The sequence below is a fragment of the Vitis riparia genome, unplaced genomic scaffold, assembly GCF_004353265.1.
Source record: "Vitis riparia cultivar Riparia Gloire de Montpellier isolate 1030 unplaced genomic scaffold, EGFV_Vit.rip_1.0 scaffold770_pilon_pilon, whole genome shotgun sequence".
NCBI classification, from domain to species: domain Eukaryota; kingdom Viridiplantae; phylum Streptophyta; class Magnoliopsida; order Vitales; family Vitaceae; genus Vitis; species Vitis riparia.
The window spans coordinates 41748-113836 of record NW_023269776.1 but is presented as its reverse complement, the minus strand read 5'-3'; the positions used below and the strand labels follow the sequence as shown (position 1 = coordinate 113836).

General features: G+C 34.6%; 3 protein-coding genes and 1 long non-coding RNA gene across 30 annotated transcripts in view; 3 read left to right on the top strand and 1 right to left on the bottom strand.

Moving 5' to 3' along the window:
• LOC117910518 overlaps window positions 1-688 on the bottom strand; it is a 3300-nt gene extending 2612 nt beyond the window's left edge. The window contains exons 1-2 of the long non-coding RNA XR_004650692.1: window positions 543-688; window positions 24-205 (exon numbers count right to left, since the gene is read on the bottom strand). This is a non-coding gene — a long non-coding RNA (uncharacterized LOC117910518). The remainder of the gene's footprint in view (window positions 1-23; window positions 206-542) is intronic.
• A 35942-nt stretch (window positions 689-36630) lies between these two features.
• On the top strand, window positions 36631-54106 carry LOC117910522 (putative disease resistance RPP13-like protein 1). 20 transcript variants are annotated; one of them, XM_034824616.1, is made up of 19 exons: window positions 36631-40824; window positions 42230-42469; window positions 44338-44536; window positions 45118-45176; window positions 45653-45778; window positions 45925-46177; window positions 46302-46398; window positions 46530-46660; window positions 47784-48235; window positions 49450-49674; window positions 50407-51587; window positions 51753-51909; window positions 52258-52370; window positions 52521-52657; window positions 52766-52837; window positions 52967-53043; window positions 53138-53229; window positions 53367-53473; window positions 53579-54106. In XM_034824616.1, the coding sequence occupies exon 1, from the start codon at window positions 36732-36734 to the stop codon at window positions 39165-39167; it is 2436 nt and encodes an 811-aa protein (XP_034680507.1). In that variant the 5' UTR covers window positions 36631-36731; the 3' UTR covers window positions 39168-40824; window positions 42230-42469; window positions 44338-44536; window positions 45118-45176; window positions 45653-45778; window positions 45925-46177; window positions 46302-46398; window positions 46530-46660; window positions 47784-48235; window positions 49450-49674; window positions 50407-51587; window positions 51753-51909; window positions 52258-52370; window positions 52521-52657; window positions 52766-52837; window positions 52967-53043; window positions 53138-53229; window positions 53367-53473; window positions 53579-54106. The 20 variants fall into 20 exon arrangements, with proteins under 20 accessions (XP_034680507.1, XP_034680508.1, XP_034680516.1 ...); XM_034824617.1 differs by adding an exon at window positions 44756-44827 and having other exon boundaries at window positions 50407-51909; XM_034824625.1 differs by lacking the exon at window positions 50407-51587 and having other exon boundaries at window positions 51870-51909.
• LOC117910526 (putative disease resistance protein At3g14460) lies at window positions 39200-40777 on the top strand. Its single transcript, XM_034824630.1, has one exon. The coding sequence runs from the start codon at window positions 39200-39202 to the stop codon at window positions 40775-40777; it is 1578 nt and encodes a 525-aa protein (XP_034680521.1).
• Window positions 54107-58376: 4270 nt separating the features above from the next.
• LOC117910521 (putative disease resistance RPP13-like protein 1) lies at window positions 58377-69440 on the top strand. 8 transcript variants are annotated; one of them, XM_034824605.1, is made up of 9 exons: window positions 58377-62637; window positions 64318-64558; window positions 66423-66621; window positions 67202-67260; window positions 67737-67862; window positions 68008-68131; window positions 68386-68482; window positions 68615-68748; window positions 68882-69440. In XM_034824605.1, the coding sequence occupies exon 1, from the start codon at window positions 58547-58549 to the stop codon at window positions 62588-62590; it is 4044 nt and encodes a 1347-aa protein (XP_034680496.1). In that variant the 5' UTR covers window positions 58377-58546; the 3' UTR covers window positions 62591-62637; window positions 64318-64558; window positions 66423-66621; window positions 67202-67260; window positions 67737-67862; window positions 68008-68131; window positions 68386-68482; window positions 68615-68748; window positions 68882-69440. The 8 variants fall into 8 exon arrangements, with proteins under 8 accessions (XP_034680496.1, XP_034680495.1, XP_034680493.1 ...); XM_034824604.1 differs by having other exon boundaries at window positions 68008-68261; XM_034824602.1 differs by adding an exon at window positions 66840-66911 and having other exon boundaries at window positions 68008-68482.
• Window positions 69441-72089: the final 2649 nt, after the last annotated feature.

Below are 72089 nucleotides of genomic sequence, written 5' to 3'. Positions count from 1 at the left end.
AATTGAATAGAAATGTGGAATACCTTTGACTATTTATTCATTACACCAATCAAATAAGAACACTATCTGGGTTGAATTTCGAAATAGAAAAAAAGCGTATGAGCTTGATCCGCGTGGAAAATCTACGAAACCCAAAATCAAATTTACTTAGAAGAAAATTCTTCTCCTTTCGTTTCCCCTATCTCTCACTCCTAGATCAAGATCCCTGCTTACAATTCGACATTGCAACGATAAGATAATCAATTTCCATAAAAAAAAACACACACACACAAAACGGGAATTCACTATCCTTCCTGTTTGGTTCCCGAGAAAGTGAAGCAGAGAAAATCCAAAACCTAGATTTTTCACTCATTTTTGTTCTCCACAAAAACAAGACAACCAAACTCAACTAATGCACAACCACTTCTGTAAGTAAAGCTGAGTTTCTCTTTTTTCCTCTACTAATTGAACACGAGAACGAGTAAAGGTTAAAATCAATTTCCCTGAACTTTCTCTGCTACCAAACAGGTGGGCAAATGCCACTGCAGAAAGAAATGATTTACCTGGAGTAATCTAATTGATGGAGAAAAAGACAGATAGAGCAGCCTCCCGCCGACGGAGATAGATCGGCAACAGCGTTGCCGGCGTGAGGACTGGACAAAGATGATGAAAGAGAGAAAGTACAGAGAAAACGTGAGGAAAGATACGATGTTCCTCCACCGTTAAGGAAAAAAATTAAGAAAGCGTCAGTTTATATTTTCAAAAGGGTTATTTGATTAAAACGGTAATTCACCTCCTTATTTTTAAAAAAAATAATTATTTCTATTAAAATTTATGTACAAATGCTTAAAATTATAAAAAATATTTATGTCAAAAATAAGTTACTTTTCAAATAAAATCACGAGAATTGTTAGATTCACAAATTTGAGAATCATATCATGCCTTTTAATCAATTAATTTTTCTTCAAAAATGAAAATAAGACATAAACATTATTGGAAACATATTCTATGGATACGGTTTTTACAAAACATCTATCATTTTAAAAAACATCAAAGTACTTATTTTATATATATATTTTCAATATTTGAACATTTTAATAATTAAAAAGAAAATAGAAAAAGGGTGAGTTTTCTAATTGTGTACATTATTCTGAAAATGAATTTATTTTTTTATAGAAAATTATTTTTATTTGGGTTATTATAGAAGTCCTCAATTTTTTTTTAATTTATTAAAAAACCTAACTTACTTTTAACAAACCTTTTCAAACATACCTGTAATATTTTTAGATAATTTGATTGAATGAATAGCAATCTCGAAGAGTAAGTCCTTATCGAAAAAGGTTTTAAAATAAAAAGAAACAAAATTATTGATAAACAAAGTATAAGACTTACTGTCCCAACAATGATAATCTTTAAAAAAAAAAAAAACCCCAATATCAAACATATTATTTTTAATTTATGAAAGCTTATATATTTTGGTTTGGTTGTTAAGATTTTTATAATTCACTTCTTAATTGGTCAAATTCTTAATTGAATGTTTGAATATATATTTAAAGAGTATTTTGAAGTTTCAATTGAAGATAAGAGATAGTAAGAAATTACACATCCATGATAGTGTATTTTGAGGTTTGAGATGCTAAGATAAAGCAAATGACCATGGTTCATATGAGCCTAAATCACTCCTAAGAGCATGCCCAATGCCTTGACAAGTGTTGGTTGACACCTTATCTTAGAAATACAAAGAAGAGGAAGAGGGTGGAGAGATTATATTATAAAAGCTTTCACAGCCATTGAAGTTGTAGGAATCACCCACAAAGTTTCACCTTCATGCTTAGATCAATGCCCTTGAGCCTCAAAACAATGGTTAGAATATTGCTCCTATTTTTCTCTCCTTTTTCCCTTCCAATCTACCTAAATTTGGTCTTCAACCTCATCAAAAAGCAGCCTTATTGCCTCAAATTGGCTTAAAACTAGCAACAAGTTTTACTAAAAGTTAATTCGGGTCAAATTTGTGTCTTACAAGTTTACTATAAAACTACCCTATTTTTAAACGAGTTATACAAGTTGACACGAATTTCACCCAAACTCAATTATACTTCATTCATACTCGCGAAAAGCTTGTTGAATTCGAGTCTTGTTAGTGAATTGTATCAAACTTTGTCATCCTTACCTTTAACCACAATGTCTCCTTCATTACTTTATTAGCAATTATATTCAACTCCTGCGGTGCATGAAGCGACATATTTTTGTAACTTAAACTACCATAACATAACTTTCCCTACAAAAGTGATCAAATACCTTACGATGTTACATCAAGATAATAAAATCCATTAAACTCAATTTAATTAATTTCTCAAGTCTTTGACATACTATTCGTCGCATGTTAGTTTCACTCGAAATAGTGTTCATAATTTAACGAGGTATAAGCTATCATCAACCTTTCAAGATTACTTTTATTGTTCTTGAGTTTTAGATCCTCTTATTATGTGATCAACAAATATACTTTAATTCATAAAGAACATATGTCAAATTCCACTAAAAAAATTATTGCGACATTATAAATTTCATAATCACAAGTTCTTAAAATTACTTTAAAAAATATATTATTTCAAACCAATAAAATATCATAGTGTGTCTATCATGAGAATAGATATTGTCACATGTCTTTATCAATGGTGACTTAATTTATAGGGAATATATGATCGATCACCTTAAAGTTTTATCCGTAGGTCAAAGCCATTAAAAACCTCAATATTAATACAAGATTCTCTCAAAGTTGAGAGCTCATATAACATAATAACTTGGTGAATCATGATTACTCAATAGTTAATGTCATGATTTACCATAAGTTTTGTCCAATTTACAACCATACATACTAGTGCAATCACTAATAAAAACTCATTTTGATGATTAAGATAAGTCATTCTTCTAATTATGAGGTAGTATACTACAATTTCAGATTGATTGTCCAAGTTTATGAATTGGTTGTAAATAATTCATCAACTTACAAGAAACTTATGACTTTGATCTTTCATACAACTTCTTATACACCAAAATCATATACAATGCAAGTGATGTAAACCCGAGTGTTCAAATAAATATTAATGCAAATAATGACATAATAGTGGAACTAGAAATCATAATATTATAAATATATTTATGAAATTTCACTTAGTTATATCATGTCATATTTTTAAAGGCTTTGATTTTTTTTAATTGGATCTTGGGCTTTTAGGATTTGATATTGGGTTTTAGTTGTTTCATTCGATTTTAGGCTTGTATCATTTTGGGCATTTATAATTTTATTTGGGCTTTAACAATTCATTTGATCGAGGCTTCAATTTTTCGATGTGGGCTATGGGCTGTGATTATTTTCGGCTTTGGGTTTTTGTGATTTGGGCTAGTTTTGATCATTTAATTTGTTGTTTTGGGCTTTGGTTTGGATTGATATTTGATTAGGCTTTGGGTATTGGATTTGTTGTTTCTTAATTTGGAAATAATATTTGACATTGGATTTTGGGCTTTGCTTTTAATATGTAGTTTTGACCTTGGTTAATTCCTTTTTGAGCCCCTGGTCGGATTATTTCATTTTGGCCTGTTGATTTGTTGACTTGGACTTGTGTTTGTGCTTGTTTGTGATTTAGGCTTGGTCTATTGTTCTCGGGTTTTAGTTTGATTGTGGGCATTTGCGTATTACTTTGGGCTTGGCCTTTATAATTGTTTTGAATTTATTTATGGTATGGGCTTGGTTGTTTGATTTGGACCTTCTATATACTCTATCTGACTTGGGCTTAGGGCTTTCATTTAGTTTATTTGAGCTTGGTTAATTTGATTTGGATTTGGGCCTGTTATAACTTGTAAACTATTTAGGCTTGCTTTTCTTTTATTGAACAGAATCAACAAAAGTAAGGTGTATATTTTTTTAAAACAAGCAGAATACGTGCATTCAAAGTTTTGAAAAATAGTTTTTAAAAATTAATTTTAATCGTTTTTATGTTTTTAAATATTTTCCAAAAATAAATTTATGATATATATTTCTTAAAGCAATCATAAAAAGAAAAAAAAAACAAATGAAAATAATTGAAAACAACTAATATATGTTTTCAAAAAACACCTAAACCGGCTTTTTTTTTTATTACTCTTTATATCAAAAATCATTTTTGAAAATAGTTTTCAATTATATCTTGTATTTTTTATTACTCTCTATATCAAAGAGATTGGTATTGCAATAGCATTTGAAGAGATGCCAAGGAGTCGAGCTACAACTTATATATTTATAAATTATTCAATCTTTATATAGAAAAATTGAAATAAGTTAAATGAATTTAAAATAATATATAAAAATAATTTATTAACTTTAATTTTTTTTTTTCATTTTTTTTCTATTTTTCCTATGTTTTCTCTCTCTTTTATTTTCCCTTAAAATTTATGAAAACTAATGAGGAAAATATTGGTGATATATCGTGTATTGGGAAATGAGAAAAATCGTTGAAAATCATCATTAGGCTATAAATCGCCGATATTTCGATTGGTCAAAGGATTCGAACTCCAAACAAGGTTTGGGGTTCATCTTATCAGACCACCAAAGCAAACTTTTCCTTTGTTAAATATATTGTATTTAAAATATATATTCAAATTCATCATGTAAAGAAAATTATAAAAGAATATTTTAGAGAGCAAATTAATTATAATTATTTTATAATTAAATACAAAATTTTCTTTTAATTGATTACCAAAAATAAAAAAATTATTATAATAATTTTCTTCATGGTGTTTTTAATATAATTAATAAATTAATTAAATATTAAAAATTGTACATATATTATATTTTATTTCATATCATTTAATACAATTGAATAAATGGATCATAATTTTAATATTAATATATATTTTTTAAGTTAGACATATTATAATCAAATATCATAATATTATTATGAAATAATATTTGATGTAATTTAATAATAAATGTACATTTATAAAATTCATATTTTTATCGATGCATACGATATAATGATCAAATATGATAAATCGTGTTACACATATATCAAATTCTTTAATAAAACAACTTTAAAATATCTATTATACTTCTAATTATATTTTTATGAAGTTTTTCTTGTATTTTTATAAGTTTTTATCAATTTTAAGCTTATCGATATTTTTTTCCAAAATATTCGTCAATATATATTTGATATATCTGTAAAATCAAAGTACTGATATATATGTAATTATCGATATTTTCATCTAGATGAGAACCAAATATATTTTTAATTTTTCATACAAAGTTTTTTGGAATTTGTTTAAACCATAATTTTTTTTTTTAATTTAAAGACAGGATTTGTAAAGTCATTACGCATATTCATTAATATATCCATTTAGAAAAGTTTTTTTAATACCAAGTTGAAATAAAACAAAATCTTTATAACTGTAACAAGTAATGTTTTGATTAATTTAAGTTGGAAAATGCTAAGCAACAAAACCAATACTTGTTTAATAATTAGATAATATTTGAATTTATGATTGTTATTAATCCTAAATTTGGATTAAACTATGTAGTAAAATGCCCGATGGATAAGAACAACACACGAGCCAGCCCTTGCTTTTAAATTAGCCAAGTCATTCACGCGCTTTGTGGGCTCCACAATGTCTGAAACTTGAATGCAATGTACCAACCATTTTTCTGCACCACTGGTTTTATCCTTCCAACACCGAGTGAATGGTCCAATGCATACAATGAAAATGAATGATGTATGGCAATGGCAATGACAATGACAGTCCGTACTCCATACTGCGCTTTGTGGGCTCCACAATGTCTGAAACTTGAATGCAATGTACCCACCATTTTTCTGCACCAGTTTATGGCAATGGCAGTCCGTACTCCATAACCAGCCAAGAAGAGCTGTCTGGTACCTGCCATGAAACTTCAAATAATTTTCCTAATTAGTTGCCTTCGTTGCAACTTAGAACCTGAGAAGAAGAGCAGACGAATGACCTAACTAGAGAAATTTCTTTACAACTTTTGTTTTCCCATTTTTCAACTACAACCCAATGACACCGATTGATCCGGGAAAAAGTGAGTTATGATTCACCGGTTTAAAAAAATATAAAATATAAAAATTAATTTTATCTTTTTTAGTTTAAAAATATTTTAAAATATATATAATTAAATAATTATTTTATAAAATGATTTTTTTACCCATCATACTAATTAACATCAATTAATAAGATGATTGTTGTTCATAACGTTCCTTTTACTAAACGTAACATTTTTTTATCATATTTTTTTTTCATATATACCCTTTTTAATCAAGAACTCTCTCAAACCTCTTCTCAACATATTAAACCTAAATTCTAATTGATTAAGGTTACAAATCACATACTAAATATAATTAAAGAAGTTGGAAATAAAAAATAAAAAAAAATGTGCAATTGGGACGTGAGGTTGAAAATGAGAGAGGGAAGAGGAGAGAAGGGAAGGAATAAAGGATGGTAGTTTAAGAATGTAAAATGCAATATTAATAAAAATAATGTTACGAATAGCAATTGAGATTAATAAGTAGACATATAGTGCTTAATTGTAAAAAAACGATCTCTCTTAACTGTGTTTTTTCTTTTTTAACTATGATACTTTTTTAGTTTTTAATAGGAAAGTCAATATTTTATTTTTATATTTTTATCTTTTAAATTTATTTGTTTTACTTTAATTTTAAAATTTTAAAATTTCTTATTATTTGATAATTTTATTTAATGTTATCGAATAAAAATTAAATAAGAGGTGATTTCAAAAAATGACTTGATTTATGAAAAATATATATTTTTGAAATGAACGAAAATAAAATTAATTTATAAAATTTGAATTTTAAAATATTTACTGTGAAGAAGGTAAAATTAATTTATAAAATATATGATTTTCCGTACAGTTTCAAGTGAGTGAGATAATACCCACTTTTCATGTTGGGTCTTGCTTTTTAATTAGTCAAGTCATTCACGCGTTTGTGGGCTCCACAATGCTTACCAACTATTTTTCTGCACCACTGCTTATCCACCCAACAGTCAACACCGAGTGAATGGTCTAATGCCTAGTGCCTACAATGAAAATGATTGACGTAGGGAAATGACAATAAAGACCATAGTCCCATAATCTTGTGGTTAAAAAACAGTTTTATGTTTTTAAAAACAAAAAATTGTTTTTAAAACTTCGTAATATCGTTGGGTCATTGTTCTTTATTTCTATTTTTTAGAAATAAAGTAAAATATTAAACAATTTTTAAAAAACGCATAGAAGTTGTTTTATTTATTTTTAAAAATAAAAAAACATAGAAAACCAATTTTTTCTCTCTCCACGATCTAATCCTAATATAAAAAATCTTAAAATATTATTTTTCTTTAAATTGCATGTGGTCTTCTAGCTTTCTTTTAACTTCTCTCAAATTTTTTCATTAACTAAATATTATTTTATTTACAACATATAAGTGTGGAAATATTATATTTTGTAAATTCGAAGAATTGAAATAAGTGTTTGACTCTGGTTTATTTGGCCTTTGTCAACGAGATATAATAGTTGATATTTACATTTCTTGGTGAGAAATGTAATTGATTTGGACCTCAGCCTTTAGGGGTTTGGTTATTTCTTGATGGGAAATGTAATTGATTTTGACCTCTAACATCTAGGGGTTTGGTTAAAGGTTACTAGTACTAGTAGTGTTTGGTTCCGTCCACTTTAAAGGAACAATTTGAGGCTATCCACCTATTTGAAAAGTCCCACCTAACTAGACACCCTTTAATGTTTGATGACCAGAGTAAATAAATTATTGGAATGTTTTGACTGGATTTGATATGAAAATGTTTGAATAAAAAATAAATGCATACAGTTAGAAATTTTGAATGTATTGGCAAAAAAAAAAAAAAAACTCACAGGTTTATGGAAATGATTGATTATAATGTCTCCTATTTTGCAAGTAAATTTGAAATATTTGATCCATGGACTGCATTAATGTTCCTTATTGGGCTGTGAGCTCATTCCTATTTGTTGACTACTTTTCAGGTACCCTTAGTTCGGGTGAAGAGTGATGGCTAGGCTGAGGAATGGTTATCATTAGGATTTAACTTAAAATTTTATGTTGGTTTTTGTTTAATTGTTAGTTATGTTCATTTGGATCTTTTGGTATTTGGAAGCTATTTGAATATTGATCCTTTAAATTTTATGTTAGTTCAAAGTTGAGTTTTGGAGATTTTGAAATTTGTTTTAATACTTGAATTGTTTAAGTTTGCAAATATTTGGACAATGGATTTTGGATAGTGGATGTTTTAGTTTTGGAATTGAATTTTGAGGATTTTAGATTTGTTCCGTTACTCTGAACAAGTATTTGGTAATTGATAACTTCCGATTACAAGATAATTGTTTGGGTTAAGTTACATTATAAACCTTCGGGTTTAAAGTATGAAATGACCGTCATGCCATTGGAGTGGGTCTTGGGGCGTGACAGAATACGTGCAATCAAAGTTTTGAAAAATAGTTTTTAAAAATTAATTTTAATCGTTTTTATGTTTTTAAATATTTTCCAAAAATAACTATATGATATATATTTCTTAAAGCAATCATAAAAAGAAAAAAAAAACAAATGAAAATAACTTAAAACAATTAATATATGATTTCAAAAAACACCTAAACTGGTTTTTTTTTTCTTTTTTTTTTTATCAAACAATTTTCGTTTTTTCTTATTCTTAAATAAAAAAAAATGGTTTTTGAAAATAGTTTTCAAATATATCTTGTATTTTTTATTACTCTCTATATCAAAGAGATTGGTATTGCAATAGCATTTGAAGATATGCCAAGGAGTCGAGCTACAACTTATATATTTATAAATTATTCAATATTTATATAGAAAAATTGAAATAAGTTAAATGAATTTAAAATAATATATAAAAATCATTTATTAACTTTAATTTTTTTTTTTCATTTTTTTCTATGTTTTCTTTCTCTTTTATTTTCCCTTAAAATTTATGAGAACTAATGAGGAAAATGTTGGGATATACAAAAATTGCCGATATTGATTGGTCAAAGGATTCGAACTCCAAACAAGGTTTGGGGTTCATCTCATCAGACCATCAGGGGCAAGCTTTCCATTTGTTAAATATATTGTATTTAAAATATATATTCAAATTCATCATGTAAAGAAAATTATAAAAGAATATTTTAAAGAGCAAATTAATTATAATTATTTTAGAATTAAATACAAAAATTTCTTTTAATTGATTACCAAAAATATAAAAATTATCACAATAATTTTCTTCATAATATTTTTAATATCATTAATAAATTAATTAAATATTAAAAAATTGTACATATATCATAATTTATTTTATATCATTTAATACAATTGAATTAAATGGATTATAATTTTAATATTAATATGTATCTTTTAAGTTAAACATATTATAATCAAATATCATAATATTATTATGAAATAATATTTGATGTAATTTAATAATAAATGTACATTTATAAATTTCATATTTTTATTGATATTTTTTTTCAAAATATTCGTCGATATATTTTCGATATATTTGATATAGGCGTAAAATCAAAGTACCGATATATCCGTAATTACTGATATTTTCATCTAGATGAGAACCAAATATATTTTTAATTTTCATACAAAGCTTTTGGAATTTGCTTTAAACCATAATATTTTTTTTTTTTAAATTTAAAGACACGATTTGTAAAGTCATTACACATATTCATTAATATATCCATTTAGAAAAGTTTTTTTAATACCAAGTTGAAATAAAACAAAATCTTTATAACATGTAACAAGTAATGTTTTGATTAATTTAAGTTGGAAAATGCTAAGCTACAAAACCGATACTTGTTTAATAATTGGATAATATTTGAATTTATGATTATTATTAATGCTAAATTTGGATTAAACTATGTAGTAAAATGCCGATCAATAAGAACAACAAACGAGCCAGCCCTTGCTTTGAAATTAGCCAAGTCATTCACGCGCTTTGTGGGCTCCACAATGTCTGAAACTTGAATGCAATGTACCAGCCATTTTTCTGCACCACTGGTTATCTTTCCAACACCGAGTGAATGGTCCAATGCTTACAATGAAAATGAATGTGGCAGTCCGTACTCCATACTCAACCAAGAAGAGCTGTCAGGTACCTTCGTTGCAACTTAGAACCAGAGAAGAAGAGCAAACGAATGATCTAAAATTGTTTTCCCCATCTTTCAACTGAGAAAAATTGTTTAAACAACCCAATGACACTGATTGATGCAGGAAAAAGTGAGTTATGGTTCACTGGTTTAAAAAAATATAAAATTTATAAATTAATTTTATCTTTTTTAGTTTAAAAATATTTAAAAAAATATATAATTAAATAATTATTTTATAAAATGATATTTTTTACTCATCATACTAATTAACACCAATTAATAAAAGAATTGTTATTCGTAATATATCTTTTACTAAACTTAACACTTTTTTATCATATTTTTTTTTCATATGTAACTTTTTAATCAATAACTCACTCAAACCTCCTTTCAACATATTAAACCTAAATTCTAATTGATTAAGGTTACGAATCACATACTAAATATAATTAAAGAAGTTGGAAAAAAAAATAAAAAAAAAGTATAATTGGGACGTGAGGTTGGAAAGGAGAGAGGGGAGAGGAAAGAAAGGAAGGAATAAAAGAGAGTAGTTTAAAAATATAAAATATTACATTAGTAAAAATAGTGTTGCCAATAGCAATTGAGATTAATAAGTGGACACGTAGTGCTTAATTATAAAAAAACGATATGTCTTAATTGTGTTTTTCTTTTTTAACTGTGATACTTTTTTAGTTTTTAATAGAAAAGTCAATATGTTATTTTTATATTTTTATCTTTTAAATTTATTTGTTTTAATTTAATTTTAAATTTTTTAAATTTCTTATTATTTGATAATTTTATTTAATGTTATCGAATAAAAATTAAATAAGAGGTGATTTCAAAAAATGACTTGATTTATGAAAAATATATATATTTTTAAATGAATAAAAATAAAATTAATTTATAAAATTTGAATTTTAAAATATTTACTGTGAAAGAAGGTAAAATTAATTTATAAAATATATGATTTTCCGTACAGTTTCAAGTGAGGGCAAGGATGAAAATATCGGTAATCACGGATATATCGGTAATTTGATTTATTTTTGGATATATCGGAGATATATCGGTGGATATTATTGGTAGGCTTAAAATTGTTAAAAACTCATGCAAATGCAAGAAAAACATCATAATAATATAATTAGAAGTATAATAGACATTTTAAAGTTATTTTATTGAAAATTTTGATATATGTATAACATGATTTATCATATTTGATAATAATATCGTATACATCGATAAAATATGAATTTTATAAGTGTACATTTATTATTAAATTACATCTAATATTATGATATTTGATTATAATATGTCTAATTTTAAAATATATATTAGTATTAAAATATGATCCATTTAATTCAATTGTATTAAACAATATAAAATGAATAATGATATATATATATATATATAATTTTTTAATATTTAATTAATTATTAATGATATTAAAAACATTATGAAGAAAATTATATAATTTTTATATTTTTGGTAATTAATTAAAAGACTTTGCATTTAATTATAAAATAATTATAATTAATTTGCTCTTTAAAATATTCTTATATTTTCTTTATATAATGAATTTAAGTATATATATAGTTGTTGCATATTATATATCAAAAGAGGGCTTAGCCCAGGTGGTAAGTGGGTGAACCTCAAACCTTTTGGTTTGGGGTTCAAATCCCTCGGCAGCACAAATGGAGAGGTCCTGTAGCGGCGTTGACCGGCACTGTAGCGGAGTTGACCCGCGTTGACTGTGCGATAAATCGGCGATTTATCGTGTGTCGGCGACGATTTTGGGCGATTTTTCGCCCGACCGACTTATCTCCTCGCTGTGTCGTGTCGGTTTACCCATTTTTTCCTCCCTGAGTGAGGGAGATAATACCCACTTTTCATGTTGGGTCTTGCTTTTTAATTAGTCAAGTCATTCACGCGTTTTGTGGGCTCCACAATGCCTACCAAGTGCACCACTGCTTATCCACCCAATAGTCAACACCGAGTGAATGGTCCAATGCCTACAATGAAAATGATTGATGTAGGGAAATGACAATAAAGACCATAGTCCCATAATCTTGTGGTTAAAAAACAGTTTTATGTTTTTAAAAACAAAAATTGTTTTTAAAACTTCATAATATTGTTGGGTCATTGTTCCTTATTTCTATTTTTTAGAAATAAAGTAAAATATTAAACAATTTTTAAAAAACGCAGAGAAGTTGTTTTATTTTATTTTTAAAAATAAAAAAACATAGAAAACCAATTTTTTTCTCCCTCCACGATCTAATCCTAATATAAAAAATCTTGAAATATTATTTTTCTTTAAAATGCATGTGGTTTTCTAGCTTTCTTTTAACTTCTCTCAAATTTTTCATTAAGTAAATAAATTTGGAATCAAACTATACCTTATACGTAGAATTGATTAATTTTTAAAATTAATTTGAAACTCAAAAACCAATTTTATTAGTACTAAAAAGTAAAAAACACAACAATATTATAAATTCATAGGTCAAAATTTATTTTCAAAATAACTTGGTTAGTTTCTTCTTCACATATAACATATTTTTATAATTTTTTTCACTAAACAAATAAACTCAAAATTAATCAAGATTTTATATGTTGAATTCATTAATGAGTTTAATAATTTTTTTAAAAAAATTAAAACTCAAATAATTATCTAATTAATACCATCAATTTATAAATAAAAATTGATTTCAAATGACTATTTTTTATTTTCTATGTAGAATTATTATTTTCTTATATTTTTTCTATTATGCAAATGGACTCCAAATTAAACAAGACTTAATGTCTTAACTTCATCAACGAGTCTAGTAATTTTTAATAATAAATGTACATTTATAAAATTCATATTTTTATCGATGCATACGATATTATGATCAAATATGATAAATCGTATTACACATATATCAAATTCTTTAATAAAACAACATTAAAATATATATTATACTTCTAATTACATTTTTATGAGAATTTTCTTGTATTTTTATAATTTTTTATCAATTTTAGACTTATCGATATTTTTTTCCAAAATATTCGTCAATATATCTCCGATATATTTGATATATCCGTAAAATCAAAGTACCGATATATCCGTAATTATCGATATTTTCATCTAGATGAGAACCAAATATATTTTTAATTTTTCATACAAAGCTTTTGCAACTTGCTTTAAACCATAGACTTTTTTTTTTTTAATTTAAAGACAGGATTTGGAAAGTCATTACGCACGTTCATTAATATATCCATTTAGAAAAGTTTTTTTAATACCAAGTTGAAATAAAACAAAATCTTTATAACATGTAACAAGTAATGTTTTGATTAATTTAAGTTGGAAAATGCTAAGATACTTGTTTAATAATTGGATAATATTTGAATTTATGATTATTATTAATGCTAAATTTGGATTAAGCTACCGATCAATAAGAACAACACACGAGCCAGCCTTGCTTTTAAATTAGCCAAGGTCATTCACGCGCTTTGTGGGCTCCACAATGTCTGAAACTTGAATGCAATGTACCAACCATTTTTCTGCACCACTGGTTATCTTTCCAACACCGAGTGAATGGTCCAATGCTTACAATGAAAATGGACTTTTTTTAACTTTTACGGCTATTTTAAAAAATAATTCCTAAAAAATGCTACTTTTCAAAATAATTCTTAAAATATGGTACTTTGAAAAATAATTCCAGACATTTTTTGGCGTTCAGAGCCATCATCGTTTTTAGTTTTGGCGTTCAGAGCCATCACCGCTTTTTAGTTTTGGCGTTCAGAGCCATCATCGCATCTTAGTTGGCGTTCAAAGCCTTCATCACTATTCAGTTTGGCATTCAGAGCCATCACTACTCGGTTTGGCGTTCAAAGCCTTCATCACTATTCAGTTTGGCATTCAGAGCCATCACTACTCGGTTTGGCGTTCAGAGCCTTCATCACTATATTCAGTTTGGCGTTCAGAGCCATCATCGCTTTTTAGTTTTGGCGTTTAGAGCCATCATCGCATCTTAGTTGATGTTCAGAGCCATCATCGTTTTTAGTTTTGGCGTTCAGAGCCATCATCGCATCTTAGTTGGCGTTCAGAGCCTTCATCGCTATTCAGTTTGGCGTTCAGAACCATCATTACTCATCGGTTTTGGCGTTCAGAGCCATCATCTATTTTCAGCCAGCGTTTAGAGCCATCATCGCTTTTCAGTTTTGGCATTCAGAGCCTTCATTACTTTCCAATCTTGGCATTTAGAGCCATTCTTCGTGCCCATTCATGCGTTTTAGAGTCACTTTCTCTCTTAGTTTTGGCGTTTAGAGCCATTTTTCATACTTATTCAGGCATTCGAAGCCACCATCTTTCTTCAGTTTTGGCGTCCAGAGCCATTGTACATATCCCTTCAGGCACCTTGAGTCATCACCTTTTCGTGTTTTGACGTTCAGAGTCATTCCTTCTCACCTGTATTATTCAGAGTCACAGGCCCCGCCATTCATATTCACTGGCATTGCACATCTTACTTTCAGGGTTTCGCATTCGTCCTCGGCTTTCCTCACTTCGTTACTCGGTGCTTATCGCATATTCATCTCGTACTCCAAGGTGGTTCGACCGTTACTCATCCTTGATATGGTCTTTCGAGTCACTTCTGAAGACATTCTCGAAGGGAGCCTGGGTCCTCAGTGTGGCTTCAGAGACATTTTGAGGTTTCTTTTTTCTCTTAGGATTAGAGTGTTTGTGTTCGTCTCTTGGCCTGAGCGAGTTCATGCTTCGCTAGTGTCCCTATGGGGCTCTCCTCGGTTCTTCGATAGAGTTCGCTTCATTCCACTCATTATTCACACTTGCTTTTCACTCCAGTGTTCATATTCTTTACACTCGTGAACTCTACCGAAGAGGGGCATATTTGTAGACCCCCCAGAGAGGGAGCTGGATTTTTCCATCATTAAAATTTTCTGACCACCCCGGGATTTCAGCTGGAGGAGGCGGCCAGATTAGATGGGTGATGGCAGAGGAAAAGGAAAAAAAAGGGGGAAAGGGTTGGAAAAGTAAGGGAACAGCAGCTGGGGAATCCAGAAGGCGTTGCAGAGAGGGGGGGATCGCGGGAGAAGAAGAGTGAAGTTCGGAGAAGAAAAGAAGCACCTCTAGGTATGGTTTTTTTTATGTTTTATATTTTTTATCTACTCATTACCCTGTTCTTTGTTCATCCTTTGCCGCTTCTGGATAGATTTTTATTGGTTTTTGAGCATGAATGATAGACGATTGCATATATATTTTCGTTGGTTTCTCGGGTTGTCATGGGTCGGTCAATGTTGCCACTTCTCCCTTATTTTATTTTTTATTTTTATTTTTTTCCTCTCTCTATGTCCCTCTGTTTTCGTTTCCGTTCACTGCTTCCAAAAACACTCGCACCAGAACACGAAGCGAAGGGTGCCGAGAGGCAAACTTTTCGGTGTAGCCGCCGGGCTATTCGGAAACGAGGAGATCCATTATAGAGGCGTGCGCAAGAGGCCGTTTGGCAGGTTTGCCGCCAAGATCCAGGACCCACGGAAGAAAACTCGGGCCTGGTTCAACACTTTCGACTCCGTGGAGGATGCATCTCAAGGCCAAGACTAATTTTCCGTCGACATATCCGACGTTTCCGTTAACCATGCCGCTTCAGCAATCGAGTCAATATCAGATTCAAAATGAGAATCACAATCACCAGCATCAGCCTTAGAAGCTAACCACGAGCAGTAGCAGCACCATGGAGTCTTCTAGTTGAGAGGCGTCGTCTCTGGGTGTAATTGTCGGTCTTTCGGCCCCAGATCTCAATCTGCTTCACCCCGTCGCCGCCAACCAATTTGATTTTTCTGCAGCTCATTACCCCGTTGTCGGTGTCCTTCCTATTGCGCTGCCACTGTTCTTCTCCAAGCCATTTTCCGTCCAAAGAAGCCCAAATACCCACTGCCATATGTCTGACTTTTAAAATATATAATAATAATAATAATAAAATGAAATAAATGAATAGAATACAATAAAATAAAACGAGATAAACATCATTTTCGAAACAATCTTCTAAAGTTTAATTTTAAAATTAGTTTGCATAATTCTAATTTTTGAAATTCTATTTTTCCGTAGCTCCAATTTATTTATTTATCTTTATCTTTATTAAAAAAAAAAAAAATTCAATTCTCATGATAATTCTCTAAAGTTTTAATTTTGAATTTAATTATCCGGGATTCAAATTCTTAAAATTAATTTTTCAAAAATTCCACAATTCCAAACTTAATTCTTTTAAAATATCACCTTCGAATAAGTTTTCAAAACTCCAATTCCCTTCGAATCCAATTTTTAGAAATTTCATTCCCAAACAATTCTTTAAAATTCCATTTTTTTTAAATTTAATTTTCAAGCTTCCTCCTTTAAATAATTCTTCAAAATTCCAATTTTTAAATTTAATTCCAATTTTCGAAATTCCAATTTTTACATCAAGTTATTCATTATCCTTTTATTCATTTATTTATTTGTTTATTTTGAAATTCAATCTTTAAACAACTCTTCAAAATTCCGCTTTCTAAATTTAATCCCAATTTTAGAAATTCTCATTTTCCCATTAATTTATTTAATCATTAGTATTTTATTTATTTATTTCAAAACTTCATTTTAAATCAATTCTTAAAAATCTCTGATTTCCGAATTAAATTCCTAATCCTGAAAATTTTTGTATTCATATTAATTTATTTAATCATTAGTATTTTATTTATTTATTTTTTATTTTTTTATTTTTTTAAAAAAACTCCATTTTAATCAATTCTTTAAAACTTCTGATTTGCAAATTAAATTCCTAATCCCGAAAATTCTCATATTCCCATTAATTTATTTATTTTGAAACTCCATTTTAAATCAATTCTTTAAAACCTTTTATTTCCGAATTAAATTCCTAATCCCAAAAATTCCATATTTACATTAATTTATTTAATCATTAGTATTCTATTTATTTATTTTAAAACTCTATTTTAAATCAATTCTTTAAAACTTCCGATTTCCGAATTAAGTCCCGAAAATTCCCATATTCACATTAATTTATTCAATTATTATTATTTTATTTATTTATTCTAAAATTCCATTTTAAACAATTTATTAAAATTTCCACTTTCGATTTTAATTTCTAATTCCAAAAATTCCAATATTCACATTAATCCATTTAATTATTTTATTTCATTTATTTATTCTAAAATTCCATTTTAAACAGTTCATTTAAAACTTTCGATTTCCGAATTAAATTTCTATTTCTGAAAATCCCAATATTTACATTAATCTATTTAATTATTATTATTTTAGTTATTTATTTTGAAATTCCATTTTAAACAATTCTTCAAAATTCCAATTTCTGAACTTAATTTCCGATTTCCAAAATTCTAATTTCTTTCAAATTTAATATCCGAAATTCCAATTCTTAAATTTAATTTTCAAGACTTCAATTTTCAAATAATTTTCGAGACTCTAATTTTCAAATAAATCTCAAAAATCCAGTGTTCTCTCGAATAGCTTTAATTTCACTTCAATTTTTTTAAATAATGTTCTATCTCTTTTGTTTTTTTACACAAGCAAGAATGATGAATCTTCATAATTCCGAAATAATGGGTTTCGCGAGATTAATTCAGGCAAGATCAATCGGGCTTTGGTGGGGGCCCCGCATATGTGATTGATTGATTGATTGATTTACCATGCTTGTTTGATTTATTCTGTTCCTTGACATGCGCATAATTTTATCTATTCGTGATTCACTAATCCTGTTCCATGATAGCGCATTCGCGACTGGAGGACCAGGTACGTATCCACTCATATTTTGTTCATTCTTTATACATGTTTTGATTCCCATATGTGCATGATCGCTTCGAGTATTCATTGATTTTCTCATTGATTGCCATGTCAGCTTCATTCTATTAGTAGAGACCCGACTTTAGGGACTTAGAGGGGTGCTATGGTCTTTCACCGTACCTTCCCGATAAGTAATCTGACCCCCGATCCCGATCCGGTTTTTCGCAGACCGTCTTTTCCAAAATAAGGAGTCACACTTAGGGTTTTTCTTTCTTATTTTGTTTACCCTTTTAAAAATAAAACAAAAATAAGTGGCGACTCCAAGTCATTTCTCTTAATCAAATAAAAAAATCATTTTTCGAAACAAAAATCGAGCTCGCCATCGAGTGGGAAACGCATGAGCCGAAATGCGGGGTCCACAAAATGGCGACTCCACTGGGGATGTTTAGAGGGTCAAGCTCGAACTTAAGATGAAGCAAACATGACATTTGATGAGTCGATCAATGAGTACCTGTCTTTTGGTTGCACATTGGGAGTTTTTAATGCATGCTTGGATATTGTGTTGTGACATTGATACGATTGATTATCTTGATTTGGGGCTTCAGATGTTGCTTTTTCTATACTTCATTGCTAGATTAGTTTGGTACATTGACATGCCGATTATTCATAGATTGCTCATCTTGTTTTGCTTGGTGTAGCGATTCTGTTTCTTCTTGATTATTCTGCTCACTTCACATGCATAGACTCACTATTGTACATCGATTGATTTGCTGTGTTGTTTCCCCTAGCTTGCATATTATCTTGATCGTCTTTTGAGCATGATGTTCGTATTGCTATTCATCCTGATAGTCATAGCTTTTTGTGTGGACATGAGTGATATATCCTGCACTCTGCTTGACTGTATGATGCATGACTGCCCTCCCTCTGTATGATTGCATGTCGCCTGCCTATGTGGGCCGCACTTCTATCCCCCTACCTCCAAATCTCTTGGTTTCGGTCATTCCTTTCATCTCGGTTCTCACTATTGCAAGTGTGAGGCCTTCTATGTGTTTGCTTTCTGACCGAGCCAGAGATTAGGAGTAGGGTCTAGCGACGGGCTATATTGATGTACGGGAGCATTCTGGAGGAGGGCAACACTTTGATGTCGATCGGAGTCCGATCATTGAAGACCTGTATAGCCTTGAGCTAGGTTTCAGGGATATTTATGCGACCAGTGTGTTTCATTTCTCGTTTTAGTTTTTAGGGTTATCGGATGCACCCACACCATTCACTGTGCACTTTAGTTGACCATTGAGCGTTGAGAGTTTGAGAGATTTCACCACAGGAACCCCCCTGGGATGTCGAGGTAGTGCACGTGTGGAAGTGATTACCACCTTGCATGGAAGCGCCCCGTCTTTTCGGAGACGTGCAGAGGGTTGCGTACCGCCGGAGGGTACGATCGCTTCTGCTAGGGATCTCTTAAAGTCCACCTATCTCCTTTTAGAGCCACCTTGACCTTGTAGTTTGAGCCTTAGACTTTTCAATTAGAATTTTCCTTCCCAAACACGTGGGTGCATCTGTGGGCCTTCAGAGCCGGTTCAGTAGTAACAGGTTTGGTTACCTTCGCAGTAGTCTTTTATATATCTGCTCAGGATTGGATATCAGTTTGAGTGCTTCCAGGTTACCTTTTGACACATTTGATAGACATTATTTGTGAAGTTTCCCTTACCCCGCACCTTATCCAGTATTTTCCACTGTTGTAGGAGTACCGATACGTTCAGTCTGGGTTCGACTTCTTGGATCAGAGTTGAGGGTAGATTGATCAGAGTGTCGGACCAGTTAGACCAGAGATCAGATCAGAGGGATATGGATTCACAGGTAGTTACCGTCGATCAGTTTGCTGAGGCCATGGCTTCGATTCAGGAGGCTATAGCTAGCCTTGGCCGGAGGATAGATGGGCAGCAGGCCCAGCAGGTCCCGCCCCCGGATGGTGCCCAGTATGACCATACAGTGCCACCACCCCCTCCACCCAGTCAATCAGCACCGCAGGCCATGCCGTTCACCCTACATAGTCAGACCGAGGTTGCTCCGCCTCCCATCACCGTGCCTACCCCGACCTCAGAGGACCCACATGCTCGCATGGATAGGCTTGAGCAGGGGTTGAGGCAGTTGAGGACTTCCGACAGAGCCATCACTTGGGAAGATTTTGATGGAATGCCAGTGGCCAGTTTACCGGCCAAGTTCAGGATGCCAGAGATTGAGCGATACACGGGGATTGGGTACCCCCGCCTCCATTTGAGGCTTTACAGTACGATCATGAGGGCTCATGGATTGGACGAGGCTCAGATGATCATGCTTTTCCCCATGTCTTTGGGTGGCGCTGCACAGCGTTGGTTTGCTTCTTTGGATGTATCACGTCGTCGGACTTGGGATGACCTGGCCCAAGAGTTCTTGAGACAGTATGCATTTAATACTGTCGTTGACGTATCGAGGAGGGAGCTCGAGGCTCTTAGGCAGAGATCGGACGAGTCAGTTTCTTCATTCATCTCTCGCTGGCACGGGAAGATTGCCGAGATAGTGGATAGACCGTCAGAGAGAGATCAGATTCAGATGGTTTTGAGGAGCCTACAGCCGAGGATTGCTAGGCATGTGGTCGGGGTACCTTTTACAGATTTTGGATCTTTGGTTCTGGCTTTGTATGATGTCGAGGACGGCATCTCGAGAGGTTTGTGGGCAGATTCTTCCCCTAGTGATGTTAAGGGGAAGAAACCCTTCGTAGGACCGAGGCCAGCAGATGTGAGCGCTATCGGTTCTTCCAGTCAGAGGCCTCTCAGGCGCCATCAGCCGATCCCACAGTTTCCCGAGCCTCATTTGTCCTATGCATCTCATCAGTACAGGCCACGGGCACCTCGTCCAGCTTATGATCAGACATATACTCCGCAGACTTTGGCTCTGCCTTATTATGCCTCCCAGGGCATTGAGAGACCCCCGGTTTCCTACACGGCTACAGGACAGCCCTGCTATGCCACTCAGTTCACTACGAGACCCACAACGCCTTATCCCCGACCTAGAGCTCAGCAGACTTCTGCTCTTTTTGCTTTGAGGACGCAGAGACAGTTCTCCCAGATAGGCATGCCGTTGAGCCAGGCTCTTCGGAAGCTCACAGAGGCTGGGTTATTGACTACTCTCACCCCTCGGCCACCGCCTCAGCCGATTCCGCCCCAGTTCAGGATGGATCTACACTGTGCATACCATCAGGGGCCTGGACACGAGACCGATCGATGCACCGCTTTGAGGCATGCCGTTCAGGATTTGATCGACCAGGGTTTGGTACACTTGGGTCAGCCGAGTGTGACCACGAACCCGTTGCCTGCTCACACCGCACATGCAGTCCCTCCACCAGCCGATGGCATTCATTTCTTAGAGTTTGACGAGATCAATGACCACATCCACATGCTGAGTGATGATGATTCAGACCCAGAGCCCATCATGCCAGATGTGACTTATGAGATGAGTGGGGTGACTCTGGGTCCTCGGATGCTTGCTCCGTTCCGATTAGTTCCCGAGGCGGCGTCGGTGCAGGCTACAGCCGTTGAGCCATTGATTTTTCCGCGTTACAGTGTCCGGACGCCTTTCATCTTGATCCCGGATGTTGAGGAGGTTCAGGCTCCGTATGTTGATATTTCTCAGACTCCGGACATCCAGTATATTCTCCGAGGGGGTAGAGTGATGCGACAGCCACCTCCCGCGGCAGCTAGGCCAGTTGAGGGTACATCTGCTCCCGAGGAGGTCAGAGCAGAGGATGATGAGATTTTGAGGCAGCTACAGAGCACTCAGGCTCGTATTTCTATCTGGAGCCTTTTAGCGTCCTCCAATACTCATCGGGATGCACTGACTCGAGCTTTGAGTCAGATCAGAGTTGATACCACGACCACTCCCGAGGGACTCATTCATATGATGACGGCTGGTAGAGCCACTTGTATCGTCTTTTCCGATGACGACCTGCCACCAGAGGGTTCAGACCACACGCGTCCTCTCTATATATCTGTTGGCTGTTCAGGTCGTCGAGTTCCATCTGTCCTTCTGGACAATGGCTCGGCCCTGAACGTATGTCCTCTGGCCACCGCCATCGCTCTTGGATACGCACCATCCGATTTTGGCCTATCCACTCAGACCGTCCGAGCTTATGATAGCACCCGTAGAGAGGTCATGGGTACACTGGAGATTGAGCTCTTGATAGGTCTGACCACGTTTATCACTGTTTTTCAGGTTTTGAGGATTCCTACATCCTTTAACCTGCTTTTGGGCCCGTGGATCCACCGAGCTGGAGCCATTCCTTCTTCACTTCATCAGAAAGTGAAGTTCATCCATGAGGGTCAGGTTGTCGTGGTACAGTCTGTGGGGGACATGTTCATTGCTGCCGAGCCTGTGCTCGAGATTAGTCACACTGATGACGATCTTTTTCTGACTGGATTCACCTTCGATGAGGTGCAGACCGTGGAGATAGAGGATTTCTGCCAGGATTTCGTAGCCATGTCCTTTGACCAGCACAGCAGCACAGTGGTGCTCGATATTATGCGGAGTATGTCTTATCTTCCTGGTATGGGCCTGGGGCGACGCCAGCACGGGCCTAGTGAGTTCATGGCTTTCCCGGACCGCGACGTACCATTCGGGCTCGGATTCATTCCCACTGAGGCTGACTATCGTCATATGGCGCGATTGCGCAGGGAGAGGGTGAGGGCTCGGCTGACTCATACGCCCTTCTATTATCCTGTGCGCCCGTACACCAGGAGCCTGACAGATTACTTTGTGAGGGCGTCGGAGCCGCATCCACCGTTTGATGGGATCGTCGGGGGACTTAGCACCACTCAGGAGGCCGAGCTTCAGCGCCTCGTCCAGCAGTTACGATTGAGAGACGGAGCCCCTGGCCCTTCGACTTCTACGTTGATCGCTCCTTCCTCTCCAGATCGCACGAGCCTCATGACACTTTGTTTTCCTGATGAGATCGATGATCATGGAGCATTTGCCGAGATCAGCGACAGAGTGGACGGAGCCATGCCACATGACGAGTATATCGACGAGATGCTCGCCCTGAGCCTGAGCCAGATTGAGGAGACTATTCAGCCTGGGCTTGCTTCATCCTTTGACCTTTTCGGGGTGTCCTTCGTCGAGATCGTTGAGGAGATCCAGACTGTCCCTGCTCCGGAGATTGCTGAGGATGCTATAGCTGTTGTTGATTTGATTGATAGCCATGTTGGCATTGTTGAGGGAGTGTCCGACTTTGTGGACTCACCTCTTTCATTTGACGTTCTGTCGGGGTTCGTCTCCCGTTCTGACATTGTTTTCCATGATTCATCTATGGATTTGAGCATTTTTGAGTATTTGCCTGTGTCTCGTGATATTGATTTATCTCCACCATCTTCACCCACATCACAGATTTTTGATATTGATGATGAGATTGCACAGCATGACTCAGATGATGACTCATCTTCTGTTTCCGATTCGGATCCCGTTGATCAGAGGGTTTCACCTGCTGTAGGGGACACAGAGATTGTTGATTTTGGCACAGCAGATCAGCCTAGGGAGTTGAGGATCGGATCAGATTTGTCTATAGATGAGAGAGACGGCTTCATCCAGCTGCTCAGATCCTACTTGGACGTTTTCGCATGGTCCTATGAGGACATGCCAGGCCTTGACCCATCTATCGTCCAACATCGTTTGCCACTTCTGCCCCATGCCAGACCGGTTAAGCAGAAGTTGAGACGCTTGCACCCTCGTTGGAGTCTGCAGGTGAAAGAGGAGATTCAAAAGCAGCTCAGTGTAGGATTTTTGTCAGTGGTTGAGTACCCAGAGTGGCTGGCCAATGTCGTCCCTGTTCCCAAAAAGGACGGCAAGGTGAGAGTCTGTGTTGATTTCCGAGATCTCAACAAGGCCAATCCTAAGGATGATTTTCCTCTTCCACACATCGACATGCTAGTTGACAGTACGGCAGGTCATTTGATGATGTCCTTTATGGACGGATTTTCCGGGTACAGTCAGATCTTGATGGCTCTAGAGGACATGGAGAAGACGTCCTTCATTACCGAGTGGGGCACTTATTGCTATAGAGTCATGCCATTCGGATTGAAGAACGCGGGAGCCACCTATCAGAGAGCAGCGACCACCCTCTTCCATGACATGATGCATCGGGATGTCGAGGTTTATGTAGACGACATGATAGTGAAATCCCGAGGTAGATCAGATCACTTAGCGGCTTTGGAGAGGTTCTTTGAGAGGATCCGACAGTTTAGATTGAGACTGAATCCCAAGAAGCGCACTTTTGGAGTGACTTCTGGGAAACTCTTGGGATACATGGTCAGTGAGCGAGGCATAGAGGTAGATCCGGTCAAGATTAGAGCCATCCTTGACATGCCTGCACCGAGGACAGAGAGAGAGGTCAGAGGCTTCTTGGGTAGACTTCAGTACATCAGCAGATTCATTGCCAGATTGACAGACATTTGTGAGCCCATTTTTCGACTTTTGAGGAAGAGTCAGCCTACTGTTTGGGATGATCAGTGTCAGCGTGCATTTGAGAGGATCAGAGAGTACTTGTTGTCGCCTCCAGTCTTGGCACCTCCTACACCAGGCCGTCCTCTGCTCCTATACCTATCCGTCTCAGACGTGGCTTTGGGATGCATGTTGGCTCAGCTCGATGATTCGGGCAAGGATCGGGCCATATATTATCTGAGTAAGAGGATGCTAGACTACGAGACGAGATATGTCATGATTGAGCGCTATTGCTTGGCTTTGGTTTGGGCCACTCAACGATTGAGACATTACATGACCGAGTATTCGGTGCACTTGATATCCCGTCTAGATCCTCTGAGATATTTGTTTGACAGGCCTGCCCTGGTCGGTCGCCTCATGAGATGGTTGGTGCTTCTGACTGAGTTTGACATTCATTATGTCACTCAGAAGTCCGTCAGAGGGAGCATTATCACGGATCATCTAGCTTCTTTACCGGTTTCCGATGGCAGGGCCATTGATGACGACTTCCCGGACGAGGATGTCGCTGCTGTGACTAGTCTGTCAGGTTGGCGCATGTACTTTGATGGTGCAGCCAACCATTCTGGATACGGGATAGGCGTCCTGTTGATATCCCCTCATGGTGATCACATTCCCAGATCTGTTCGTTTGGCATTCTCGGATCGACATCCTGCCACGAACAACATTGTTGAGTATGAGGCTTGTATCTTGGGATTAGAGACAGCCCTCGAGCTCGGGATTAGACAGATGGAGGTGTTTGGTGACTCCAATCTGGTATTGAGACAGATTCAGGGTGAGTGGAAGACTAGAGATGTGAAGCTTAGGCCTTACCACACGTATTTGGAGCTACTGGTCGAGAGATTTGATGATTTGAGATATACCCATCTGCCTAGAGCGCAGAACCAGTTTGCTGATGCCTTAGCTGCTCTAGCTTCCATGATTGACATTCCTGTGGATGCCACTATTCGCCCATTGTTGATCGAGTCGAGGTCTGCTCCTGCATATTGTTGTCTGATTGATGATACAGAGATAGACGATGGTTTGCCTTGGTACCACGACATATATCACTTTTTGAGACTTGGCGCATATCCTGAGGCTGCCACGGCTAAGGATAGGAGAGCATTGAGACAGTTAGTCGCCCGATTTGTGATTTGTGGCGAGACACTATATAGACGATCACCTGATGGGACGCTGCTATTATGTTTGGACCGGGCCTCTGCCGATAGAGTGATGCGAGAGGTTCATGCGGGAGTCTGCGGACCACATATGGGAGGACATATGTTGGCCCGTAAGATCATGAGGACCGGCTATTTCTGGTTGACTATGGAGACGGATTGTTGTCAGTTCGTCCAGAGATGTCCCGAGTGTCAGATACACGGAGATCTCATTCACGTGCCGCCCTCCGAGTTGCATGCACTTACTTCGCCATGGCCATTTTCCGTATGGGGTATTGACATCATCGGGAAGATTTCGCCGAAATCTTCCAGTGGTCATGAGTTCATCCTGGTCGCCATCGATTACTTCACCAAGTGGGTGGAGGCTGCTTCGTATGCGAGATTGACATCATCTGGGGTTGCTAGTTTCATCAGATCACATATTATTTGTCGTTATGGAGTCCCTCATGAGTTGATTTCGGATAGAGGGGTACATTTCAGGGCGGAGGTTGACACCTTGGTGCAGCGATATAGCATCCGACATCATAGGTCGTCTGCGTACAGGCCGCAGACGAACGGGACAGTAGAGGCCGCGAATAAGAATATCAAGAGGATATTACGGAGGATGATTGAGACTTCTCGGGATTGGTCAGAGAAGCTCCCATTTGCATTGTGGGCTTATCGGACCTCTTTTCGCACCTCTACAGGCGCCACACCCTACTCATTGGTATATGGCATGGAGGCGGTGCTACCCGTTGAGATTGAGATGGGTTCGTTGAGGGTAGCACTAGAGCAGCAGATTCCCGAGACAGATTGGGCTCAGGCTCGATTTGATCAGCTCAATCTCCTAGATGAGAGGAGATTGAGAGCAGCAGACCATGTTCGTGCATATCAAAGGAAGATGGCCCGCGCTTTCAAAAAGCGGGTCAAGCCCAGACCACTACATGTAGGTGACTTAGTCTTGAAAGTCATCAGGGGATTGATCAGAGATCCTAGAGGGAAGTTCAGACCCAACTGGAGCGGACCTTATTTCATCAGGGAGTTGACCCCAGAGGGCGCTGCATGGCTGATGGATTTAGGCGGAAACCGATTCTCAGAGCCAACCAATGTGGATCAGCTAAAGAGGTACTATGTTTGAGACCATGGTCGCAGGATGGGTGGCCATCATTTCGGTTAGCCATTACCTTGTTATTCCTTTGTGATACATAGTCCGTTGCTAGCCCGTTGAGCCTCACATGCGTATTTTAGCCTTTCTTTCTTATCGCCTTGCTCACATTTTCACACCGGGACAGGGGCCCTTTAATGTATGCATGCATTGTTTGGGAATTTCATGAGCCTTGGACCTAGGAGCATGTTTTTCTCATCATCTTTTCCTATCACTGCACCTCTGCATTTTCATCTCATCTTATTGGTTGTGTTATTCATCTCTTCTTCCTTATCCTATCTACTATTTGTTTGTCTCATATTCTCTCCACCCTGAGTGGTGAGCCTCCTCAATTCATCACACGGAGGATAGTCACATCATTTCCACCATCTATCTCGCGGACACTGGTTTAGAGATCCTTAGTTTGAGAAGGTCATCTTGTCATAGAGAGTTTGTTTGTTACCTTAGCACTTGGGAGTGTGTCCATTTGTTACTGATATCATCTTTGGGGTTCATTTGTTCATGTTTAGGGTACGTGTGTTTGTATATATGTAAAAAAAAAAAAAAAAAAAAAAAAAAAACGCAGGTGTTTATTTTTTATCATTGAGTATGTATGTTGATGTCTGGAGGTCATTTTTATCGAGTATGTTCGTTATTGGGAGTTCGTATGTGAGCTCTCTGATCCCATGTTATTTGTATTGCATCGTCATATTTATTTGTGAGAGAGATGAGTGACCTTCTCCTAAGGACTCCGAGTCATTGTCATTTCCATCATTACATTCATTGTTGATGTGACTTCACTTCATGTTTGATCTGAGTCGATCACCACCTTTCTTCACATATTCATTGTTTCGTTGTCGTTTTTATCGTTGCTTGTGATTCATCTCGTTCCCTTCACATCTTATTCCCTCCTTACAGCGACCCATCCCGGGTTCGATGCTCACTTCGCATCATCATTACACATATTGCTATCAGTTCATTTTGCTTCATTCATCTCCATATCGATATCATATTTACGTTAGGCATCCTCAGGTCCATGGCTCATGGGGTTCACTATACATGTTGCATTTCATATATGAGGGCATGAGTTTTGATCATTGGGTATTTGAGCCTAGTTTCCTTTCGTTTCTATCACCCTATCACCTTGGCCTACGTTACGTCCCGTGTCTTAAGACCACCCTGAGGCCATGGGATCAGATGTCGTCTTCGGCAGCCTCTACTTGGACAGGTGATTGAGATCTGGTTGATATTTAGATATTGTCATGCTTTTTCTTCTGGGAGTCGCCTCTTTAATGTGCAGGTCCGATTCAGTTGTGTTCGAATTACCGGGATCGTGAGTTTGATGATGATTGACTTGGTGTCACCCGAGTTTTGACCCATCGTACCTCTGGTGCCACACCGGGGCATATCCCATTTCATTTGGAGGTTTATGGATCCTCACGGACTTGCACGATCATCACTTACTGGATGCTCACTGAGACGTAGACATGATCGTTACCTTACGGAGCCCCTGAGATCCACCCAGCCAGGTCCGCACTTCTCGACACTTAGATGCCATCATGCCTCTCCATCAGGGAGGCACATCTTGGATATATGTGCACGATTCAGTTATGGATTCGGACGACCAGTGTCACGTGTTCGACGATAGATGATTTCATGACACTTGTTCTTTTGACCTGTCACACATCTGATGCCCATACTGGGGCATGTTTCCGTTTTGGGTGAGATTTACGGACTTTCATGGAGGTCACATGTGCGACGATGGATGATTTCATGTCACTCGATTTCTGACCTGTCGTGCATCCGATGCCCATACTGGGGCATATTTTCCATTTCAGATGAGATCCACGTACTTTCATGGAGGTCACATGTGCGACAATGGATGATTTCATGACATTTGTTCTTCGGACCTGTCGCGCACCTGATGCCATGCTGGGGCATATTCCATTTCGGAGGATCTTTATGGATCTTCGCAGAGGTCACACGTTCGAGGATAGATGATTCCATGCTATCTGATCTCCGACCTATCATACATTTCGATGCCATACAGGGGTATATTTCCGTTCGGATGAGATTTACAGATCATGAGGGAGTTACATGCTTATCCTTATCTGCGAGATGTATGCAGAGATGACGATATATTCGCTATCCTCACGATGATTCCTTAGTGGAGCCTATCGAGAGCCATCTAGCCAGGGCCGCGCTTTTAGATGCTTGGATGTTGTCATGCTTCCTTCCGAGGGACACCTCTTCGATATGTGGGTTTGATTCAGTTGCAGGCATAAATGATCTGAGCTCATCCGATTTTTTTCGACATGTTACCTTCCCGATGCCACACTGGGGCATATTCCCCATCTTGATCGAGATTTATAGATCCCCACTGGTTTACATGATCATCCACGGTTATGAGATACACGCCAGGTCGATGTTTGATTTCATTTTGTCCAGATACTCCGAGGAGCCTCTCTTGAGTCATTCAGCTAGATTTATACCCTTTGATATAGTTGTGATTCCTGGATGGAGTTGTCTCTGGTGCCTGGATTTCCCGCGTCATCATTTCAATGGGGTACATATCAGATCTGTTATGCGTCCCATTGGTGTTATGCTCGGGTCATCAGGACAGATCGGGTACATCTGATGCCATACTAGGGCATATTGCCCTCATTTAGCCTTGGAGGCGATCGTTCTCTCACATATCCATTACAGTTTCCATCACTCGGCCGGGATATATTGTATTCGCCTCACTGACCATTAATCCTGAGCTTTTCATCAATATGAGCTCTTAGCGGAGCGTCGTTCGAGACTCGTAGAGTCCCTTTCAGCCATTTCCAACGGATTGAGATTTGCAGCGGCATGCCACACTGGGGCATACCCCCATATTTGAGTTCATCGGATATTTTGCAGATCTTTCTCGCTACTCAGTCCATTTCTTGATCTTTGCGAGTCGTCATAGTGGGGCATACCCCCTCCAGCGCTTTTCTACTGGGGCATACCCCCTCTCTTTGGGTTTATTGTGTCTCGTCTTGATTTCATGGCTGTCGGACTCATCGATTCTTTACGAGTTATCACCTAGGGCATCCCCCTACTGTCATTTTGTTTAGGCTTCCAGAGCCATTTCTGTCATCTTGTCTAGGCTTCCAGAGCCATTTCTGTTGTCTTGTTTAGGCTTCCAGAGCCATCACTGTCATCTTGTTTAGGCTTCCAGAGCTATTTCTGTCATCTCGTTTAGGCTCCCAAAGCTATTTCTGTCATCTCGTTTAGGCTTCCAGAGTCATTTCTGTCATCTCATTTAGGCTTCCAGAGCCATTACTGTCGTCTTGTTTAGGCTTCCAGAGCCATTTCTGTCGTCTTGTTTAGGCTCCCAGAGCCATTTCCATCATCTTGTTTAGGCTTCCAGAGCCATTTCTGTCGTCTTGTTTAGGCTTCCAGAACCGTTATTGTCGTCTTGTTTAGACTTTCAGAGTCATTACTGTCACCTCGTTTAGGCTTCTGGAACCATTACTGTCATCTTGTTTAAGCTCCCAAAGCTGTTATTTCCTAGTTTAGCCCTTAGAGTTCGCTTTTTGGTTTGGCTTCCAGAGCCATTATTCTTCTAGTTTTGTGTTTAAAGCTAGCTTTTTGATTTGGCTTCCAAAGCTATTTATTTTCTCAGTTCGACGTTTAGAGTCATCATCATCGCTTTTTCGTTTTGGCGTTCAGAGCCATCATCGTTTTTAGTTTTGGCGTTCAGAGCCATCACCGCTTTTTAGTTTTGGCGTTCAGAGCCATCATCGCATCTTAGTTGGCGTTCAAAGCCTTCATCACTATTCAGTTTGGCATTCAGAGCCATCACTACTCGGTTTGGCGTTCAAAGCCTTCATCACTATTCAGTTTGGCATTCAGAGCCATCACTACTCGGTTTGGCGTTCAGAGCCTTCATCACTATATTCAGTTTGGCGTTCAGAGCCATCATCGCTTTTTAGTTTTGGCGTTTAGAGCCATCATCGCATCTTAGTTGATGTTCAGAGCCATCATCGTTTTTAGTTTTGGCGTTCAGAGCCATCATCGCATCTTAGTTGGCGTTCAGAGCCTTCATCGCTATTCAGTTTGGCGTTCAGAACCATCATTACTCATCGGTTTTGGCGTTCAGAGCCATCATCTATTTTCAGCCAGCGTTTAGAGCCATCATCGCTTTTCAGTTTTGGCATTCAGAGCCTTCATTACTTTCCAATCTTGGCATTTAGAGCCATTCTTCGTGCCCATTCATGCGTTTTAGAGTCACTTTCTCTCTTAGTTTTGGCGTTTAGAGCCATTTTTCATACTTATTCAGGCATTCGAAGCCACCATCTTTCTTCAGTTTTGGCGTCCAGAGCCATTGTACATATCCCTTCAGGCACCTTGAGTCATCACCTTTTCGTGTTTTGACGTTCAGAGTCATTCCTTCTCACCTGTATTATTCAGAGTCACAGGCCCCGCCATTCATATTCACTGGCATTGCACATCTTACTTTCAGGGTTTCGCATTCGTCCTCGGCTTTCCTCACTTCGTTACTCGGTGCTTATCGCATATTCATCTCGTACTCCAAGGTGGTTCGACCGTTACTCATCCTTGATATGGTCTTTCGAGTCACTTCTGAAGACATTCTCGAAGGGAGCCTGGGTCCTCAGTGTGGCTTCAGAGACATTTTGAGGTTTCTTTTTTCTCTTAGGATTAGAGTGTTTGTGTTCGTCTCTTGGCCTGAGCGAGTTCATGCTTCGCTAGTGTCCCTATGGGGCTCTCCTCGGTTCTTCGATAGAGTTCGCTTCATTCCACTCATTATTCACACTTGCTTTTCACTCCAGTGTTCATATTCTTTACACTCGTGAACTCTACCGAAGAGGGGCATATTTGTAGACCCCCCAGAGAGGGAGCTGGATTTTTCCATCATTAAAATTTTCTGACCACCCCGGGATTTCAGCTGGAGGAGGCGGCCAGATTAGATGGGTGATGGCAGAGGAAAAGGAAAAAAAAGGGGGGAAAGGGTTGGAAAAGTAAGGGAACAGCAGCTGGGGAATCCAGAAGGCGTTGCAGAGAGGGGGGGATCGCGGGAGAAGAAGAGTGAAGTTCGGAGAAGAAAAGAAGCACCTCTAGGTATGGTTTTTTTTATGTTTTATATTTTTTATCTACTCATTACCCTGTTCTTTGTTCATCCTTTGCCGCTTCTGGATAGATTTTTATTGGTTTTTGAGCATGAATGATAGACGATTGCATATATATTTTCGTTGGTTTCTCGGGTTGTCATGGGTCGGTCAATGTTGCCACTTCTCCCTTATTTTATTTTTTATTTTTATTTTTTTCCTCTCTCTATGTCCCTCTGTTTTCGTTTCCGTTCACTGCTTCCAAAAACACTCGCACCAGAACACGAAGCGAAGGGTGCCGAGAGGCAAACTTTTCGGTGTAGCCGCCGGGCTATTCGGAAACGAGGAGATCCATTATAGAGGCGTGCGCAAGAGGCCGTTTGGCAGGTTTGCCGCCAAGATCCAGGACCCACGGAAGAAAACTCGGGCCTGGTTCAACACTTTCGACTCCGTGGAGGATGCATCTCAAGGCCAAGACTAATTTTCCGTCGACATATCCGACGTTTCCGTTAACCATGCCGCTTCAGCAATCGAGTCAATATCAGATTCAAAATGAGAATCACAATCACCAGCATCAGCCTTAGAAGCTAACCACGAGCAGTAGCAGCACCATGGAGTCTTCTAGTTGAGAGGCGTCGTCTCTGGGTGTAATTGTCGGTCTTTCGGCCCCAGATCTCAATCTGCCTCACCCCGTCGCCGCCAACCAATTTGATTTTTCTGCAGCTCATTACCCCGTTGTCGGTGTCCTTCCTATTGCGCTGCCACTGTTCTTCTCCAAGCCATTTTCCGTCCAAAGAAGCCCAAATACCCACTGCCATATGTCTGACTTTTAAAATATATAATAATAATAATAATAAAATGAAATAAATGAATAGAATACAATAAAATAAAACGAGATAAACATCATTTTCGAAACAATCTTCTAAAGTTTAATTTTAAAATTAGTTTGCATAATTCTAATTTTTGAAATTCTATTTTTCCGTAGCTCCAATTTATTTATTTATCTTTATCTTTATTAAAAAAAAAAAAAATTTCAATTCTCATGATAATTCTCTAAAGTTTTAATTTTGAATTTAATTATCCGGGATTCAAATTCTTAAAATTAATTTTTCAAAAATTCCACAATTCCAAACTTAATTCTTTTAAAATATCACCTTCGAATAAGTTTTCAAAACTCCAATTCCCTTCGAATCCAATTTTTAGAAATTTCATTCCCAAACAATTCTTTAAAATTCCATTTTTTTTAAATTTAATTTTCAAGCTTCCTCCTTTAAATAATTCTTCAAAATTCCAATTTTTGAACTTAATTTCCGATTTCCAAAATTCTAATTTCTTTCAAATTTAATATCCGAAATTCCAATTCTTAAATTTAATTTTCAAGACTTCAATTTTCAAATAATTTTCGAGACTCTAATTTTCAAATAAATCTCAAAAATCCAGTTTTCTCTCGAATAGCTTTAATTTCACTTCAATTTTTTTAAATAATGTTCTATCTCTTTTGTTTTTTTACACAAGCAAGAATGATGAATCTTCATAATTCCGAAATAATGGGTTTCGCGAGATTAATTCAGGCAAGATCAATCGGGCTTTGGTGGGGGCCCCGCATATGTGATTGATTGATTGATTGATTTACCATGCTTGTTTGATTTATTCTGTTCCTTGACATGCGCATAATTTTATCTATTCGTGATTCACTAATCCTGTTCCATGATAGCGCATTCGCGACTGGAGGACCAGGTACGTATCCACTCATATTTTGTTCATTCTTTATACATGTTTTGATTCCCATATGTGCATGATCGCTTCGAGTATTCATTGATTTTCTCATTGATTGCCATGTCAGCTTCATTCTATTAGTAGAGACCCGACTTTAGGGACTTAGAGGGGTGCTATGGTCTTTCACCGTACCTTCCCGATAAATAATCTGACCCCCGATCCCGATCCGGTTTTTCGCAGACCGTCTTTTCCAAAATAAGGAGTCACACTTAGGGTTTTTCTTTCTTATTTTGTTTACCCTTTTAAAAATAAAACAAAAATAAGTGGCGACTCCAAGTCATTTCTCTTAATCAAATAAAAAAATCATTTTTCGAAACAAAAATCGAGCTCGCCATCGAGTGGGAAACGCATGAGCCGAAATGCGGGGTCCACAAATGTGTCTTTTGAAAATACACTTTTAGTATAAATTCAATTATTTTAATGGATCATTGATATAATTTAATTTTATGAAATTATAGAAAATGTGTTTTAAGAAGACATTTTTAGTATAAATTCAATTTTTTTATTATGAAACTGATACGAAAACTGTGAAACATGTCTATTTAAAATACACTTTTAATATAAATTTGGTTTTGTAGAATTATAAAAGGTGTCTTTTGAAGAGAAACTTTTAATGTAAATTCAAATTTTTTTAATGTGTATTATTAATATAAAAATTGTGAAAAGTGTCTATTGAAAAGACACCTTCAATGTAAATTCAATTTTATGGAATTATGGACGGTGTTTCTTCAAGAGACACCTTTAGTGTAAATTCAATTTTTTTTTTTTAACATTTATGATTAATATGAAAAATATAGAATATGTCTCTTCAAGAAACACATTTTAAAATAGCAAAAAGTGCCATAGATTTAGAATTATTTTTCAAAGTACCATATTTTAAGAATTATTTTACAAAGTACTATTTTTTAAGAATTATTTTTTAAAATGACCGTAAAAAGTTAAAAAAGCCCGAAAATGAATGTGGCAGTCCGTACTCCATACTCAACCAAGAAGAGCTGTCTGGTACCTGCCATGAAACTTCATATAATTTTCCTAATTAGTCGCCTTCGTTGCAACTTAGAACCAGAGAAGAAGAGCAAACGAATGATCTAAAATTGTTTTCCCCATCTTTCAATTGAGAAAAATTGTTTAAACAACCCAATGACACTGATTGATGCAGGAAAAAGTGAGTTATGATTCACTGGTTTAAAAAAATATAAAATTTAAATATTAATTTTATCTTTCTTAGTTTAAAAATATTTTAAAAAATATATAGTTAAATAATTATTTTATAAAATGATTTTTTTACTCATACTAATTAACACCAATTAATAAGAGGGTTGTTCTTCGTAATATCCCTTTTGCTGAATGTAATACTCTTTTATCATATTGGGTTGTTCTTCGTAATATCCCTTTTGCTGAATGTAATACTCTTTTATCATATTTTTTTTTATATGTACCCTTTTTAATCAAGAACTCTCTTGAACCTTTTCTTAATATATTAAACCTACGTTATAGTTGATTAAGGTGACGAATCACATATTAAATATAATTAAAGAGGTCGGAAAAAAAGAGAAAAAAAAAAGTGCAAGTGAGTGAGATAATACCCACTTTTCATGTTGGGTCTTGCTTTTTAATTATTAATTAGTCAAGTCATTCACGCGTTTTGTGGGCTCCACAATGCCTACCAAACTATTTTCTGCACCAGTGCTTATCCACCCAACAGTCAACACCGAGTGAATGGTCTAATGCCTAGTGCCTACAATGAAAATGATTGATGTAGGGAAATGACAATAAAGACCATACTCCCATAATCTTGTGGTTAAAAAACAGTTTTATGTTTTTAAAAACAAAAAATTGTTTTTAAAACTTCATAATATTGTTGGGTCATTGTTCTTTATTTCTATTTTTTAGAAATAAAGTAAAATATTAAACAATTTTTAAAAAACGCATAGAAGTTGTTTTATTTTATTTTTAAAAATCAAAAAAATAGAAAACCAATTTTTTCTTTCTCCACGATCTAATCCTAATATAAAAAATCTTGAAATATTATTTTTCTTTAAATTGCATGTGGTTTTCTAGCTTTCTTTTAACTTCTCTCAAATTTTTTCATTAAGTAAATAAATTTGGAATCAAACTATACCTTATACGTAAAATTGATTAATTTTTAAAATTAATTTAAAACTCAAAAACCAATTTAATTAGTACTAAAAAGTAAACAATACAACAATATTATAAATTCATAGGTCAAAATTTATTTTAAATAACTTGGTTAGTTTCTTCTTCACATATAACATATTTTTATAATTTTTTTCACTAAACAAATAAACTCAAAATTAATCAAGATTTTATATGTTGAATTCATTAATGAGTTTAATAATTTAAAAAAAAATTAAAATTCAAATAATTATCTAATTAATACCATCAATTTATAAATAAAAATTGATTTCAAATGACTATTTTTTATTTTCTATGTAAAATTATTATTTTTTTATATTATGCAAATGGACTCCAAATTAAACAAGACTTAATGTCTTAACTTCATCAACGAGTCTAGTAATTTTTAAAAATAACTTAAAACTTAAATAGTGAACCAATTAATATTAAAAGTTTATAGAGAAAAATTGATTTAAAACAACTCTATTTTTTTTTCTTCATATAATTATTATTATCCGATTTTTTAAATAAATAAACTCTAAATGCAATTATGCATTTTACAATCTTTTCTAAAGGTAATTACAAATTTCTTTAGTTGTTTTCCATCTTCCAACCCAAAAAATTGTTGAAATTATTTTTCCGGTCTGTTCCCTTTTCAGTATTATCAGCATCTCTAAGTCAAGAACTTATGACTATTTCAATGAAAATATAAAAAAATATTGTGAATATTCAACTATTTCGCTTGAAGTTACCCAAATATGAAAAAAAGGATTGAACGGTGCAATCATGCAACCCAATGGCATTGATTGATGCTCGGGTCTTTGTTTTTAATCAGTCAAGTCATTCACGCGCTTTGTGGGCTCCACAATGCCTGAAACTTCAATTCAATGTACAGACCATTTTCCTGCGCTTTCGCAAGGCTTGAAAGACTACTGCAAAGGCTTTCACAGCAACTGCTACTCTCGCTAATTTGCTTTGGTTATTCGAGAGTTTGAATTTTGCTGAAAACATGTTTGTGGCGGAGGCGGCTGTGTCTTCCATCTTTGATGTGGTGCTTGAGAAGTTGGTGGCTGCCCCTTTGTTGGAGTATGCACGCAGTCAGAATGTTGAGGCCACTCTCCAAAAATGGAAGAGGATTTTGTTACATATTGAAGCTGTGCTGACTGATGCTGAGCAGAAGCAGATAAGGGACAGAGCTGTTAAGCTTTGGTTGGATGATCTCAAATCTTTGGCTTACGACATGGAAGATGTTCTGGACGAGTTCAACACTGAAGCTAATCTGCAGATCCTGATACATGGACCCCAAGCTAGCACCAGTAAGGTACACAAGCTCATCCCAACTTGTTTTGCTGCTTGTCATCCTACATCTGTCATATTTAATGCAAAGATTGGTGAAAAGATAAAGAATATTACAAGGGAGTTGGATGCTGTTGCAAAACGAAAACATGACTTTCATTTAAGGGAGGGTGTTGGAGGGTTGTCGTTTAAGATGGAAAAAAGGGTACCAACCACTTCTTCGGTAGATGAGTCTAGCATTTATGGTAGGGATGCTGAGAAGGAGGCTATCATTCAATTTCTCTTATCCGAGGAAGCCTCCAGGGATAATGGTGATAATGGAGTTTCTGTAGTTCCCATCGTAGGTATGGGTGGGGTTGGTAAAACAACCCTGGCTCAAATTATCTACAATGATAAGAGGGTGGAGAGCCACTTTGATACCAGGATTTGGGTTTGTGTATCGGATCGATTTAATGTGATAGGGATAACCAAAGCAATTCTCGAGGCGGTTACTCGTCCTTCACCGGATTATAAAAACTTGGAATCATTACAAAATATGCTGAAGAATGAATTGAATGGGAAAAGATATTTCCTTGTTCTAGATGATGTGTGGAACGAGAAGCTCCAAAACTGGGATGCCTTAAAGGCTCCTTTTAGCGTTGGAGCACAAGGCAGTATGATCATAGTAACGACTCGTAATGAATATGTTGCATCCCTTATGCGCACTGCTACCTCTTCTCATCACCTTGATGTGCTGTCCTTTCAACAGTGTTGGCTATTATTTGCAAAACATGCCTTTGCTCATATGAATCCAAACATCCGCCAAAAGTTAGAGCCAATTGGTATGGAAATAGTAAGAAAATGCAAGGGCTTGCCTTTGGCCGCAAAGACTATTGGAAGTCTATTGCGCTCTAAACAAGATGAAAATGCTTGGAATGGAGTACTGAATAATGGCATATGGGATTTTCAAATTGAACAAAGTGACTTTCTTCCAGCTTTATACTTGAGTTACCATTATCTTCCAACAAATTTGAAACGATGTTTTGCATATTGCTCCATATTCACCAAGGACTATAAATTTGAAAAAAGGAACTTGGTGCTGTTCTGGATGGCCGAAGGCTTATTAGATGGCTCCAAAAGAGAGGAAACTATAGAAGATTATGGTAACATGTGTTTTGACAATCTACTTTCAAGATCTTTCTTCCAACAAGCTAGTGATGATGAATCAATATTTTTGATGCATGATTTGATCCATGATTTAGCACAATTTGTATCAGGAAAATTCTGCTCTTCGTTGGATGATGAAAAGAGAAGTCAAATTTCTAAGCAGACCAGACATTCTTCTTACGTTAGGGCAAAGCAATTTGAACTCTCCAAGAAATTTGATCGATTTGATGAAGCTCATAATTTGCGGACCTTTCTTCCTGTACATACAGGTTATCAATCTCCTTATATCTTTTTAAGCAAGAAGGTCTCAGATCTTTTATTGCCAACATTGAAATGCTTACGGGTTCTCTCTTTAGCTGATTATCATATTGTGGAGTTGCCTCACTCAATTGGAACTTTGAAACACCTACGCTACTTAGATCTTTCTCATACTTCAATTAGAAGGCTCCCTGAATCAATAACCAACCTATTCAACTTGCAGACATTGATGTTGTCAAATTGTCATTCTCTTACTCATTTGCCCACAAAAATGGGGAAACTAATCAACTTGCGTCATCTTGATATTAGTGGCACTAGCTTAAAGGAGATGCCAATGGGAATGGAAGGGTTGAAACGTCTTCGAACATTGACTGCTTTTGTTGTTGGTGAGGATAGAGGGGCAAAAATTAAAGAGTTGAGGGACATGTCACACCTTGGTGGCAGACTTTGCATTTCCAAGTTGCAGAATGTGGTGGATGCTATGGATGTCTTCGAGGCTAATTTGAAAGGCAAGGAGCGTCTTGATGAGTTAGTAATGCAGTGGGATGGCGATGCTACTGCTCGTGATTTGCAGAAGGAAACAACTGTGCTTGAAAAGCTACAACCTCATAACAATTTGAAAGAGCTGACCATCGAGCACTATTGTGGTGAAAAATTTCCTAACTGGTTAGGCGACATTCATTTACCAATATGGTGTCCATGCAACTCCACGATTGTAAAAATTGTTCATCCTTGCCATCGCTAGGGCAACTGGGATCTCTCAAGGAGCTCTCTATTATGGGGATTGATGGAGTGCAGAAGGTGGGACAAGAGTTCTATGGGAATATTGGGTCTTCTTCGTTTAAGCCATTTGAAGCCCTAGAGATTCTGAGGTTTGAAGAGATGTTAGAGTGGGAGGAATGGGTTTGTCGTGAAATTGAATTCCCTTGTTTGAAGGTGCTTTATATCAAGGAATGTCCAAAGCTGAAAAAGGATTTACCGAAACACCTTCCTAAATTAACAAAACTTGAGATTAGAGAATGCAAGCAGCTGGTGTGTTGTCTTCCAATGGCTCCCTCCATTCGTAAATTGGAGTTGGAGGAATGTGATGATGTGGTGGTTAGGAGTGCGGGCAGTCTCACCTCATTGGCTTCCTTGGATATAAGCAATGTTTGTAAAATACCAGATGAATTAGGACAACTGCATTCTCTTGTAGAGTTGTATGTGCGTTTTTGTCCCGAGCTAAAGGAAATTCCACCCATTCTTCACAACCTTACCTCTCTTAAAAACTTGAACATCCAGGGTTGTGAGAGTCTTGCATCTTTTCCGGAGATGGCGCTGCCACCCATGCTTGAAGGCCTTCAAATTTTTTCCTGTCCCATTCTGGAGTCCCTACCAGAGGGAATGATGCAAAATAATACGACTCTGCAATACTTGGATATCCATAGTTGTCGTTCTCTGAGGTCCTTGCCCAGGGACATTGATTCATTGAAGAAACTTTCAATCTACGAGTGTAAGAAATTGGAGTTAGCACTCCCGGAGGATATGACGCACAATCACTACGCTTCCCTTACCCAATTAAATATAACAAATAGTTGTGATTCTCTCACGTCCTTTCCATTAGCCTCCTTCACAAAGCTTGAGTATCTTTTTATCGAAAATTGTGGAAATCTGGAGTCCCTTTACATTCCAGATGGACTTCACCACGTGGATCTCACATCTCTCCAGTCATTGTCCATATCTAATTGCCCTAATCTGGTATCTTTTCCACGAGGAGGATTGCCCACTCCCAATTTAAGACTGCTTCGGATACTACGTAACTGCGAAAAGCTCAAGTCACTGCCCCAAGGGATGCACACCCTCCTTACATCCCTTCAAGATTTGTATATATATGATTGTCCAGAAATTGATTCATTTCCAGAAGGGGGATTGCCCACTAATCTATCTGAGCTCTACATCATAAGTTGCAACAAACTCGTGGCCAATCCGATGGAGTGGGGCTTGCAAACGCTTCCCTTTCTTAGAAGCCTGATGATTGGTGGATGTGAAAAAGAAAGATTTCCCGAGGAGCGATTTCTGCCCTCCACTCTCACCTCCCTTGAAATTTGGGGTTTTCCAAATCTGAAATCCCTGGACAATAAGGGGCTTCAGCATCTTACCTCTCTTGAAACTCTGGAGATTTCGAAATGTGAAAAGCTCAAGTCCTTCCCAAAACAGGGGCTGCCCTCCTCCCTTTCACGTCTTTATATTCAAGGGTGTCCTCTGCTGAAGAAACGGTGCCAAAGGAATAAAGGGAAAGAATGGCCCAACATTTCTCACATCCCCTGCATAGCGTTCGACAGATACACGAAAAATGAGGAGGTGATCTTATCATGAGGGCCTTGCATCGAAGCTCTTGCTCTCCTCTGCATTTATTGGCCCAGGTACTTTATGCTTTGTGTTTTATTTTCATTTACCAATTCCCCGTGAGTCAGCAAGTTTATAACTACTCTAGCATCCAGACTCTGCTACCTAATGGTGCTAATATTTTTAAGACTTTATTTTATAATTCTCTTATTTTTGAGACATCAAGTGGGGGTCCAGTAGATAGTCCAACTATATATTTTGTGGGGGTATCACTCAAATAAAGAATAAAGGCAAAGCACCACTTAGATGTAGTTTGGATATAATTTTATATTCTCTATTTTTATAATTTTGCTTTTCTTTTTTCATTTTTTTTTGTTATCAATTATTTTATAAAAAAAAATTAAAAATAGTTACCAAATGATTTCCAAAGCACTTTCAAATTTTAAATCTTGAGAAAAAAATGCAACTAACTATATCATTAATTTGTTATATTATTTTTTCATTTTTAATCAGGAAATATTGTATTTGATGTTTATTAGCCTCTTGTTTTTACTAGGTGTGTTTCATTAAAATTGTTACTTTAAAAGGCAATATTCTTATGCATAGAAGTTGTTTGTTCAAAAAACAACTTTAAGAGAACTTTTTTTTCTTTTAAGTTTAGATAATTTTTTACTAAAGATAAACAACTTGTATCACGTAAAAATATTACTTCAAAAGGCAACTTTAATATAAATTCATTTTTTAATTTCAATGTTTTTTCAAAAAACATCTTTAATATAATTTTTTTTAAAAACAAGTGACCGATATGAAAATTGTGGAAGATATATCTTCAATAGACAACTTTCAATGTGACATAAAATGTTGTAGAATTTGAAATATTTTCTTATGTGTTGTATTTTAAAAAATTAATTTTAAATTGACTGTACTTTTATCAAAAAAACCATATTATAAGGTAAACATGTACATTAAAAAAGGGGCATTAGACATGTGAGCTGATTTTGATGGACAATGTTTAATATCTTTTAAAAGAAGTTTAGGTGATTCCACATCAAGCTTAAGTCATTGAAATGGGATAAGGCAAACCCCATTAAGTGTGTTCTCCTTTAAACCCAAAAATCAATTATACCTATGATTCATAAGACGACCACAAGCCCCGATATACTTTCTTTGAAATCATATAATTTTGTGAAAATTGTACCAATATATATATTTACTACTTTCTTATAGTGAACTCTCTCCAATAATAGTCATTTTTTGGAAAGTTTAGTATTATATGTGAATATAGGTGTTAATAAACTCAAACAACTTTTAGTAGTTTAGTGACTAGGTGAGCTTCTTCCTTGGTTATAATTTGTTGGGATATTGATTTTCAAGTTGCTTTTGTAAACAACTTGTCCCTTCCTAATTCTATATATGTTGGCATATGTAAATATAACAAGTCATTGCAAAACTATTCACGCCATGAAGAATTTTTGGATGCAGGAGCCTCTACTATCTTGTTGTTGATTGAGGAAGGTTGTCTACCAGAATTGTTGGCTTCCTTGATTTTCTACTTGGTTTTTGCAAGCACATCAAAATGTAGGGAGCAAATGGAAAAATCAACCTCGTAAAGCTCATGTAGACAAATGATTCCTAATTCCAAGACATCCACTTTAGATTCTTCAAATATGGCAAAGGGTTCAACAAACGTATTCATAGCAACAAAGTGCCTATTCCAATTAGGTACAATTCTTCTTCTACAATTCTACTTTTTGAAGGTGTAATTTATTTTCTTTGGTAATAGTTCACATATCAAGATAATTTCTACCTTCTAGAGAATCAATTTCACTCCTTAAAGTTAATAAAAAAAACATGTTTCTCCCTAAATTTGCTAAAAAAAAATTCATTAAGATCATTTTTGGAGAAAAGCATGATGTTTAACTTAGGCAACATCAAAATTTGATTGGTGTTGATGTTTTCTTTCAGCAGTGCTTGGAATATGTGGGGATAAGCTACGGTGACTTAGTATAGAGTTCAAAATCATGGAAATGGGATAAGATAAGGCCTTGACAAGCATAAACCAAACATAGTGGCTATGAAATTTTTGATGGATTTTGCAAAAAATTTACGAATCCTTTTTCTATTATTACTTGAGACTTTGCTCTCAACAAGTGTCTATAGGTTCTATGTTGTGATTTTTTTTACAAACTTCTCATTTTTCGAACATTGATGCATCTAAAGCATCCAATTAATATCATTGGTAGAGAAGGTTGTGCACTTCTTGATATTTGCAAGTATGGTACCACAAAAACAACAAACTTTTCCTACCCAGTGAAGGACATGTAGGCATATGTTTCATCTAGAGATGTTACATTTGAATGTTTTGAAAAAATTTAGATGGAATGGAGGGTTTTGGAAAAAGTATTAGCAGTTGCAATTACTTTACTCTCGATTAGGTATGTCTTCTATTTTCTAAAAAATGCTATGCTTTGCCTTGTAGTAAGAATTCACATACAATGGGTTTCAATTGGGGGTAACAAATCTTTTTTCCAGGAATGCTTCCCACACCTAAATGTGGATCTAAATGCTTTGAATCTCATAATGTTTGGACAACTTATAGTCTATTGTTCTTGTTCAGATTTTTTTTTCATTGCTCAATATTTCCATCCTAGGCATCTTTGGTCACTACTAGTGGTCTAGAATCCATAAGGCACTGTCATTGCATTGATTCCATGATCTGGCTCCAAACAAAAGTTTAGTACTTTGCTTAAGGATTGTCATTGCTAGTGCCTCATTTCTTGAAAGGTATATTAATGTTAACAAAGTCATTGTGCATTTGTTGTTCTAGATTGAGTAATTATGTAAAGGGATGAACTATTATGTTATATCCAAAGAAACATACTGAATTGTTAGAATCATCATAAGAAAAGCAGAGGATCCTTTTGCCTACACATTCAACTTATATTTTTGCTTATGTACTTCAAATTTCCAATCATTGAGAATAAGCTTATAAATCAAATAACAGGGAAAAAATTGTTATTGTTGAGATTCTAAACAAAGAGAAATGGTTCATGTGCTTGATGAACTAATGAAAGCTATTGCATCCAGGTCAAGGTTAAACCTTCAAAATGCATTTGCATATCCTAAAATATATTTCACCAATTATTTATGGAGTAGAACATTTTCAAGAAATGAGAGGTTGTTCTATCTTTTAAAGTATGGTACAAAGATTATCAAATGTTTTGTTGTTGATTGCGTTTGACCTTCAAGGTAGCCATTTTAATGTTGAGATATTGTTTTCTATTGTTATACTTTTCATTTCTTTCAACATACTCACTTCTTTCAGTTCAACAACACTACTTAGATCCTTTTTGAATTTTAGTTCTACTTTACATTCCGAATATTTTAAATCATCCTTGCTTCTTTTATTTTTGTCTATTTCCTTTTCAATTTATTTCTAAACTCTATGAAATTAAAAAGTAATATTAACTCCAAAATTAAAAGGTAATACATATGATTTAATTATTTCATCAGCTTCTTCTATATGTGAAAACTATAATTTAATAAAGTTCTTTAAACTTTAAACATGTCTTCCTCTTCATCTTATGCAGCTTCCACATTGGGCATCATTTAAGAATTTGAAAGAAGTACTTGTACCTGCATAACAATGAGAGGTTCATTTGAAGGAGGCACCATTGAAGCATGTCGGGGTGCATTCTGTCGGGGAAGTAAAAGATGGTTAATCAGCCTTTGAGAAGTCAAAATTAAATCAGAGGTTCTAAACTTTTGGAACTCCAGTGCAATGAAAAGGTAAGCAAATTGGATAGTTTCTATTAACCTACCACAAATTCACTTTTATATTAAAACCTATCTCAGAGAGGAAATTATATCAACCTTTCCATATAATTTAGTTTTGATTTTTTGTTTCTCTTTTTTTGTGAAACATGTGGATACATTTACGCATGCTTGTTCCTAGGTTAGAGACTTTGATCAAGTTAATACACTTTCCCATTCTTCTCTCTTGCATAGGACTTTGGTATGCCCTTTTGTATGGGAAGAGCTTAATCAGGCATGCAGAGTGATTCTCCTATTGATTATCAGGTTCTGTAGCTGGAATTTAAGTGGCTGATATGAACATCCATAGTGGCTTCATATCCATGCATTTGTGATTCCACAATCAAAATTTACTAAAACAAGCATCTAAAGCATCTTTAACTAATATCATTAGCAGAGGAAGGTTGAGCACTTGAATTCTTTTGTTACTCGATATAATATTTAATTTCTGCTAGTATGATGTGACAAAGAGAAAATGGAAAGATCTTTCTAGCAAAGCTCATGTAGGGAAACCATCCATAAGAGATGTTACATTTTTGTGTTCTGAAAATTTTCAGATAGAATGAAGGGCTCTGACAAATGTACTAACCGCCGCAAAGTGCCCTGCTTTCGATAGGTATGTCTTGTACTTTATGAAAAATAACATGTTTTGCCTTATAGTAAAAATTCACATACTAAACTATTAGAATCATCGAGATAAAAGCAGATGGTCTTTTTGCTTACACATTGAAGAAATTTCTTTGCTTATGTAGACTGCTTTATATTTAAAGTATGGTATGGAGGTTATCATATGCATCCTATTCCATTGGTGTCTACATTGATGGTCAAGATGATTATGATAAGGCTGAAAGAGTGTCTTAGATGATTTTGAGTTTTGTTATCTCTTCTCTGAACAAAACCATTTCTTTCATTTCAACAACTCAATTTCAATAGTAATCTAATTTTGGAATTTCAATGCAATGAAAATGTGGCAAATTGGATCTAAAACCTATCCTAGACAGGAAATTAACTCTGCCATGCAATTTTGTTTTGGATTTTTTGGTTCTTGATTTTGTGAAATATGAGAATGCAAATATAACTACTTGTTCCTAGGATGGAGATTTTGCCAATAGAGATAGCTTGTTGGAAGGTGATGTGGAATCATAAAGATGTGGAATCATATGGAAGAGATAAGCAAATGATGCACTTCCAAGTTCTCCTCGCTTGCATGGGACTCAGGTACACCATTCTGCATGGAAAGATGTGGGAAGAGTGATTCTCTTCTTTGTTATTAATTAGTTCATTGTTAATTAGCTGGAATCCAAGTGGATGATATGAACATCCATACTGGCACCATTATGATATTTCTTGGAAATTATCTGCAGGTGTAACTTAGATTGATATTTTGCTAATGATCTGTATATCCCCTGCCTTCAGTCTTGGGATAGCAGTATTCAGATAGATTTCTGCCACCTTTAATTAAGATCTTCTATTCCCATAAAACCATGTGTAAGCAATCCTGCTTTCTATCACTGTAGAAGAGCCTATCTTCAAATGAATGCTTTTTGTTGACTTCATTACATGGGACCCTGATCCAACACTAGACTCCAAAAGGAGAACAAACATGCAAACTGAAATGTATGTTGATTCTAATAACTTAATTCTCAATCCCTAACTTGAGGAAATGAGAGGCAATAATAAATGGAAATTTTATCGGGTTTCTCTAGCAGCACATCCTGACATGGTCTGAAAATCTTGACAGGAAAAATTAAGAGAAATACTTTTAAATTTGGAAAAGTGGAGTAATTCTGTTTGAAGTTGACAGAAATGTTCGAGGATTTCGTCTGTCTTTAATGTAGGTAAGATATTGAGTAGGTCCTTAACAAAAGCAGTTTGTTGGAGGTGCATATCCTAAGACAATTTTTTTTCACTTTAAGATTGAATTTTGGCATTGGTTTGTGAACATTGTATTGCACTTCATCACTTGCAGGCTTTTGCCCAACTCATTGGATTTCTCATACTTTCCCTCCTTCATTTCCCATTTTACTGGGGTTTTATATGTTGCTCCTTGCTGTCAAGGAACTCAAAATTCCTCAGATGTCCCTTTCAGCTGTTCATAAGGTATGGATATATAATTTTTACTAAAGATAAACAACTTGTATCACATAAAAATATTACTTCAAGAGGTAACTTTAATGTAAATTCATTTTTTAATTTCAATGTGTGTCTAATATGAAATTGTGGAAATTATTTCTTTTAAGTGACAACTTCCAACATGACCAAAACTCTTGTAAATTCCTCAATATTTTTAATATGGAAAGTGGTTTTTTCAAAAGTCATCTTCAATATAAATTTGTAATTCTTTCAATATGGAAAGTGTTTTTTCAAAAGACACTTTTATTATAAATTGAGTTATTTTTAATGTGTCTAATATAAAAATTGTGAAAGGTGTCTCTTTAAGAGATAACTTCCAGCATTATTAAAATTGTTGTGAATTCTTAATAGTTTTAATATGGAAAGTGTTTTTTCAAAAAACATCTTTAATATAATTTTTTTAAAAAATAAGTGATCGATATGAAAATCGTGGAAGATATATCTTTAATAGACAACTTTCAATGTGACATAAAATATTGTAGAATTTGAAATACTTTTTGTGTTGTATTTTAAAAAATTAATTTTAAATTAATTGTACTTTTATCAAAAATCCGTATTATGAGGTAAACACGTACATTAAAAAAGGGGCATTAGATATGTGAGCTTGTTGATTTTCGTGTGATTTTGATGGACAATGCTTAATATTTTTTAAAAGAAATTTAGGTGATTCCACATCAAGCTTAAGTCATTGAAATGGGATAAGGCAAACCCCATTAAGTATGTTCTCCTTTGAGCCCAAAAATCAATTATACTTATGATTCATAAGACGACCATAAGCCGTGATATACTTACTTTGAAATCATATAATTTTGTGAAAATTGTACCAATATATATATATATATATATATATATATATATATATATATATATATATATATATATATATATATATATATATATATTTACTACTTTCTTGTTGTGAACTCTCTACAATAATAGTCATTTTTTTTGGATATCATATGTGAATATAGGTGTTAATAAACTCAAACAACTATTAGTTTAGTTTAGTGACTAGGTGAGATAATTGTCCAGAAATTGATTCATTTCCAGAAGGGGGTTTGCCCACTAATTTATCTGAGCTTCACATCAGGAATTGCAACAAACTCGTGGCCAATCGGATGGAGTGGGGCTTGCAAACGCTTCTCTTTCTTAGAACGTTGGGGATTGAGGGATGTGAGAAAGAACGATCTCCGAGGAGCGATTTCTGCCCTCCACTCTCACCTCCCTTGAAATTAGGGGTTTTCCAAATCTGAAATTCCTGGACAATAAGGGGCTTCAGCATCTCACCTCTCTTGAAATTCTGGAGATTAGGAAATGTGGAAACCTCAAGTCCTTCCCAAAACAGGGGCTGCCCTCCTTCCTTTCTCGTCTTGATATTGATGACTGTCCTCTGCTGAGGAAACGATGCCAAAGGGATAAAGGGAAAGAATGGCCCAAGATTTCTCACATCCCCTGCATAACATACGATTGGGAAGATGAGGTGATTTTATCATGAAGGCCTTCGATCCAAGCTCTTGCTCTTCTCTGCGTTTATTAGCCCAGGTACTTTCTGCTTTGTGTTCCATATTTTCATTCCCATTTATAACTATGCTTTGTTATATTATTTTATTTTTCCTGTTTAATCAAGAAACATTGTATTTGGCTCTGTGAATATCTTGTAGGTTTAGTTTTCAATTAAGAATTGCATACGACTATAAAAGCTCCTTCCTCTTGTGATTTCGAATTTCTTTTCCACTACCACAACATATCATAAATTTTTTTTTTTTCTGTTGTTGCTACATTTTCTGTTTTATCTTTTTATTTATTTTTATTTTTTTTTATTTTATGCTTTTTACTTGAAATTTCATTTTTCATGAGCTAATGGTAAGTGCAAATTTTTTGAATGGGCTTAACAAAGAGGCCTCAAGAACGGTTCTACCCATTGAATTTGTTTCACCAATGCTATTGGAGTAGATCTTGTTGCTCATTTAATAATATATGTATGGATTAAAATTTTCTTTCTCAAATAGCTTAAGTTTTAGGGAAAGAAATTAGAGAGGAAAATGTGAAGAAAAAACTAAATTGTTTAGTAATGCACTTTGCAAAAAAATGATTTTCTTTTTCATATTTTCCATGATAAGGCAAATGTGAGAAAATTATTTTCCTTATTTTTCTTTAGTACTTTTTAGCAACCAAATATAGCCTATTTTTTTTTTTTCCTTTGAAGAAATTTTAGGAGGTAAACACACTAAAAAAAGGGCATTAGGCATGAGAGTTTGTTGATTTCCATGTGCGACTTTGACGGAAAAAACTTAATATCTTTTAACGGAAGTTTAAGTCATTCCACATGAAGCTTAAGTCATTGAAATGGGATAAAGTAAAACCTTAGTAAATATGTTCTCATTTGAGCCCAAAACTCAACTATACTTATGATTCATAAGACGACCACAAGCCCAATATACCTACTTTGAAATCATATAATTTTGTGAAAATTGTACCAATATGTGTATTTACAGCTTTCTTATTGTAAACTCTCTGCAGTAACAACCATTTTTTGAGTAGTTTTGTATTATGCGTGAATACAAGTGTTAATAAGCTCAAACAACTATTATGTGTGAAATCATATAAGTCATTCCTTGGTTATAGTTTGTTGGGATATTGGTTTTCAAATTGCTTGTGAACACAACTAACCTTTTTCTAATTCTACATATGCTCACATATGTAAATATCACAATTCATTGCAAAACTATTCATGTCATGAAGAATTTTGGATGCAGGAGTATCTACTATCATCTTATTGATGGAGGAAGGTTGTCCACCAGAATTGTCAGTTTACTTGATTCACTACTTGGTTTTTGCAAGCACATCAAAATGTAGGGAACAAATGGAAAAATCTGCATGGTAAAGCCCATGTAGACAAATCATTCCTTCCCAGACATTACGATTTAGATTCTTCTGATATGTCAAAGGATTCAACAAATATATTCATAGATTCTAATTAGGTACCATTCTTCTTCTATCGTTCTATTTTTTGAAGGTGTAATTTATTTTCTTTAGCAATAATTCACATTATGAGATAATTTCTACCTTGCAAAGAATCGATTTGACTCCCCAATGTTAATACATGATGTTTAACTAAGACAACATCAAATTTGATTGATGTTGATGTTTGCTTTCAATAATGCTTGAAATTTGCTAGGATAGCCTAAGGTGACTCAACATGGAGTTTAAGATCATAGAAATAGGATAAGGCAGGGCCTTGAGAAACATAAACAAAACATGATGACTGAAATTTTTTATGGATTTTGCAAAATTTTTATGATTACCATTTTCTTTGTTACTTTAGACTTTGTGTTCTCAACTAGTATTTGTAGGTTTTATGGTGTGACCTTTTAACAAACTTCTCATTTTTGAAACCACTATGCGTCTAAAGCATCCGACTAATATCATTGGTAGAGAAAGATTGTGCACTTTTTGATATCTGCATGTATGATGCCACAAAGGGAGCAAAATTTTCCTACCCGATGGTGGACATGTGGGCACATCATCCATAAGAGAATGTTTTGAAAAAGTTTAGATAGAATGGAGTGTTTTGGAAAATGTATTAGTAGCTGCAAGGTACCTTGCCCTCAATTAGGTATATTTTCTATTTTCTGAAAAATTCTATGCTTTGCCTTGTAGTAAGAATTCACATACAATGAGTTTTAATAAGAGATAACTAATGTTTTTACTAGGGGCCACACCTGAACGTGGATTCAAATGCTCTGAATCTCATAATGTGAGGACAACATCTAGTTTGTTGTTGTTCTTGTCAAGAGATTGTTTTTCACTGCTCAAGATTTCAATCTTAGGCATTTCTGATCACTGCTACCAGTCCAGAATCCTGAAGGCAATGTCATTGCATTGATTCCATGATCTTGCTCCAAACAAAAGTTTAGTACTCTGCTTAAGGATTGCCATTGCGGCTGCTCCATTCCTTGAAAGGCATGTTTATGTAAACAAAAGCACTGTCCATTTGTTGTTTTAGACTCAATAATTATGTAAAAGGCTGAACTATCGTGTTATATCCAACGAAAAATGATGAACTGTTAGAATCATCATGAAAAAAGCAGAGGATCCTTTTGCTTACGCATTCAACACATATTTTTGCTTATATTTTTCAAATTTCCAATCATTGAGTATAAGCTAATGAATCAAAGAACAAGTAAAAAAGTTCTTGTTGTTGAGATTCTAAGTGAATAGAAATGGTTCATGTGCTTGATGAACTAAAGGAAGTTGTTGCACCTAGGTCTGGGTTAAACCATAAAAAATATAGTTGCAAAGCCTACTGTATATTTCACCAACTATTTATGGAATAAAACATTTTCAATTTCACATTATGATACCTGATTAGACAACTTTGAGAAATGATAGGCTGCTCGGTCTTTTTAAAGTACGGTACAGAGGTTAATCAAATGCATTTTGTTCCATTGTTGTCTGCATTTGATGTTCACGGTATCTATGATAGTGTTCTCTATTATTATGCATTTTGCCATCTCTTGTCTTAATAGAATCACTTTTTCCATTTCAATAACAACACTTAGATTGCTTTACATTCCGAATATTTTAAGTCATCCTCGCTTCTGTTACATTTATCAGTTTCCCTATGAAATTGTTTTTAAACTCCTAGTATGAAATTAAGATTAATATAAACTCCAAAATTGAACAGCTCTGTTTAACTTTAATGAAGTATTCAACTAAGTACTGCTGGATAAAGAAGATTTAATTGTTACATCAGTTTCTTCTATATGTGTTAGCTGTTTAAACATGTCTCCCACTTTATGTTATTCTGCTTCTACACCGGGCATCATTGAAGCATTTTAAAAAGGGTACTGTACTTGTATAGCTTCATTGGGAATTTCAATGCAATAAAAAGGTATGAAAATTGGATAGCTTCTATGCCTTTCACAAATGCACTTTTATACTAAAACCTGTCTAAGAGAGGAAATTAAATCAATCCCTACCCTACAATTTAGTTTTGAGTTTTTTGTTTTTTGATTTTTGGAAACATGTGGATGCATTTACACATGCCTGATCCTAGGATGGAGATTCTGATCAAGATTTGCTGGTTAGACTATAATGTGGAATCATGAGGACATGGAATTAAATAGAGACAATAAGCAATTAATCCACTTTCCCATTCTTCTCTCTTCAATAGGTCTTGGACATGCCATTCTGTATAGGAAGAGCTTAATCTGGTATGCAGACTGATTCTCCTCTTGGTTATTAGGTTTAGTAGCTTGAATTCAAGTATTCAAACATATTCTTGCCATCTTCTTATACTCTTCTGTTTCCCTAAATCATTTGTAAGTAATTTTTATAATATTTTATTTATTGAATCTATGTTTGGAAAAACTTCTTAAATGCTAAAAACAAGATTTGAAGGTCAAATTCAACTTTTGATGACATTAGATAGAATTATTAAACTAGACCTTACTATTGAGATTAAAGAGTAACATAAACTCCAATTGAACAAATTTTTTTACTAGTGGATAAAAAATATTTAATTGTTTTATCAGTTTCTTCTTCATTTGGCACCATTGTAGCATTTGAAAAAGGTACTTGAACCAAAGTAGCAGCCATTGCAAAGACATTTGATGGAGGCTTCATTGGAGCATGTCAGATGGTTAATGAGCCTTTCTCAAGTCAACATTAAATGGTAGGTTCTAAACTTTGGAATTTCAATACAATAAAAAGGTAGGCAAATTGGATAGTTTCTGTGCCTACAGCAGATGCACTTTCACACTAGCACCTTAGTTTTAGAGTTTTTGTGAAATTTGTGGATGTATTTACAACTGCTTGCTCCTAGGATGTTGACCAACAAGATTGCTTGTGGGAAGGTGACGTCGAATCACAAATAAGTGAAATGATATGGAAGGGATATGCAATTGATACCCGTCCCTATTCTGCTCACTTGAATGTGACTCAAGTACATCATTATGCATGGTAAGATGTAGAATCAACAACATCCATACTCAGATTACTATTTTGCTATTAATGAGAAGTTTTTTCTAACTCTATCATCAAAATAATCTGTATTATCTCTACCTTCAGTCTTCGGCTAACAGTATTCAGACAGATTTCTGCCACCTTCAACTATGGTCTTCTGTCACCATATAACCACGTGTAAGCAATCCTCATTTTGATCACTTCATATGAGTTTATTGTCACTCAAAAATGAAAGTTTTTTTATGATCCACCAGTGGTCGTCAAAATTTGAACAGTCATGCTAACGGTGTAGTTTATGAATTACAGGTTGATGTTCATCCTAATAACTTAATTCTCATGCCCTAACTTGAAGAAATGATGGACAACCAAATATGAGAAATGAGGTAATAGTAAATGGAAGATAAATTTATTGGGTTCTTTAGCTGTGCAAGAGAATCTAGTGCAGCGCATCTTGACATGGTCTAAAAATCTTGACAGGAAAAATTAAAAGAGAAGCTATTAAATTTGGAAAAACAGAGTATTGCTGTTTGAAGTAGACTGAAATGTGCAAGGATTTGTCATTGATGTAGGTAAGCAATTTAAAGCTATTGAATATGTTCTTCACAAAAGCAATTTGTTGGAAATTCACTTCAAGGATTGTTCTTTTTACTTAAAACGGTATCAAGTTTTTATTCATGGACAGTGCATTGCAATTCGTCACTTGCAGGCTTCTACTATAACCACTATAGTTTTCCATGTTAATAGAGTTTCATGCTGGCTCCTTGCTACAATGGAACTACAATGTCCTCCATGCACCTTTCAGTAGCTCTTAAGGTGGGGAAATTAGATTTTACCTTTTTACTTTTTGAAGCAGGTATTGAAATGTGTTATTGACTATAATAACCTGTTTCTTTCTGATTTCATTTTATCCTTTTTTAGGTTGTAAATATGGCTCTGTACACGGATGCTTGTTCATATGATGTATGGATCACGCAGTGAGTGGAGAATTGGTTCTCATAGTTGCTGCAAATTTGGTGCAGAATCACAAGCACTCAGACTAACTGAATGACTAGGCATCAGAACAAGCTATCAGTATTTTTTTTTTCTCCATTGAATAGATGGGATTAAAACATGGGCAATTGTGGAAAGGAAGGAACCGTCTTCTTCATTATTGATTCATATATCAACTAAAATGGCAACATTTGCAGTTGTTGGAAACCTCCATGGCAACAGTTCTTAGGTCTTTTAATTTTGAATACATGAAACATTTTTCCCAATATATGTTGTTCCTTCGATCTATTCTCCCCTGGGAGTGTTTTATGATGAGATATTATTGAAGTTGTACTATTTCTATAGTTCAACATGATAGGGGGCTATTCAGTATCTTTTAGTCATTCAGCTTTACTGATATGATTCCAAATCTTAAGAATTATTGCATTTTGAATAGTAATGATCTTCTTTTAACTATGTTCCATGTCTCTCCTCCCATTTTACTTTTGTAAGTGGTTAGAAATACCTCCATTTTCAGTTTCATCACTTTATAGTAGATGACTGCCATTGTTTCCTTTGCTTGATGGAATTTTATCTAATATTAGAGCTAATTGTCCGCTTAATCTAAATTAATGGTTAATTAGTTCGATTGTAAAGTCAGTGGTTAGAACTATTTGCCACTTCATGATTGATCATCAAGTAGAATTGGTGATCCCATTGAGGGTATTGAGGCCTCAATATCACGATATTGTAGGGCTTGATTCAAAAAATGATTGTTCTATCCCATTGGGGCTACTTGCTAATTCAATTTAGCAAATTATTTTTATTGATATTTTGCTAATTCAAAAAATGAGGGTATTTGCTACTTCATAACCATGAAAAATTGGAACTTCCAAATTATTTTCACATTAACACTTAAAAACACATTGAACATGAAATGGTTAATTTAAATGGAGCAGACCCCAAGATTCTATAGAAAAGGACTGAAGAATGCTTTTTCATTGATATTGAAATTTAGTAACAAGAAGATATCAGTGTTCAATCTTGCTTTTCTATTAGTCAAGTCATTCACGCTCTTTGTGGACTCCACAATGCCAAGAGCTTCAATGCAATCTACCAACTCTGAATCATGATTGTGAGTGGTCCAATATGGGGGACCCACATATTGAAATTGATGGATGTATGGGTATGGCAATGACAATAAAGTCCCCACTTGTTCAACCCATCATGAGTTTATGGAAAAGAAAATTTATTAACACGTCCACTTGAAGTCGCCGCCTGTTCACCTGTTTTCTTATGAATAATAACTTTTACATATACAAGGGTTAAAATACCTTCTTGGTCATTCTCTCAACATCTACTCATTCAATATCCTAACAGAATTTCTTTTCCATTTTTTTGATGCAAAGCCAAGCTAACGGTTATGATCGTTCTATGGTAGTTCACGCCCTAAAGCTCGGAGATGCACCTTGTAACATTTCTTTTTCTTTTTCTTTTTCTTTTTCTTTTCTTTTTAATTTCAGTGTAAAAAAAATTGAGGAAAATGATGAAGGATAAGAGAAGGAAACTAGGAAAAGGCAGGAAATGAGAGAAAAGAAAAAAAATGGGAGAAGAAAAGGTTTAGCTTTTGAATAGTTTTGAGCAAAAATAATTCATTTAAAAACAAATCTACATACTAGATTTTCGGCCAAAATAATTCCCAAACTAATTTTTTCAACAACATATGCATCTGTGTGGCCTAGTTTATTTATTTATTTATTTAATATGACAAAATCTTAGTTGGTAAGTTTGGTTTTAATTTTTTTTAAGTTGATAAAACTATAGACATCAATTACGATTTTGACTTAAAACTATTTTTTTTTAAAATAAAATTTTGTTGTTTTATTTGAAAATATTTAAATTTATTTCTAAAGTTATGAAAAATATTGATGAAAGTGTCTTCCAACCTTTTATGTACTTGATTCTGTGTATCTTCTTGAATAGTTCCTTTAACATGATCTTCACTTAAGGAGAGGTATTGAAGGGATTTCATTTGCCACTAAAGAAAAGTCATAGACTATTGGTGGATGAGACTTAAGTTTATGGTACAAATGCTAATAAGGAGAAGATTATCGATTGCTAATGTTGGATGAAACAACTATGGATAATGTGGTTCGAAAGACGAGCCTTGCTTAGATTATCTACAATGATGAGAGGGTGGGGAGCCATTTTGGTGTGAGAGTTTGGGTTTGTTTGTCTAATCAATTTGATGTTATAAGAATAAGAAAACAATTCTAAAATCCATGATGAAGCGATCCTATGAATTTAAAAACTTAGAATTGTTGATACATTAGGCCATGTAATTAAGAGGTGACAATTTTGTTTCAAATATTCTAACAATGAACCTTTTAAAATTGTTTTACTCTTCATTGAAGAAGATTCAAAACTCAAGGTTGTTGCATGATTAATTGGGATAACATAGTTAACTATACAAAGATTTGAGAAAAACAAATTAGAGTGTTAAAGTATGGTGTGGACAATATGTTTTAAACTAAGAAAAAATGTTTTTAAAAACTCTTTGAGCTCCTTAGCCCTAAAACTCCTCGAGCACTTAATTGTTGCTCGAAGTACTCAAGCGTTTGCATAGAGATTTTTATCTCTACAAATATTTGAATTGCCATATTTTTGAGTGATTTTATGTTAAAAATTCGAGTTTGAATCCACCAGGTATTTGCATCTTATATAAATTTCTTTTTGATAGTGTTTTTAGTAATACAATATCTAAGAAAAATAATATTTTAAAGGAATACATATTAAATGCTAGTTTCTAAAAAGTAATTTTCATAATTTTGTTAATCATACTTATAAGTATTAAGTACTCTAATCCCATCAGAATGAGTCTCAAACAGGTTCTTATGTACTATTCCAACTATTAAATATGTTTCTATTATTTGTCAAAAAACCTAGATGAATAATATATTAGAATGCATTTCATGAGCCTTTTCCGATGCAAGCCAAGTCTTTGAAACTCTCAAAAATATCTTATTTAATATGATGAGGATATGGGTCACTCTATATGTACACCCAATGAAACAAAAAAATAAAAAATAAAACAAATTCAAATCATACAAAAAGAGTAGGGTCTAAGTCGTAGAAAAATGTGACTTATATACCATCCAAGTTTGGAAAAAATGGTTGAAATAGCCGAATAACCATCTATATGGATAAGACTAAAGTAAATTGATTAATTATTTTATAAACTCATGTGAAAGTCCTTTTCATTAATTGCTTTACTCATAAAAGACATTTAATCATTCTACCCTTTTTTTTTTTCTCGGGTCTTAATATTTATATTCTATTTTTTATATTAGATCTTATGGTATAATGAATTAATTCACTCTCATAGTTAGATTCAAGTATGATCAGAGGCATTAAAGTTAAATTACTAATTTTGGTTTAAACAATTAAAAATTCCTTCTCTATCACTTCACCAAGACAAGCATGTGTGAAACTTTAGTTAGAGATATCTCAAGGTACAGTCGATCTTGAAAAACTTGGTCCCATAACAGCTGGACTGAGTAATTTTCAAACCTAAAATCAGTGTGGGCAGCAATAAAGCAATTTGGTTGCTTGTTGTGCAGACACACCCATGTGACACTCCCTTTCCCTGATTGCTTTATTCATTCAAGATATATCAAAAGCATGCATTGTATTTTCTTTCCCTTTTTCCTTCCTTATTTCAAGATTATTCTTTCATCAGTCCAGTCATAGTAAATAATTTTTTTGTGATGCATGATTTGGCACTGTTTGTATTTGGACCAAAATTTTGTTCTAAGATGGAGGTCAATTTAGTCATTATAAATAATTTTTTGTGATGTATGATTTGATTTGTGATTTGACATGGTTTGTATCTAGATCAAAATTTTGTAAATATATATAAATTTTTTTTATATATTAAATGTAATTATATAAAAAAATTATTTATGAAATTTAAATATTTTAATCATGAATATTATTGAATATAATAAATTTTTTATTTTTTTAAATAAAAAATATTTGAATATGATGTAATTTTTATTTTAAATAATGAAAATAATATATATTTCATATTATTATTTTTATTTATTTTACAAATTAAATATAAATATAATATAACATATTTCATTACACATACCATCTTAAAATATTTCAAACTTATTTCATTTATTGTAAATTTTCAATATAAAAATTAAATTATTTGAAAATACATGATTTTTTTTAATGAATTTTAATTACAATTTTTTTATATGTATTTTTCATATTACAATTGAGAAAATAATTTTCTTTTAATATTTTAAAAATATTTCCTTAATACTTATCGGAACCAAACATGACCTCGATTTATTGAACTCATAGAAAAATAACAAAAGAAAAAGCATAAATATACTTTGTCTTGCTATTCTCTAATTGCATTAAAAAATTTATATGTTTTTAAACAATCTCATTAAATGAGAATTTTGAAAAAAAATTCTCTTTAGATCTAAAGTTTTCTTTTTTTCTTTCTTCTGATTTCTTTTCTTTTTTTCTTTTTTTTGAAAAGCAAAATCCTTTTTCTTTTTATATGTTTATAGGCACATTATTTTTTTCCCTACTACTACCACTTGTAATATTTTTTCCCCCACTTGCAAGGGAATCAAATCAATTTATACATTTTATTTTGGCATTTGCTTTGGACGTCAAGTTTTGACAAACTTCCTGAAATACCCTCCTCTGTTTTCTCATTCTACCAAACAGTAAGCATGAGCTTAAGAGTGGACAAGGGTAAAACAGTATTTAAAGCTGGATGAATTCTTCATCCTTTTTCCAAGCACACAAGCAGAGGCTTTCCCAACAAAAGCTTCGTTTCCCCTGCTGATTGTATTTCTGTGAGTCTTTGATTCCTTCATTTCCGAAGAAAAGATGGTTGTGGTGGAGGCGTTTCTGTCTTCCTTGTTTGAGGTGGTGCTGGACAAGCTGGTGGCTACCCCTTTGTTAGATTATGCACGCCGGATCAAAGTAGACACAGCAGTGCTCCAGGGGTGGAGGAACACTTTGTCGCATCTCCAAGCAGTGCTGCATGATGCTGAGCAGAGGCAGATTCGGGACGAAGCGGTGAAGATGTGGGTGGACGATCTCAAAGCTTTAGCTTACGACATTGAAGATGTCCTGGACGAGTTTGACATGGAGGCTAAGCGATGCAGTTGGGTACAAGGGCCACAAACCAGCACCAGCAAGGTACGGAAGCTTATCCCCTCTTTTCATCCTAGCGGTGTGATATTCAATAATAAGAAGATTGGTCAAAAGATCAAGATAATCACCCAGGAATTAGATGCGATAGTAAAAAGAAAGTCTGATCTCCATCTGACACAGAGTGTTGGAGGGGTGTCATCAGTGACTCAACAAAGGTTGACTACTTCTTTGATAGATAAGGCTGAGTTTTATGGTAGGGATGGTGATAAGGAGAAGATCATGGAATTGTTGCTATCTGATGAAATAGCTAGTGCTGATAAGGTTCAGGTGATTCCGATTGTTGGTATGGGTGGGGTTGGAAAAACAACCCTCGCTCAAATGATCTATAACGACAAGAGGGTTGGGGACAATTTCGATATCAGAGGTTGGGGGTGTGTATCTGATCAGTTTGATTTGGTAGTGATAACGAAATCAATTTTAGAGTCGGTCTCTAAGCATTCATCTGATACTTCTAATACACTGCAATCACTACAAGATAGTTTGCAGAAAAAGTTGAATGGAAAAAGGTTTTTCCTTGTTTTGGATGATATATGGAATGAGGACCCCAATAGCTGGAGTACCTTACAAGCTCCTTTTAGAAATGGAGCACAAGGCAGTGTGGTAATGGTAACAACTCGTCTTGAAGATGTTGCATCTATTATGCGCACCACCTCTTCCCATCATCTTAGTAAACTCTCTGATGAAGATTGTTGGTCACTATTTGCAGGCATTGCCTTCGAAAACGTAACTCCAGATGCCCGCCAAAACTTGGAACCTATTGGTAGGAAAATAATAAAGAAATGTGACGGTTTGCCTTTGGCTGCAAATACATTGGCAGGTCTGTTGCGCTGTAAACAAGATGAGAAGACTTGGAAGGATATGCTGAACAGCGAAATATGGGATTTACGAACAGAACAAAGTAGAATTCTTCCGGCTCTACACTTGAGTTACCATTACCTCCCTACAAAAGTGAAGCAGTGCTTTGCATATTGTTCCATCTTTCCAAAGGATTATGACTTTCAAAAGGAGGAGTTAATTTTGTTGTGGATGGCGCAAGGTTTAGTGGGTAGCTTGAAAGGAGGGGAGACGATGGAAGATGTTGGTGAAATATGTTTTCAGAACCTATTATCAAGGTCATTCTTTCAACAATCCGCTCATAATAAGTCAATGTTTGTGATGCATGATTTGATTCACGATTTGGCTCAATTTGTATCTGGAGAATTTTGTTTCAGATTGGAAATGGGACAGCAAAAAAATGTTTCAAAGAATGCTCGACATTTGTCATATGATCGTAAAGAATTTGACATCTCCAAGAAATTTGATTGCCTTTATGAAATTGATAAATTACGGACCTTCCTACCATTAAGTAAGTCTGGTTATGAATTACATTGGTACTTTGGTGGTAAAGGCCGTTGCTACTTAGGTGATAAAGTCCTACACGATGTATTGCCAAAATTCAGATGTATGCGGGTTTTATCCTTATCTTACTATAATATCACTTATTTGCCCGATTCATTTGGAAATTTGAAACATTTGCGGTATTTGAACCTTTCTAACACTAAAATTCGGAAGTTACCTATATCAATAGGTATGCTTTTGAATTTGCAATCATTGATTTTGTCAGAATGTTGTTGGCTTACTGAGTTACCGGCCGAGATTGGAAAGCTCATCAACTTGCGTCATTTGGATATTTCTAAAACAAAAATAGAAGGGATGCCAATGGGAATCAATGGATTAAAAGATCTTCGAATGTTGACTACTTTTGTTGTTGGCAAGCATGGTGGTGCAAGACTCGGGGAGTTACGAGATCTTGCACACCTGCAAGGAGCACTCTCCATTTTAAAGTTGCAGAATGTGGAGAATGCTACAGAAGTTAATCTGATGAAAAAGGAAGACCTTGACGACTTAGTGTTTGCATGGGATCCAAATGCGATTGTTGGTGACTTGGAGATTCAAACCAAAGTTCTCGAAAAGCTTCAGCCTCATAACAAGGTGAAAAGGCTCAGCATTGAATGCTTCTATGGCATAAAATTTCCAAAATGGTTAGAAGATCCTTCGTTCATGAATTTAGTTTTCTTACAACTTAGAGATTGTAAAAATTGCTTGTCTTTGCCGCCACTTGGGCACTTACAGTCTCTCAAGGATCTCTGTATTGTGAAGATGGCTGATGTGCGAAAGGTAGGTGTAGAGTTGTATGGGAATAGCTATTGTAGTTCAACTTCAATTAAGCCATTTGGATCCCTAGAGATTCTGAGGTTTGAAGAGATGTTAGAGTGGGAGGAATGGGTTTGTCGTGAAATTGAATTCCCTTGTTTGAAGGAGCTTTATATCAAGAAATGTCCAAAGCTGAAAAAGGATTTACCCGAACACCTTCCTAAATTAACAGAACTTGAGATTAGTGAATGCGAGCAGCTGGTGTGTTGTCTTCCAATGGCTCCCTCCATTCGTCGATTGGAGTTGCAGAAATGTGATGATGTGGTGGTTAGGAGTGCGGGCAGTCTCACCTCATTGGCTTCCTTGCATATAAGGGAAGTTTGTAAAATACCAGATGAATTGGGCCAACTGCATTCTCTTGTACAGTTATCTGTGCGTTGGTGTCCCGAGCTAAAGGAAATTCCACCCATTCTTCACAGCCTTACCTCTCTTAAAAACTTGGACATCCAGCAATGTGAGAGTCTTGCATCTTTTCCGGAGATGGCGCTGCCACCCATGCTTGAAAGGCTTCGAATTAATTCCTGTCCCATTCTGGAGTCCCTACCAGAGGGAATGATGCAAAATAATACGACTCTGCAATGCTTGGAACTTTGTTGTTGTGGTTCTCTGAGGTCCTTGCCCAGGGACATTGATTCATTGAAGACACTTTCAATCTACGATTGTAAGAAAGTGGAGTTAGCACTCCTGGAGAATATGACGCACAACCACTACGCTTCCCTTACCAACTTCTATATATGGAATACTGGTGATTCTTTCACGTCCTTTCCATCAGCCTCCTTCACAAAGCTTGAGACGCTTTACTTATGGAATTGTACAAATCTGGAGTCCCTTTACATTCCAGATGGACTTCACCACGTGGATCTCACATCTCTCCAGTCATTGGATATATGGGAGTGCCCTAATCTGGTATCTTTTCCACGAGGAGGTTTGCCCACTCCCAATTTAAGACTGCTTCGGATACGTAACTGCGAAAAGCTCAAGTCACTGCCCCAAGGGATGCACACCCTCCTTACATCCCTTCAAGATTTGTATATATCTAATTGTCCAGAAATTGATTCATTTCCAGAAGGGGGTTTGCCCACTAATCTATCTGAGCTTCACATCAGGAATTGCAGCAAACTCGTGGCCAATCCGATGGAGTGGGGCTTGCAAACGCTTCCCTTTCTTAGAACGTTGGAGATTGAAGGATATGAGAATGAAAGATTTCTCGAGGAGCGATTTCTGCCCTCCACTCTCATCTCCCTTCAAATTAGGGGTTTTCCAAATCTGAAATCCCTGGACAATGAGGGGCTTCAGCACCTCACCTCTCTTGAAACTCTGAAGATTTCGAAATGTGGAAAGCTCAAGTCCTTCCCAAAACAGGGGCTGCCCTCCTCCCTTTCTCGTCTTTATATTGAAGAGTGTCCTCTGCTGAAGAAACGGTGCCAAAGGGATAAAGGGAAAGAATGGCCCAACATTTCTCACATCCCCTGCATAGCGTTGGATAGATACACGGAAAATGAGGAGGTGATCTTATCATGAGGCCCTTGCATCGAAGCTCTTGCTCTCCTCTGCATTTATTGGCCCAGGTACTTTATTCTTTGTGTTTTATTTTCATTTACCAATTCCCTATGAGTCAGCAAGTTTATAACAACTCTAGCATCCAGACTGTGCTACCTAATGGTGCTAATATTTTAAGACTTTAATTTTTTCCTTTTATATAATTCTCTTATTTTTGAGACATCAAGTGGGGTCCAATAGATGGTCCAGATATATTTTGTGTGGGTATCACTCAAATAAATAATAAAGGCAAAGCACCACTTATATGTAATTTGGATATAATTTTATATTCGCTATTTTTATAATTTTGCTTTTCTTTTTTCATTTTTTTATCAATTTTTTTTTAAAAAAATTAAAAATAGTTACCAAATGATTTCCAACGTCACTTTCATTAATTTGTTTTATTGTTTTTCATTTTTAATAAAAAAATATTGTATTTGATGTTTATTAGCCTCTTGCTTTTACTTGATGTGTTTCATTAAAATTGTTACTTACAACATTCTTATACATAGAAGTTGTTTGTTCAAAAAACAACTTTAAGAGAACTTCTTTTTCTTTTAAGTTTAGATAATTTTTACTAAAGATAAACAACTTGTATCATGTAAAAATATTACTTCAAAAGGCAACTTTAATAGAAATTCATTTTTAATTTCAATGTGTCTCTAATATGAAATTGTGTAAATTGTTTCTTTAAGTGACAACTTCCAACATGACCAAAACGGTCATAAATTCCTCAATATTTTTAATATGGAAAGTGTTTTTTTTCAAAAGTCATCTCTAGTATAAATCTATAATTCTTTCAATATGAAAAATGTTTTTTCAAAAGGCACTTTTATTATAAATTCAGTTATTTTTAATATGTGTCTAATATAAAAATTGTGAAAGGTGTTTTTTTAAGAGATAACTTTCAATGTTGTCAAAATTATTGTGAATTCTTAATAGTTTTAATATGGAAAGTGTTTTTTCAAAAAACATCTTTAATATAATTTTTTTAAAAAATAACTGACCGATATGAAAATTGTGGAAGATATATCTTCAATAGACAACTTTCAATGTGACATAAAATGTTGTAGAATTTGAAATATTTTCTTATGTGTTGTATTTTAAAAAATTAATTTTAAATTGACTTGTACTTTTATAAAAAATCCATATTATAAGGTAAACATGTACATTAAAAAAGGGGCATTAGACATGTGAGCTTGTTGATTTCCATGTGTGATTTTGATGGACAATGTTTAATATCTTTTAAAAGAAGTTTAGGTAATTCCACATCAAGCTTAAGTCATTGAAATGGGATAAGGCAAACCCCATTAAGTGTGTTCTCCTTTGAGCCCAAAAATCAATTATACCTATGATTCATAAGATGACCACAAGCCCCGATATACTTACTTTGAAATCATATAATTTTGTGAAAATTGTATCAATATATATATATTTACTACTTTCTTATAGTGAACTCTCTCCAATAATAGTCATTTTTTTGGAACGTTTAGTATTATATGTGAATATAGGTGTTAATAAACTCAAAACAACTATTAGTAGTTTAGTGACTAGGTGAGCTTGTTCCTTGGTTAGAATTTGTTGGGATATTGATTTTCAAGTTGCTTTTGTAAACAACTTGTCCCTTCCTAATTCTATATATGTTGGCATATGTAAATATAACAATTCATTGCAAAACTATTCACACCATGAAGAATTTTTGGATGCAGAAGCGTCTACTATCTTGTTGTTGATTGAGGAAGGTTGTCTACCAGAATTATTGGCTTCCTTGATTTTCTACTTGGTTTTTGCAAGCACATCAAAATGTAGGGAGCAAATGGAAAAATCAACCTCGTAAAGCTCATGTAGACAAATGATTCCTAATTCCAAGACATCCACTTTAGATTCTTCAAATATGGCAAAGGGTTCAACAAACGTATTCATAGCAACAAAGTGCCTATTTCCAATTAGGTACCATTCTTCTTCTACAATTCTACTTTTTGAAGGTGTAATTTATTTTCTTTGGTAATAGTTCACATATCAAGATAATTTCTACCTTCTAGAGAATCAATTTCACTCCTTAAAGTTGATAAAAAAACATGTTTCTCCCTAAAATTGCTAAAAAAAATTCATTAAGATCATTTTTGGAGAAAAGCATGATGTTTAACTTAGGCAACATCAAAATTTGATTGGTGTTGATGTTTGCTTTCAGCAGTGCTTGGAATCTGTGGGGATAAGCTAAGGTGACTTAGTATAGAGTTCAAAATCATGGAAATGGGATAAGATAAGGCCTTGACAAGCATAAACCAAACATAGTGGCTATGAAATTTTTGATGGATTTTGCAAAAATTTTACGAATCCTTTTTCTATTATTACTTGAGACTTTGCTCTCAACAAGTGTCTATAGGTTCTATGTTGTGACTTTTTTACAAACTTCTCATTTTTCGAACATTGATGCATCTAAAGCATCCAGTTAATATCATTGGTAGAGAAGGTTGTGCACTTCTTGATATTTGCAAGTATGGTGCCACAAAAACAACAAACTTTTCCTACCCAGTGAAGGACATGTAGGCATATATTCCATCTAGAGATGTTACATTTGAATGTTTTGAAAAATTTTAGATGGAATGAGGGTTTTGGAAAAAGTATTAGCGATTGCAATTACTTTACTCTCGATTAGGTATGTCTTCTATTTTCTAAAAAATGCTATGCTTTGCCTTGTAGTAAGAATTCACATACAATGGGTTTCAATTGGGGGTAACAAATCTTTTTTCCAGGAATGCTTCCCACACCTAAATGTGGATCCAAATGCTTTGAATCTCATAATGTTAGGACAACTTATAGTCTATTGTTCTTGTTCAGATTTTTTTTTCATTGCTCAATATTTCCATCCTAGGCATCTTTGGTCACTACTAGTGGTTTAGAATCCATAAGGCACTGTCATTGCATTGATTCCATGATCTGGCTCCAAACAAAAGTTTAGTACTTTGCTTAAGGATTGTCATTGCTAGTGCCCCATTTCTTGGAAGGTATATTAATGTTAAGAAAGTCATCGTGCATTTGTTGTTCTAGATTGAGTAATTATGTAAAGGGATGAACTATTATGTTATATCCAAAGAAACATACTGAATTGTTAGAATCATCATAAGAAAAGCAGAGGATCCTTTTGCCTACACATTCAACTTATATTTTTGCTTATGTACTTCAAATTTCCAATCATTGAGAATAAGCTTATAAATCAAATAACATGGAAAAAATTGTTATTGTTGAGATTCTAAACAAAGATAAATGGTTCATGTGCTTGATGAACTAATGAAAGCTATTGCATCTAGGTCAAGGTTAAACCTTCAAAATGCATTTGCATATCCTACAATATATTTCACCAACTATTTATGGAGTAGAACATTTTCAAGAAATGAGAGGTTGCTCTATCTTTGAAAGTATGGTACAAAGATTATCAAATGTTCTATTGTTGCTTGCGTTTGACCTTCAAGGTAACCATTTTAATGTTGAGATATTGTTTTCTATTGTTATACTTTTCATTTCTTTCAACATACTCATTTCTTTCGGTTCAGCAACACTACTTAGATCCTTTCTGAATTTTAGTTCTACTTTACATTCTGAATATTTTAAATCATCCTTGCTTCTTTTATTTTTGTCTATTTCCTTTTCAATTTATTTCTAAACTCTATGAAATTAAAAAGTAATATTAACTCCAAAATTAAAAGGTAATACATATGATTTAATTATTTCATCAGTTTCTTCTATATGCGAAAACTGTAATTTAATAAAGTTCTTTAAACTTTAAACATGTCTTCCTCTTCATCTTATGCAGCTTCCACATTGGGCATCATTTAAGAATTTGAAAGAAGTACTTGTACCTGCATAACAATGAGAGGTTCATTTGAAGGAGGCACCATTGAAGCATGCTGGGGTGCATTCTGTCGGGGAAGTAAAAGATGGATAATCAGCCTTTCAGAAGGCAAAATTAAATCAGAGGTTCTAAACTTTTGGAACTCTAGTGCAATGAAAAGGTAAGAAAATTGGATAGTTTCTATTAACCTACCACAAATTCACTTTTATATTAAAACCTATCTCAGAGAGGAAATTATATCAACCTTTCCATATAATTTAGTTTTGATTTTTTCTTTCTCTTTTTTGTGAAACATGTGGATACATTTACCCATGCTTGTTCCTAGGTTGGAGACTTTGATCAAGTTAATACACTTTCCCATTCTTCTCTCTTGCATAGGACTTTGGTATGCCCTTTTGTATGGGAAGAGCTTAATCAGGCATGCAAAGTGATTCTCCTATTGATTATCAGGTTCTGTAGCTGGAATTTTAGTGGCTGATATGAACATCCATAGTGGCTTCATATCCATGCATTTGTGATTCCACAATCAAAATTTACTAAAATAAGCATCTAAAACATCTTTAACTAATATCATTAGCAGAGGAAGGTTGTGCACTTGAATTCTTTTGTTACTCGATATAATATTTAATTTTTGCTAGTATGATGTGACAAAGAGAAAATGGAAAGATCTTTCTAGCAAAGCTCATGTAGGGAAACCATCCATAAGAGATGTTACATTTTTGTGTTCTGAAAATTTTCAGATAGAATGAAGGGCTCTGACAAATGTACTAACCGCCGCAAAGTGCCCTACTTTCGATAGGTATGTCTTGTACTTTATGAAAAATAACATGTTTTTCCTTATAGTAAAAATTCACATACTAAACTATTAGAATCATCGAGATAAAAGCAGATGGTCTTTTTGCTTACACAGTGAAGAAATTTCTTTGCTTATGTAGACTGCTTTATATTTAAAGTATGGTATGGAGGTTATCATATGCATCCTATTCCATTGGTGTCTACATTGATGGTCAAGATGATTATGATAAGGCTGAAAGAGTGTCTTAGATGATTATGAGTTTTGTTATCTCTTCTCTGAACAAAACCATTTCTTTCATTTCAACAACTCAATTTCAGTAGTAATCTAATTTTGGAATTTCAATGCAATGAAAATGTGGCAAATTGGATCTAAAACCTATCCCAGACAGGAAATTAACTCTGCCATGCAATTTTGTTTTGGAGTTTTTGGTTCTTGATTTTGTGAAATATGATAATGCAATTACAACTACTTGTTCCTAGGATGGAGATTTTGCCAATAGAGATGGCTTGTTGGAAGGTGATGTAGAATCATAAAGACGTGGAATCATATGGAAGAGATAAGCAAATGATACACTTCCAAGTTCTCATCTCTTGCATGGGACTCAGGTACACCATTCTGCATGGAAAGATGTGGGAAGAGTATTCTCTTCTTTTTTATTAATTAGTTCATTGTTAATTAGCTGGAATCCAAGTGGATGATATGAACATCCATACTGGCACCATGCTGATATTTCTTGGAAATTATATGCAGGTGGAACTTAGATTGATATTTTGCTAATGACCTGTGTATCCCCTGCCTTCAGTCTTGGGATAGCAGTATTCAGATAGATTTCTGCCACCTTTAATTAAGATCTTCTGTTCCCATAAAACCATGTGTAAGCAATCCTGCTTTCTATCACTACAGAAGAGCCTATCATCAAATGAATGCTTTTTGTTGACTTCCATTACATGGTACCCTGATCCAACACTAGACTCCAAAAGGAGAACAAACATGCAAACTGAAATGTATGTTGATTCTAATAACTTAATTCTCAATCCCTAACTTGAGGAAATGAGAGGCAATAATAAATGGAAATTTTATCGGGTTTCTCTAGCAGCACATTCTGACATGGTCTGAAAATCTTGACAGGAAAAATTAAGAGAAATGCTTTTAAATTTGGAAAAGCGGAGTAATGTTGTTTGAAGTTGACAGAAATGTTCGAGGATTTCGTCTGTCTTTAATGTAGGTAAGATATTGAGTAGATCCTTAACAAAAGCAGTTTGTTGGAGGTGCATATCCTAAGACAATTGTTTTTTCACTTTAAGATTGAATTTTAGCATTGGTTTATGAACATTGTATTGCACTTCATCACTTGTAGGCTTCTGCCCAACTCATTGGATTTCTCAAATACTTTTCCTGCTTCATTTTCCCATTTTACTGGGGTTTTATATCTTGCTCCATGCTGTCAAGAAACTCAAAATTCCTCAAATGTCCCTTTCAGTTGTTCATAAGGTATGGATATATACTGGATTGCACCTGTTTCCACACTTGCATTCTTCTGTTATAATTATTTTTAGAAGTGGGTATTCAATTCTATTATGTGCAACGAAATCCTTTGTCTTTCTGATTCCTTTATTTTTTTTAGGTTGTAAATGTGTCTCATATATGGAAGCTTGTTCATGGAACTTGGATGTGCAATTCAATAATTGGGCTTCTCATAGTTGCTACAAATTTGGCGCAGATTATCACACACTCCAATTAACTGGATGACTTGACCATCAGAACAAGCTATTTAGTTTTGTTTTTTGTTTTTAAGCTCCCATGAAAAGATGGCAAGCATTAGCCATGGCACATGAAAGAAAGCCATTCCTTTTCATAACTGATTTATATGTCAACTAAAATGGCAGCGACTTCACATCTCTTCAACATCTGCAGATGTTGGAAACCTCCATTGATGGCAAGTTTCTTTCACTGTTTCCCATGTACACATATGTTGTTCCCACAAACCATGCATCTTCTATTCTCTCTTGGGAGATGTTTTATGATGAGATATTGCTATTTGTATATGATAGGTAGGATGTTCAGTGTCTTAGAGATTCAACTTATTGTGAGGTCATTCCAAATCTTAAAAGTTGTTGCATTCTCAGTAGAAGTGATTTGTTTTCGAACTTTCAAAGCAGATATGATTGAGTTCATTCCTCTTATATGCAGTTGAAAACATATTCATATATGTTTATTTTACTTACCACTTGATGTTACAAATACTTCCTTAATCTATTGAATTATTTATATGAGAGGAAGGGACTTTGTTGTTCTTGCTCAAATTAGTGGGGAAACAACTTTTTATTTAATAAAATGTTTTTTTGCTATATTTGATTCCCAAAAAATTTGAGAGAAAATGTGAGGAAAAAAAATAATAAATGAATAAAAATTGATATAAAGTCAATAAATTATTTTTATATCGTATTTTAGACTCATTTAACTTATTTAACTCTTCTAATAATAATAATAATAATTTAGAAACATAAAAGTTTCTTAGTAATTTTAATTATATTTCACATTTTTTGCATTTTTCATAGTAAAACCAAATATGAGAAAATCATTTTTTCCTTTGCTAAATACTTTCCCGAACTCAAGATAGCTTTACAATATTTGAAGTATCCTTATTGTTTATAAAGGCATATATATGAAGTTATTAAATCGATTTATCATTCCAAGAGTTTGTGTTTTGACAAAATCAATAAGGACATTTGTTTCATTCACTACAACAAATTTTACATTTGCGAACATAATTTTAGCCACAAAGAAGATTTTTTGAACAAATTTTATTTTTATATCAAAAAAGATTTTTTTTGAGATGAAATTTATATTCATAGAAAAATAGTATATTTAATTACATCATATATTTGTGACAAATAATTTTTTATAAGATTTTGATATGAATTTTGTATTTATGGAAAAAAGTGACATTTAATTGCAATGATATTTAAATTGAGGAATGAAAAAAAAAAAAATCCCTTTTTCAATAAAAATAAGTTATAGGAAAATGGGAAGGCACTAATTTGGTATCATATCGAGCATCCAAATATTAAGGCGTGTGACAAAAGTTGGATCATTGAATAGAGATACAAAAGAAAGGGAAAAAATAATCTTTTTAAATTATTTAATATTTTTACGAAAGTGCTAAAATAAATTTAAAATGATAAATAAAAATAATTTATTAACTATAATTATAATTTTCTAATATAATATACTACCTTTAATCATATTTTTTTGTTTACATTTACTTTTTCATTCCTTCTATTTTTTTCCGCATGTATTCTTGAGAAACAAACATAAGGTAAATTAATGCTATCGCTTTTTGATAAAAGAAAAACCCTCGAATTATATTTGTCCATCATCAAAATGAAACGGGGGTAAAGGATCTTTGATCCTTTTCATATATGATGATGGATAAATTCATGCATGATAAAAAGCATTTCCACTTTTCATCACTTTATGGGTGATGATTGGGATACACCTTCTTGTGCAAGTTTTTTTTTATGGTACTTGTCATTTTTCCTAAATTATTGATCCTTTTGTAGAATTAAATGGAGCTTATGAATATATAAGAATTTGTTTGAGATGTGTTTAATTATGCTATTTGTTAAATATTTTCCTTAAATTATATTTGTGTAACATTTTCAATTATCTATGTACGAGAATAATTAACATCATTTCTAAATATGTCTGATCATGATTTTAATAATACAAATTCACGATTTACTTCATCCATCACGATTATCTTCAAATGATTTAAAGAGATAACTAACATTGTTTGATTGATGTGGTAAATATGTATCCCGTTTAGGATTGAGCCATGTGTCATCTTTTGAATACATGTCACGTGTTAAATGCATGTATGACTCATTATTTGTTGAATTCAAATTTTGTTGTATCGGATGATCTTGATGAGCAAAATAATCCCGCATTAGTTATCCTAAGATACAATAATTTGTGGCATAAATTGTTCAATGCATCATCTGCATTGATATATAGTATTTCAGGACTAACATTGATATATTTATATGAAGTGTTCTTTAAAAAATATTTTTAAATTTTTTTAAAGATATTTAATTATATATATATATATATATATATATACAAAAGATATCCAACCAGAAATTTAAAGAGAAGGAACCAAAAACTTGTTAGTTCATGATAAGCTTAAAACCGACCATGTAGGCGGTACAAAATAAAAAACATAAAACCAAAGCTTAATTAAAACCATCCATGTAGGAGGTATAAGAACATAAAATAAAATGAAAACAAAACTTAAATAAAAACCATCCATATAGGAGGTAATCAAAACATACTTATATTATACATAAGGAGAAATATCTTACAATGGATCAGGGTAGGAAAGCTTGAAGAAAGCTTGAAAGCTTGAAGGCTTAAAGGGATTACATGATGAGAGAGAAAGAAGAGAGAAGGGAGAGCATAAGCTTGGGAGAGAAAACTAGGCGTAAATGAAGCGTGCTTACAAATGAGGCCCGAGCCTCCTTAAATAGGCAAAAAAGGAATCTTGAACATTAACAATGAATAGTAGACCCGAGCTTGAATAGTGAATAGTGAACAGTAAGAGTGAACAGTAGAACTTTTGAATTTTAACCCGGAATCTTGCTTTTGGCTGAAATGACTTCTGACAGGCTTTTTTAAACTGTGTGAACACATGCTTGCTGCTTTTGATGCAGAAAATGCCCAGCTTGAAATATTCTTGATGGAAGACAAAAGGCTGATGATTACTTAAATCCTCTTATTGGAGGAAGGATTCCTTCTGGAAGGTAGCTTGTTGAATCATCAGACTCTGCATT

What these genes read in the sequence shown, in the direction of transcription:
- LOC117910522 (XM_034824614.1), top strand. Translation starts at nt 36,732, where the DNA reads ATGTTTGTGGCGGAGGCGGCTGTGTCTTCCATCTTTGATGTGGTGCTT.
- LOC117910526 (XM_034824630.1), top strand. Translation starts at nt 39,200, where the DNA reads ATGGGGATTGATGGAGTGCAGAAGGTGGGACAAGAGTTCTATGGGAAT.
- LOC117910521 (XM_034824608.1), top strand. Translation starts at nt 58,547, where the DNA reads ATGGTTGTGGTGGAGGCGTTTCTGTCTTCCTTGTTTGAGGTGGTGCTG.